Here is a 72,089-nt window from a genome sequence, read left to right on the forward strand (position 1 = left end):
GCTGAGTGGTTGAGCCAGATGGCGTGCACATGTTTGGGCCTTAAAGAGTGCACAAGAGATGTCAACACGGGACTCGATTTTGTTTGGACCCTCACGGAGTCATGGCGCCGATACACTTGGGGGGCAACGTGGCACTTTTCTTTTTCTTTTGGCAGGAACTCGATCCGTACGGTACTATGATAATGATGACTAGGGAATGCTTTGGAATGTGGAAACACTATCAGTGATGGTGCAGCACTGTGGATGTGGATGCAGCAGCTCATGGGCCAGTTGGTAGTAGTGGAGGCCTGCTGCTCCGTTCGGCCATGGCAGTGGTGCTACCAAATGTGGGCTCTACGTGGGCCTCACGGCCTGTCCCCGGTGCTGCGCTGGAGAGAGAACTGCAGCAGTGGATGCGGATGGCCGCCTGCGACTGCGAGGGACCATCTGCAGCTGCAGCTGCAGCCCATGGATGGGAATTGCAGAAGGTATGGGACAGGAGGCATGAACCCAAAGCGAAATCATTTTTGCTTCGTTTTCCCATCATTAATTAAAAAAAAGCATTGCAGCAGCAGGCAGTATGTTCTTTACTCGCATTAATTAAATTCAAGTCATGGCTGGTCTGGTCTGCGACGAGTAGCCGCCGAGATCCTCCCATCGAAAGTGACGGCACCTGCTGCACCTCACGAATCATCGCCGTGTTACGGTGGGCTAATTTGTTGCGAGAGAAAAATATTGATCATCGACCTGGAGCGTTAGAATGGGCGTGATGGCAACGACCGACAAATGGGGTGGCGAGTGATCTCCTTTCCAGGCGCGAGATCTGTCCAGAGATGACGCCGCCGCACTTTTGCCCTTTAATCCACTGCTCTGCTCATCAGGGCGCCCGCCGATGGGATCTTGTTCTCGGACGCGACTGTTCATTCATTGACGTGTCTGTGTTTTTTGTTCCCCTTCCCTTTTACCTATACACTGCTTGGTTTCTAAAGTTACCGTTACCAGGAAATTAAATTGTTTGTGATTGCGTGGGAGTAACGAACTAACAATAGATCTGCTACTGAATCGTCGCGACGTGACACGTACAATACTTTCGGTATTAGTAGTGGTGGCCATGGCCAAAGTTTTCAAAGGTTGATTGCGTGCGTGCGGCTCTTGTGACGATATCTGCTTTGCACTGGAGCTACTAGTATTATACTAGAATATATCTTGGTCGTGTATACTTTGAGGTTTGGAAAGTAGGGGATTCCGACAGGGAAAAAAAATAATGCCTCTGCTTGAAAGAAAACTAGTGGGTGCATTCAGTGTAGATTTTTTAGGCTATGCAGATGTGGCTCTAAATAGAGAAGAGAATTGCCATCTACTCCCTCCGTCCCAAAGCACAAGTCGTTACAACTTTTTTGTAGAGTCAAAGCATCTCAAGTTTGACCAAATTTATATAATGAAATTTTAACATTTATAATACCAAATAAGTATCGTTAGATTTTTTATTAATTATATTTTTGTAGTATACCTATTTGATGTCATAAATCTTTGTAACTCTCTTTATAATTTTGATCAAACTTGAGTTATTTTGAACTCTCAAAAAACGTTAGAATGACTCGTAATTTGGAACGGAGGGAGTACTGTAACCAGCCACTGTCACACCAAAACGTTAACAGCTTCGATCATCTGAAGTACAAACACCATGCATGGTAATCCATTGGCTGACAGTTCATGTGGGCACTAGCAAGTAGCAAGGCATACTATAGATATGTGGACATAGCTACTGATAAGGCGTGAACTGAAGAGAGTATGGAGGAGAAAGATAGTACTGAAGGATGACATAGGCACGTAGATTAACATTGATTAGGGAGGTTTGGACCTCGATGAGCCACCAAGATGCGTATTACTACAGTAATAGTTTAGGGACTTAGCTTATATTGAATTTGTGGACAAAGTATGGAACCTACGGTGCATCTCACTCATTTGAAAAAGAGTTAAATGCACCGTAGGTCCATTAACTTTTGGTGGTGTGTCATCCAGGTCCATCAACTTTCAAACTGTATTTTTGGGTCCATTAACTTTTGGTGGTATGTCATCTAGGTCCATCAACTTTTAAATTGTATTTTTTGGTCCCTAAACTTTTTAACTGGCCGTAGGCCCATACCTATTCGTTTAGCGAATAGATCTGACATGGCACGGTAAAAAACAGCCACCGTGGAGCACATGATGCTGGTCGTGGAGGCACGTGCCAGGTTGCGGCTACAGGCACGCCGCAGGCTAAGCCTATCCGATGACCGAACGGGCTCGGCGGCCAACGGACGGGCTGGCAGTGCTTCTCGGCGAAGCCAGCCAGCCGGGCGGCCTCGACCTACGCCTCGGTCGTGCATGCCGCCGTCGTTGGTGTGGCGAGGTGCACCCAACAGGGGTACGTGCGGGCCCCTAGGGGCGACCTCCAACCCCTAGGCCTCTACATCCCAGGGCCACGGGTGGAGGCCTCCGCATCCCTGTGGCAGCTCCCAGCCGTTGGGCGCTGGTTGCAGAATGCAGGTGGCCGCTGCTGTTGGCGACGGAAGCTGTCGTTGCGGCCGGCGCCGTGGGTGCGCGAGCAGCATCTTCTAGGATGAAAATCCTTCTTGAGTGCTCTTACAATGACGATGGCGTGTGCGGATGTCAGTCCCCTTGCTAAAGGTGTCACTGGAGTGCTCAAGTTGCCCTGCTCCGCCCTAAAAGCTCTAGCTCCGCTGCTCAACTCCGGCTTTGACTCGTTGTCTACATGTCTCGGGGCGAAAGCCCTTACGAGCCTGGTGCTTCGGTTATCGATGATGACGTCCGTGGACGTCATTCCCCTTTTTGAAGGCATCGACACAAGCACGCTTGCTTGATCTTGCTCCCCTCTTGGAGCCCGACACGACCTTGTGCTCTCTTCCACCCTTTGTGCCTCCTTGATCCTTGCTCCCCTCTTGGACGAGACTGGCCCCTGGCTGTTAGTCGTTGCCGATGTTTCGACGAGTGTCCTCCTCTGGCATCTCTGCTTCGTCGGCGCTCTCCTTGATGGTGCCAGAAAATCTAATGCCGGGTTGTGTTTCCACCGCTGCTGCCATTCCCCTCCAAGGTTTCCTCCCCGTGGACAGCGTTGAATGGTGGTACGTGGGCCTGGATGTGCTGTAGGTGTCACCATCAGCTTCAAAGGAGGTCGTCGTGTCCGTGATCTTGGGCTTGCGTGTCCGTCACCACTCTTAGTCCCCATTCCACTAGTTGGTCCTCAGATGGAGGGTGGCAGCGGAGCGGCGTAGCTACAAGGAGTGGTGCAGGGCACAATGGCCACAGTGAAGCCGGCGAGTATGCTGTTCGGCGGTGGTGCCAATCGACCATTGGTTGGGGTCTTTCGGCTTGCGCCGTCTAGGCTTATCCTTGAGTCCTCATGTTGGTTCTTCTTGTTGTTTCTGTTAATTGTTGTGTGTTGTTGGCGCTGTTGTAATCTCTCCCTCCCCCATTGTACTTCTCTGGACTCATTGTATCTGGATTGGCACCACGCCCTTCCACCTCCCGGCTTGCCGGCATCTGTGAAATAAAAATTCAGGTGGGGATAATTCATCCCCCGGTGGCCTTTCAAAAAATAAGAGAAAAATCGGATTCTTTTATCGGAATGGGCAGCCCGGTCCAATAACCCCAATGAACAACAAACTTGAGCCAGACTCATCTATGCCTCGCTCGACTTTAATATTGAGAAATGATTGACCTAAAGGTTTGGGGTAAGACCATTTTTCAAGGTCACAAATTTATGCTTAAGGCCATCCAATAAATAATGCAGGCCTGCTTTCTTAGATTGAGCCATGGTAGCACCAAGCTAAATATGGTCAGGTCTACTCCCTTTAGTCATAAGTATTTCGATTTAGATTGGAGCATAAAAATCGTACAACTAATTTTTTCTTGAAAACTACTCTGTCAGATATATGTTGAATGTGTGTACAATTTGGTTATGCTACTACTTGAATTGTATTGGGGACTAGGATAGAGTTGGAGTGAAACTCTGTATCCTAGGGGGGCCATAAATATGAAGACACCATTATTATACCAATGAGGCAACTTGGCGACTGGTATGGATAGCGATGAGGCTGTGTCTGGATGTCTTATGGGCGAAGCGCCTATAGTCATGCTCCGAAGATGTAGACAGATCATCGAACCTCGTTAAAAAAACACCGTGCCTTGGTGTCACCTCACTTCTAACCATTGTATGATTTGAGGCTACGCAGCATATGGATTGCCATATCTGCTTCTCCTAGAGAAAACTTATGGATAGGAAATCAGTAACAAAAGTAGAAGGGAAAAAAAGGAAAGGATCAAAAGAGATGAGATGAGAGGAAGTCATAATAAGAGGAGCAAAACTATAGAGCTGTGCTTGATTGGGGACGTTTAGCTGGTACCAACCATCGGCTGCCCTCACTCTTATACGCCTGTCACCCTGCCATGGCGCCTTTGTTGTCATGGCCACCTTTCTTGCCGTCCATGATTAGGGATTAAATCGATATGGGGCAGCAAACAAGAACAAAGAGGAGGAGCCAACATCGCAATCGTCACCATGGAGCACCACAGCAGAGACCACACTGTCTAGGCGGGCACACATGCCACATGGATCCCCCCTGCCACCATGACCAGCAACTGTATACTATGCTCCTGCTTGCTTTCGCCTACTCTTCTTGCTCCATCTTTTACATTTCGTTTCTACCCTAGAGCTTAGCTAGGGTTTTATGGTTATCATTTGCTAAAGCCTTATCATGGTCACACTTCATGTAAAAAAACCCTCCTATATCATAAGGCAGTCTTTTGGGGAGTAGGATTATCATATCACTACCCATTATCAATCTGGGTGGAAATTATCACTTTGAGGCTCAAACAGAGTAAAAGTAAAATTTTGGTTAGAGCAAACCATGATCAAGCTGAATGGAAATTATCTCTTTGAAGTCTGAATAGAGTAAATAAAATTATGCAACACAAACCTACACAATGAACGAATTGATGCATCACTGAGAATAGACAAAATGGTATACTAAGTAGAGAGTGAGACAACAGGGGACCCAATTTCCCTGATACCACTGCTGATGCATGTGTTCCCCTTTCTTGAGGCCAATACACATGGTAATAGCAGCATCAGATCTCAGTGTGGGGCAAACCAAAACAAGTCATGCTTCAAATCAAAGGAACTGTTGCCCTCTTGCCTAGGGCTCTTACAGCTGGTATTATTTGCAAGACGCCAAGGTCAAGATTCTCATACAGATTGCGTCCTGTAGTGGGTTGGTGCCTTTTTCTGTTTTTCATCTCACTCATCCTGCACAGTTATCTGCCCTTCCAAACCAACTTCGTATTCGCTCTGATATTTAGGCACAAATTCTTTTCTGACTGGGAGGGGTATTTGTGCTAAGCTTAACGGTCAAAAAGGAGAATGATCTTATTCTGTATTTTTTTTGCTGTTCTTCTGTGATGTTGTTAAAATCAACCAAATATGTATCTCTAAAAAAAGTTTCAAATATGCATCACTCTTGCCATGTTTTCTAAGGTTTTTTCTGAGCTGATGTCACTCTTTTTTCTTGATTGTGTGATCTCACTCTCCAAATATATGTGACCTTTTAGGTATTTGTCCGATTGATGATCTCATCTCATTCGTTCTCACCTAAACGAGTCGCTGATTATCCAACTTCCGGTACCCAACTTCATGACGCCAAAGAACGAAGGTGACCGTCTAATTTGGGCTCTACCTTGGATCCAATCCAACTGAATGATAAGCTGACACGTATGAAACTGAACCATTCCAGCCCAAAGCAGCTTTGGCTTCTTGTTCCATGATGTGACTAAACTCAAATAAACGTCCTTGTTTGTGCTCTAGTGGAGCACTTCTAGAAGCGACAGCTTCATCCATATATCCACATCAAGAGGAGGAGTAGGATTAGTCTGCAAGCCTCCACTAATGAGTCAGCACAAATCTTCGGATTAATGCTTCGTTTATCTCTTGGATTGGATTTGGCCACCACCTCTCATCTTAATAAACAAATGCAATCGAAATACCACACGTTCAAGGACGATGGATATGTTTTGTTTCAGTTCCCTTCCAGAAGAGGGATGTATGGGTTAAAGCTTAAAAAGGCTTTGATTTCGATGCTTCCAAACTGTTAAAAAAAACAAAACTGGTTAATTTTTGTCCTGAGGCTTTTGGCTTTCTGACTGAGGCCTTGTTTAGATTTCATCAAAGTTCCAAGTTTTTTCACTCTCTCTCCATCACATCAATTTTTAGCCGCTTGCATGGAGTATTAAATGTAGGTAAAAAAAATAACTAATTACACAGTTTAGTTGGAAATCACGAGATGAATCTTTTGAGCCTAGTTGGTCCACAATTGGACAATATTTGCCAAATAAGACGAAAGTGGTACTATTCATTAGGTTGAAAAAAGTTTCAATCTAAACGAGGCCTGAAATGGAGAAGCAACAAACTTGGACCGGGGCTCGAGTAACACTGTTGTAGCTGTGAACTCCAGCACAGAGACTGCCCTTTGCCTCTGGTCTCTGGATGGAACTTTTTCTTGTGTTTTCCAGCCCCTGTGTTCAGGCTTCAGTCTGAAACTCTGAATGGATAGTAGTGTGTACTAGTGTAGATAGTGATGATTGTAGAATGCAGGAATGTTCACATGGAAGTACTCCTCTTGCAGTTGCCGTCTTAACTATCCATAAACATAGGGGATCAATAACAAATAAATAAAGAAAACCTTGATTTATTATAATGGATGAACAGCTGCAAGATCTGAAAACCAAACAGCAAAAGCCAAATCCTTCTCTCAGAATGAAAGGCCAAGATCAAACTATGTGATATAATAGCATATCTTTCTAACAAAAAGCAGGGTCAGTCAGACTTCCATTCAAAAAACACCTAAAAGATCTCACAAAGCACCTCATTATGAAATGCCCCTGCAAAAAGATAGCAAATAAAAAAAAGAGGTGCTAAGTGTACACCTCTGATGCGGCTATGCCAGCTGACAATGGGTCCCAGTGCAGGCAGAATATTTTCAGGCCCACCCACCAGCGTCTGCGGGGATCAGGACATGTCCAACCATGACAGTGAGAGAAGCTAGCAGGATTATTTTAATATAAGTAACTATTTTTACAGACAGTACTAGTACGTCGTAGCTAACACAGCCTTTGGAAAATGTTTCAATTAGGCTAAGAGAAGACAGGCTCTGCCATCTGATTGTTTACTTCTCTGCCTTTTGCCCCCTCAGTAAAAAAAATATATTTAATATGCCTGTTAATTTAGAATTACCCCACCACTTCCCTCAAAAGAATACACGACCACATAATTGTACTCCATGCCCACCTTTTAAAGGCCCATATTGGCACGGCTGCAATTGTCCAGCAACCTCGAGGGCATATCTGTAATTCCCGTATAAATCTGGTACACGACATTCCATTTGTTGGATTAGCTTACATTATCCTATTTGTCTTCTTTTGAATGGTTCTCAATTTAGTATGTAAAGCTTTTAAAAAGGAATTGCTACTTGGCGTGATTTAAAAAAGGATTGCTACTTGGCAAATGTGACGAAAGCTTTGTAATGTCATTTTGCTTTTAGCATAAGAGAACTGCATCTTGTTTGTTTGGGCTTGTTTGGCTTATAATCCGTACTTTTTTAGCCAACGAACAATATTTTTCTCTCACACCAAATCAGTCAACAATACTTTCAGCCATGGCTTATCAGCCAAATAAACCCAAACAAATAGGTCACTAGTAGAAAAATAATTCTTGAAAAGAAAGAATTAGAAGAACAATGGCTATCGTTTTCTCATCATGATTGTAGTACAATATAGTACTATCCTGCGTACAACTCAAAATTTATATAGATAGTTCCATATCTAGGATCTTCCTCCTATCTACTCTTTTCATTTTTTATCTGAATTTTGTTTTAAAGGGAAAGATACTTAAATTCTAAACTTTTCTTTAGTTCATTTTGTCTAATGCCATCTTATTATCTGTCCCTAAATAGAAACGATGGCAAACTAATTGGTCTTTACATCAGTTGATGAAAGAGACTAATGTTTGGCTATTCTAAGCGATTCTTTTTTCTGGGTGAAGAACCTGTCATTTTGTGGGAATTATTGGATTTAGAAAAGGAGTACGTCTTTTCAATCATTCTGCCCTTTTTGGCCATAGTGCTTCTGAATTATTTCTATACGATGGAATACTTTTTTGTTTTTCTTTAGATTAGTGAAATTTTTTAAAGGATAAAAAGGTGGAGTAAACCTATTTTTCTTCTTCTTTAAAACGAGTTCCCTCTTAAGGTTTTGGTAAACAAAGTGATCTTGCATGCATGGTGATTTGGATCATGCCTTGGCCCTTGGCCCTACTAGCAAATGTGTCCATGTGCTACAGCAGGACTCAATACGTCTTGGAATTAGATTTCTTACAATCGCTGCACATGAGTCATTCTAACTTGTATAAGTATGGCACAAGTCTGGGCCATATACAATCGCTGCACATGAGTCATTCTAACTTGTATAAGTATGGCACAAGTCTGGGCCATATACGGGACATGGAGGGTATAAGAGTATTTTGGGAAGTAAAAAAAGATGGTTGAAAGAATCTCTTTGCTCTTAATATTAGATATAGATTTACTTTTGTTGCACATAGAAGCCCATCATGTCTAAACCAGATGCGAGCCATAGGGCCACGTCACATAGTTCAAACCTCACTTTTGCAAGTGAGCGCGCAGCTGAGACGCATAGTGGACACCAAGCATTTTGGATTTTTTTTTGTGTCTATGGCTTAAACACAACAATAAATACATCAAACACGCCTCTTGTTTCTTTTTTTATTGCTACTCCCTCAATTGCAAAGAAAAACATGAAAAATCTTGTTCTTAAAGAGTTATTTTTTTTAATTTTGACTAGATTTATAAAAAAATAATATCAATATTTCTATCTTCAAATATGTTTGTTATTAAAATATCTTTTAATTAGTCTAGTGATACTTTTTATGCATCACAAATATAAATATCTATTATATATTTGGTATGCATCACAAATATGAATATTTTTTATATATATTTGGTCAAACGTAATATTGTGCGAGGGAGGGAAGCGAGATTTTTCCATTGACAGTAGTATCTACAATAAAATCTCAATCTGAGAGGTGACTAAATCATGCAATTGTAAATGGAGATGTCAAAGTAAAAATCTCCTCAGAATCACGGTGAATGGCACCACAAATGAAACGATGTGGCTAAGAACATAGGGTAGCATCAGCGTCCCGATTTTGCCCCTCGTGGAGGGAATGATACCTGCCTCGGGAGCAGGGAAGGAGGCAAAAAAGAAAAAAGAAAGAGAAAACGCAAAAGGGCGAGCACAGCAAAGCAACAAGACACCCAAACCCGAGAAGAGAAGAGAAGAGAGGTGAGAACCCAAAGAAGCCAAAGCCAGCGACCGAGGAGGAAGACGCACCAGGACATTGACGAGCAGCAGCCACCAGAGCCCCAGCACTGGGGCAGGCAGGCTCGCTCTCCGCCGCAGCCGCCGCCGCCGCGTGAAGCAAAGCGCGCCCCAGCCCCACGGACGCTGACGCTGACGCTGGGACCCGCGCCTGCTGTGTGGGAGGCTGGGAGTGGGCCCGCCGCCCCCCCTGATGGGCGCCTGCGCGCCGGCGGCGAGGGGAAGCGTGAGGACGAGGAGAGCCGGCGGGCTCCGCGCGAAGCAGGCCGGGCGAGCCAGCCGCCGCGCCTCCTAGAGGAGGGCGCCGCCGCCCGTCTTTGCTTGTTTGCTCGCACGTCCTGTTCCAGTTCCAGGCCAGAGAGCGGAAGGCTCAGAAGGGGACTGCAGGCGGCGGCCTGCGGAGGAGCTAGGGTTCTCTCTCTCACTCTCCCTGCGTCGCCGGGATGGCGGTCGGGGACGCGCTGCGCCGGCTCTGCGAGGAGGTCGGCTGGTCCTACGCCGTCTTCTGGAAGGCCATCGGCGCCGCCGACCCTGTGTAAGCTCCACCCCTCCTTCCTCCTCCTCTTTTTTCTTTGGATCTTAAGCTTCTCCTGCAGCTCTATTTGCCAAGAAATCCCATCCCATTCTTTTCGGAACGTTCGTATGCAACTTTTCGCTCCCCGGGCTTGGGCTTTGGAGTTTTGCAGCGCATTCCGTTTAAGCTAGATTTGCCTGGTAGACAAGCGAACCGCGCGTGGGGAACATTCGGATGGGCATATTCCTCGGCATCCTTCCCGATATGGGAGCTCTTTACTTCAAACAAACAAACTAACTGATTGAGTTCGCGCTGCTGCAAATTTACTAGAACGTGTACCCATTGAGTTCGCGCTAATGTGCGTGAGTTCTTGGGGGTGGACAAGGGCGGGAATGCGTGAAATGCGCTTGCATTTCTGTGTAACGGCTAATGTGCTGCGCTTTTTGCTTCGTGATGTGCTTAGTGCACGGATTCAGCTGTTCTTTGCTGATTTGTTGTCTTCGCTTCGTTGACGTGCAGGCATTTGGTGTGGGAGGACGGTTGCTGCGGCCACGCGTCATGCTCCGCCGGATCTGAGGCTCATGAAGCTGGGTGTGAACCGGGCACCAGTGTGTGCACGCTTGTTAGGAAGGTCATGGCCTCGCAGATTCATGTCGTTGGTGAAGGGTAAGCAGGAATTTTGTTTTGCTTGTTACAACGTTCGTAGCTAAGAAGTGCTTCGGTGTTGTTGGAAAAGTTCAAGCTTTACTGATGTATGTATGTTCTATGCTGTGTTTGTACTCTTCAGTACCATTGGCCGTGCTGCTTTCACTGGGAATCATCAATGGATTGTCCATGATCCTGCTGCCAATGATCACAATCTCAGACCCGAGGTACGACTCCTTCTTCTTCCCTTGTGAACCGATATAAATGTAGCCCGATTTCAGTTTTTCCGTGGTCCATTTTGCTGCCACCCTATTTAAAGCGTGAGGCCAAGGGATTTATGCCACTGCACAAGTCCTTGTGGGGTTATTTTGTCCTCGAGTATTTGTTCTACGTCTTGAAATTTTGGCTTGTAGTGAGTTTGGTCTATTATTCTGTGAACAAGTTGTCATTGTGATAAGCTAGCTGTGAAAGCACACAAATAGACACGCGAAATAAGTGGAGATATCTTTCAAGGTTCTTGTTTGTATGGTTTTCCCTTCAGCTGAAGTCAACCATGATGTCATTTCCCTTTCTTCATGCACGCAGCATGAGGATTTCCTCAATATCTTTGGGGGCTTGCTTACTTATTGTCTAAGCGGATAAATGTTTGGTTTGTTTGGGGGATTTTAAATTGTAATATGAGCTTCTGTGATGGAACATCAAACTGATTATGTTCTTCTTACGATGATAGCTTGCCGCTGAGATGAATCATCAGTTTGCAGCTGGCATTCAGGTTAGTACTATTTTTTTCCTTGCGTGGTGGATTATTCACTGAAACAATGTTTGCTTCTGAGCTCTCAATAAGTTATTGTCTGCAGACTATTGCAATTATTCCTGTGTTACCACGAGGTGTACTGCAGCTAGGCTCTACAAGTGTGGTAAGATATCCATGCTTTAGCAACTGGGATTACTATATAGTATATATCGTTCTACATGTCTTGAAGTTGTTCTCTGTCATTATTATATGGCCATGATGTACTACTTTATGACTGTGTTACATTGTTGACTGGTCAAATGTTCTGTTCCCTTGGTCTCTGTATATAAACTATATTGTCGTGAGATCCAAGGAGACAAAACCTTCTTGTGGACAGTAGAGGAACCCTGAAAAGAAAAACAACTTGTGATAATTGTGCTCTATTTTTGCACTTAGGATTGCTGTGAAAGAAATAATATCTCTTTATGCTAACTGTACTAACCATGCTTATGACATGTTAGAACTTATATGAATGCTTATTTTCTGGCAGGTAGTGGAAAATACCAACCTTGTGCTCCAGTATAAGAAGCTATGTTCTCAGCTGAACAATCGGTCGAGTATGGCTTCATCATCATCTGTTAAAAATGATTTGAACCAGAAAGTCCAGTCACGCCCTTTGAATGGCCCCACAAGTATATACCCTGCAGATACACGCTCAAAGCTTTTAAGTGGATCCCCAATGAGATATCAACAATGTTATGGTCCTGATGGCACAACTGTCTCTAGTAGTACATTGGCAAACATGGGCAGTAATGCTTCAATGCTTATGGTTGCACAAAGAAATGGCCAAGTGGGTAAAGAACACATTCTGTATGCTCCTGACATGAGGTTCAGACCGCAAAACCCTTACTGTGACAGGAGAGTTCAGAGTAACACCCAAAGTAGTGTTGTGAGCTCTGGTTTTATCTCGTCTATCTCAGCATCAATGGAAAGGCATCCATTGATGACCAACAGTCAACAGTTAGAACAAGGAAACACTGGAGAACCATCATATCCCAGAAATGTTCTCTTGAAATCTCTTGCATACCGTAACCCTTTAGTCCATGAAAACACAAACATGACTTTGTTGCATGACAGAGGCCAGGTGCCAGGTTTTGTTAATGGTCATGGGGGTTTTGATTTTCTCCCAGAAGGTACTAGGGTAGTCAAGGGTAACCTGTATGGCAGCACAGCAAATCAAATTTTAGACCAAAGATGCAGTTCTGCTTCTGGGATGACAGGGCACAGGCCAACTATTTCATATAAAATGCCCCAATCTACCCAATTTGTTAGGAAAACGGAGAGTCCCAAGAGAGAGACATGTCAAGCTTCTGCTGCTCTGTCGTCTGGCAATGATATTCAGGTTTCTGGTGGCTTGAAAACAGCCATTTCTCAAGAGAATCAGATGAGTAGTTCTGATCTTATTGGCACAAAAAAGGCTAATGAAGTGCATGACCCTACTGATGCAATTGTGCAAGCTGTCAAGAATATGGATCGCCGCAGGCTCCCAGACATATCTAATGAGAGATCACCGCCGCTCCTTATGGATCCTGCTGCAGAAAGTGATTTGTTTGACATGTTTGGTTCCGAATTTTATCATTTGTGCCGCAATGTGGATAATGATCTTACCTGGAAAGCTGCAAAACCTGAGAGTTCAAATAGAGATGTACCTGAATCCTCTGTTCATCTTGGTTCCTCTCCAGCCTTCAATTCAGTGGATGACGAGTTCCCTTATTCTGGGATCTTCTCACTGACTGATACCGACCAACTGTTGGATGCAGTTGTCTCCAATTCCAATCCTGGTGGCAAGCAGATCTCTGGTGACAGTGCTTCTTGCAAGACTTCAGTGACAGATATTCCTAGCACTTCGTATTGTCGCTTAAAAGAGCCAAAGCAGTCCGAATCATCTGGTGCTCCTCTGCTAATCAAGAATGAGTTAGCCGTTTCAAATTTTGTTAAACAGACATCTTTCCCAGAAAAGGCAGAGGATGGCTGTCTTTCTCAAAATAATGCAATACAGAAATCTCAGATACGCCTCTGGATTGAGAGCGGACAGAACATGAAATGTGAAAGTGCCTCGGCCTCAAACAGCAAGGGCGTTGATACCTCAAGCAAGGCAAGTCGGAAGAGGTCTCGGCCAGGAGAGAATCCTAAGCCACGACCAAAGGACCGCCAGCTTATTCAGGATCGTATAAAGGAGCTCCGGGAACTCGTACCTAATGGGGCAAAGGTATCCTCTTCTTCTACTCGTGCATTTCAAATGTGCGTTAGGAATTTTAGGATTATTTAAGGTTCAATTGCACTTGTTTCAAACTTCATATGCTTGTGCAATGACTGTTAGTCTCACAGCATTTTTTGTCAACAGTGTAGCATTGATGCATTGTTGGAGAAGACCATTAAGCACATGCTTTTCTTGCAAAGTGTGACAAAGCATGCAGATAACCTCAAGGACTCAAATGAATCTAAGGTATGCACATACTTATTAATTTTGTCATCTAATTTGCAGCGTTTTTGAGAAGGTAATAGTCACTAACCTCATGCAATGTATTGTGTGTGGCTATGGGTAAACTCCAAACAGATTCTTGGTGGTGAGAATGGCCCACTTAAAGACTACTTCGAAGGTGGTGCCACTTGGGCCTTTGATGTTGGTAGTCAATCTATGACGTGTCCAATCATTGTCGAAGATCTTGACCGGCCTCGTCAGATGCTTGTGGAGGTAAATGATTCTGCTATTGCTGGATCTTTCAACTCTTATTATTGTCAATGCATGCATATTGCTGATGGTGTTGCCTCTGTAGATGCTTTGTGAGGATAGAGGTATCTTCTTGGAGATAGCTGACTTTATTAAAGGACTAGGATTAACCATCTTAAGGGGCGTTATGGAAGCACGCAAAAATAAAATCTGGGCACGGTTTACTGTTGAGGTAAGCAGTTCAATGCATTATGAAAGTTCTCTAGGTTGGCTGAGAACTCAGAAGGCTAGAATAGCTTCCCCTCAGAGCATGTTAAATGTTTTTCATGACTTCAGATTTCTTTTGCTTCCTCCACTGTCTGCTTCATGGAAGTTCTTATTTTTACTTTGTTTTTGCAGGCCAACAGGGATGTGACTAGAATGGAAATCTTCCTTTCCCTAATGCGTTTGCTGGAATCGAGTTGTGATGGCGATGGAGCAGGAGAGAATCCTAATAAGAACACAAAAATGCCTCTTGGGATTGTGCGGTATCCCGTGATCCCTGCGACAGGTCATCTTAGGTGAGCCAGCCAGCACAAAGATCACAGGAGGCATCTTTGAAATGCTAAGAGCGGGAGGTCGACCCACTTCTGCCATGACTAGCATTGTCAACCCTGGACGAGCTGGAATGTCGTGACAATGCAGTGCATCCTCCCTGCAGTGTGCATTCGGAAAGCCTAACAGTAGACGGGAATGGAGACATGGATAGTTGGCTCAGCGGATGATCATTAGACGATCGATGTTTTGACTATAATCTTAGTTTCTGTTTGTTGCTGATGCTTTTGCCTTTTGTTCTTCTGCCTATTAGTGAATTTTGTTATGTTCTGCTGCTGAATGGAAATTCTGAGTCGGAGCTCTCTTTTTTTTTAGTGTTCCTGTGTGATTACTAATGATAAACTAGTTTTACTGTTTACCAAGTTATAAGGTTCTCTTTCTTTGTTCTCCCAAATTCTCTTGTACGTTCTACGTTGTACCTATCCATCAAGAGGTTTCATGGGTTAAGATGCATGCAATTCATTTGCAGGCTTGCAGCACTGTACTATGACTTGGTTAACGTCCATACCATAAAAAATTCATGAAAGAAAAGCATACATAATACCAGTTGGTAAAAGGAGATTCATCTTTTATGGCTACAGATGTTCAGATGTGCATCTGTTCTCCAATGGCAGGGTGAAGCTATACAATCATAGAACCCAAAGCTGCCATTACTGAAAAAAAAAGGATGCCGGCCAGCTGAGGTACTGCCCCCATCCTGTAGCGAAGACATTTGTATCCTGTTCCAAAACCAATTTATCACGATGTGACAGTAGACCCTGTGAAGCGAAATGCATGCCTATTTTAAGAGCCTATTGGGAATACAGGAATTTTACACGAATTGTAAGATTTTTTTATAGAAACCAATATAATTTCAAAGAAAAACACTGGATTCAAGAAAAAAAAAATTATGCATTCCAAACATGGTCTAACTTTGTCGTTGGCTTCGTCAATCAATTCATTTTTTAAAGGAAAAACACGATTCAAGAAAGATCATGCGTTTGGAGCCTAGTTTTTATTTGTAGTTTTGAAGGAGACGGCTAAATCTCTTATTCCACTATTTAAAACGTTGCGTTGGCTGGACTCTCTCTCTTGTCGACAACACTGGGTGCCGCTAGCGCTAGGTGCTCAGGTGGCCAGGTCTCTGTGTCCCTTCGGTAGGGACCTTGTTGTGTCGTTAGCAGCCAATGAGCACCCGCCAGGTATGTGTTTTTGCAAAATTTATTGGATGTACATGTATACACCCATGTTGTTTACTGGGTCCACCCTTGGTCCGTTTATTCCATTTGTGACAAATAATATAGAAGCTAAATAATAGAACACAGTGCCTATTACTTTCTCCGTTCTAAATTATAAGTAGTTTTAACTTTTTTTGGAGAGTTAAAGCTGAAAGTGCAATCAAGTCTTAATTGTGGGTTTTGGTGCTAATAACCTCGCAATTAGAGAACTAATGAGATTTATTGAGATGACAAGCAGGGAATTTATATTCGATGATGCTACACGAAACGGAGGAGTCTCCAACTACAAATATAGATGGCTTTAAACTCAAAGGAGGTTTAAATTCTTTTATATATTGAATTTGAGTATAGGAAAAGCCGTACTATAAAGGGAGGCACAATGCTTAAGCTAATCTGTGCTACCAAGTGCTCAAACAACCACATGCATCCTCAGATTCACAGTCAAGACAGTCTACACTTCACTATTATCATTACTGTCTTGCGGGGTGCGGGCTCCGTTTCGTCCGACCCTAAGGTCGCGGGCTTCGGTTCGCCTGACCCTTTGATCGTGGGCTTCGTCTCGCCCGACCCCAAGGTCGTGGGCTCTGTCTCGCCTGACCCTAAGGTCGCGGGCTCCGACTCGGCCGACCTTTTGGTCGCGAGCTTCGTCTCGCCCGACCCTTTGGTCGTGGGCTCTGGCTTGCCCGACCCTTTGGTGGCGGCCTCGTCTCACCCGACCTCTTGGGTGAAATATCCGTTGGGGGCTGGGGGTATATATACCTTTTCTTTTTCTCCCCAACGGCTATCTGCGATTTAAGTGATCGTTGGGGCCTGTGGGTATATATACCCTTTTCTTTTCTTTTCTAATGGGATATAGAAAAACGAACCAAGCTGCTCCCTTCTTCCTCACTTCAGCACACTCAAAACAGAGCAGGAGCTCTCTCTCTCTCACTCCATTGTTGACCTCAAGCCCCAAGCAAATCCATTGATTTCCCCATCAATCCTTGAGGGATAAGGGTCCAAAACTTGATAATTGAGCATATTCATTGATTCCAAACTCTAAAGAGCACTTGGTTCACGTTTTGGCCGGCAGTTGTGTTTGTTACTCTTGGAACTTGGCTCCTAGCCGGCTAGAGCGTCGCCTGGTGAGCTTGCCAACTTATGTGATAGCCCCGGGAGATTTGTAACCACCTCTTGCAGCAAGTAAAATCACCCCTCATCTCAAGAGTTCACTCTCTTGACTTGAGAACGAGGTAGGGTTGCAAATCCCTAAACCTTAGTGGTATACCTCAACAACGTGGACTTAGGCAAGCCTTAGTGGCGAGCTGAACCATGGGATAAATCCTTGTGTCATCCTGTGCTTGTGTTGCTACACTTGTGTTCTTGTTGTTGTTGAGGTGATTTCTAGGATTAGGCCGATGTACTTGTGTGTGGTGTTCCCACCACTTTTAGTTGTCGATCTGTGATCTACCATCTTTTAGAAAGCTAAGAAATTTACCCGAACTAAATTTTGTTGGGTAGATTTTAAACTGTGAACTAATCTCTCCTGTAGGTGTGGCAATGCCGCGCTCAAAGAGCGGCAGTGCCACTGGTGAATTTGACTTTGGTTTGAGTTGAATTGTTATAGGCCTATTCACCCCCTCTAGGCGTACCAGAGATCCTACAAGTGGTATCAGAGCAAGGTTACCTCGTGTGCACTTCATCGCATGAGGTATGGAGCCCGGGGGAGGATCCGGTGTTGTGAAGCCCATCAACGTCGATCCAGAGGACATTGGGCTGCATGACACCGACAATAGTGAGCTTAGCGCCTCTACAACAAGCAACTCCATGCCCCAACAGCTAGAGGCAACCGATGCTGAAAAAGCTCAAAATGAAGAAGAAGAAGAAGGACAGCTAGAAAAGAGAAAAGAGAAGCAAGAGAAGAAGAAGAAGAAGAAGAAGAAGAAGAAGAAGAAGAAGAAGAAGAAGAAGGAGCAGCAACGGTTAGAAGAGAAGAAAGTAAGAAAAGAAGAAAGAAGACTCAAGAGAGAAGCTAGAAGAAAAAGAAGAGAAGCAAGAAAAGAAAAAGGAACAAGAAGCAAAAGCCTCCAATGCATCTTCAAGTGAGCTATCTAGCAGCTCCAAAGATGATGATGATGATGAGTCCTACCAAGTACATAGCAAGAAGGATAAGAAAGGAAAGTGCAAGAAGAATGACAACAATAAATATGCCGCCGTATCCTTTAACTATTATTCTATGTCTATGACTAACCATGATCGCAAGTATTTTATCAATGTGCCCGCGGGCAAGTTACCTCATTTGGATGGGACTAACTTTGACAGATGGAAGCACTTGATGAAAGCCTGTCTTATAGGTCTTCATCCTAGAATTTGGGAGGTTGTTTGCAATGGATTTGAGCCACCTATTGATCCCAAGAATTCAACCATGGAAGAAATGAGAATCATCCACCTCAACGGTCAAGCTACTAGTGTGCTACTAAAAGCTCTAGTTTGGTTTTGGTTAATTGATGAAACCCTAAGTGCTAACCTAGTTTATCTAAAGTGTTTATGAGATAGGTAGCACTAATTCAAGTGATGAAGCAAAGATGAAGATCATGACAATGGTGATAGCATGGTGATGATCAAATGCTTAAACTTGGAAAAGAAGAAAGAGAAAAACAAAAGGCTCAAGGCAAAGGTACATTAGATAGGAGCCATTTTATTTTAGTGATCAAGATACTTAGCGAGTGTGATCACATTTAGGATTGATAGCCATACTATTAAGAGGGGTAAAACTCGTATCGAAATGCGGTTGTCAAAGTGACACTAGATGCTCTAATTCACTGCATATGCATTTAGAATCTAGTGGAGTTCTAACACCCTTGAAAATATTTATGAAAATATGCTAACACATGTGCACAAGGTGATACACTTAGTGGTTGGCACATTTGAGCAAGGGTGAAAGAGATAGAGTTGAAGAAGAGTCAGTCTCACTGTCTATAGAGTGACCGGACGCTGGTCACTGTTGGACCGGTGTGTTTGGTCAGACATAGCAATGAAGCCCTGGCGTCGGTCTGGCGATCGGACACTAAGGCTTGGACTGACCGGACGCTGAAAGGTAGCGTCCGGTCAAACTGACAGGTCGACATAGTACCTAGGGTATTGCACCGGACGCTGGTCTGTGTTCGGTCAAGGTGGACCGGACGTGTCTGGTCGAAGAAATACGCCTCGGGGAGCTTACTGGAAACGACCGGACGCTGAGGCTTCTGCGTCCGGTCAGTTTTGCCGGAGCATCCGGTCAGCTTCGTAGCCGTTGAAATCTGATGAACAGCATTTGAAGCTAGTGACGCGTGGCATCCATCGAGCGACCGGACGCTGAGGGCCAGAGTCCGATCAGTCTGACCGGAGCGTCCGGTCAGCCCGCGTTATGCCCAGTGAAGGGGTATAACGGCTCTATTTCATGGGGACTTCTATTTAAGCCCCATGGCTGGGTCAAGCTCACTCTCTTGCACATTTTCATTGATATAGCATACTTGTGAGCTTAGCCAAAGCCCTCCCACTCTTCTCCATCATTGATTCATCATCTTTGTGAGATTGGGAGAGAATCCAAGTACATTGCTTGAGTGATTGCATTTAATGGCACTTGGCATTCATGTTTTGCTATGGGATTCACTTGTTACTCTTGGTGGTTGCCACCATCTAGATGGCTCGGTGCAGCGGTGGAGGATAGGCACGAGTTGGTGATTATTCGTGGCTGTCTCTGTTGATTGTGAGGGGAGTTGTACCTTCCCCGGTGGAGTGCCGAAAGGTAACTCTAATATATTGCTCGTGTCATTGAGTTACCTCACTTGTGGGTAGGTTCTTACGGTGTCCAATCGTGTGGACAAGGTTTGTGAAACACCTCTTAGCCACCGAACCACCAAGTGTTGGTCGACACAACAGGGACGTAGCATGTTGGCAAGCACGTGAACCTCAGGAGAAAATCGGTTGTCTCTTGCTATTTGTATTCTCCCGGTGATTGGCTTAATCTTCATCTTGTGATTGGTTCACTCCCCGACACGGCGGTATAATCGTATCACTCGCTCATTTACATTTCCGCAAACTAGATATTGCAAGCTCTTTAGTGTAGCTAGAATTGAGAGCTTGCCTTGTGTTTAAAGTTTATCTAGTGGAGCTCTTTAGTATAGCATTTGTGAGAGCTCTTAGTGAGTAGTGTTCAAATAGATTGAGTGCCCATTGATCATAACAACTAGAATTGTTGGATAGGTGGCTTACAACCCTTGTAGAGCTAGAGCAAGTTTACATTTCGCTATTTATATTACTAATCAAATTTCTCTAGTTGATTTGTAGTTTTTGAATAGGCTATTCACCCCCCTCTAGCCATATTAGAACCTTTCAAGTGGTATCAGAGCCGTGGTCAAATAATGGCTTAAGTTGTGTTCAACCATGTGGGGGGCAAACCATCGTTCTTTGATGGCACAAGCTATGACTATTGGAAGAGAAAGATGAAAATGTATCTTGGTTCAATCAATGATCAAGTATGGGAAGTGACCGAAAATGATTATGCTATCATTGATCCCGACAATCCCACCAACCAAGATAGAACCAACAAGCAATGCAATACAATGGCTCTCAACACCATATACAATAGCATTGATTCCAAGGTATTTGAGCAAATCAAGGATTGTGAGAGAGCTAATGAGGTGTGGACAAGATTGGAGGAAACTTATGAGGGCACAACAAAGGTGAAGAGTGCCAAGTTGTATATTCTCAAGGACAAGTTGACAAGCTTCAAGATGAAAGATGATGAGAGCATTCCAGAAATGTTCCATCGGTTACAAGTAATTGTCAATGACTTGAAGGCTTTGGGAGAAAAGATCAAGAATGATGATGTCTCTCACCGGTTCTTGATGTGCCTACCTCTAAGGTTTGAAATGTTGAGATTGCTCATCATTAGAGGAGGATTGAAGGAGATCGCCCCTAACCAAGTACTAGGTGATGTCATGACACAAGAGACATACCGTGTGGAAAGGGAGGGAGATGACAAGGAGGACAAGAAGGAAGAAGAAGACAAGAAGAAGAAAAGCATAGCATTCAAGGCTAGCTCCTCATCATACAAGAACAAGGGCAAGTCCAAGAAAGAATCAAGTGATGATGAGGATCCTAGTGATATTGATGATGAAGCTATGGCTCTCTTTGTTCGCAAGATGGGCAAGTTCATGAAGAAGAAGGGCTATGGTGCAAGAAAGAGAAGAGATCACATAAAGAGCAAAGAATATGTGAGAAGATGTTACAATTGCAAGAGCCCCAATCATGTTGTAGCAAATTGTTCTTACAATAGTGACAATGATGAAGATAAAAAGAAGAAGAACAAGAAGGACAACAAAGAAAAGAAAGAAAAGAAGGAGAAGAGGATGACCTTCCAAAAGAAGAAGAAAGGTGGAGGCTATATGGTCACATGGGATAGTGATGGCTCTTCGAATGATGATAGCTCTAGTGATGATGACAAGAAACATCTCAAGAGAGCATTAGCAAGCATCGCCATCAACAAGAAGCTCTCCATCTTCGACACTCCATCGACATGCCTCATGGCAAAGCCTACCAAGGTAAAATATGATGAGAGTGATGATGATGAATGTGAAAGTGATTCTTGTAGGGATGATAATGATGATGATGATGATGAGTACTCCAAGGAGGAGCTCTTGGACATGTGTGAGCAAGTGCATGCTTGCAATGAGATGAAGAGAAAGGAGTGCAAAGAATTGCGTAAGAAATTAAAATCGCTTGAGCAATCCTTTGATGAGCTCAATGCAACTCATGAGAGGCTAATGGAAGCCCATGAGAAGCTTGGCAAAACTCACTCTAAGCTTGAAAAAGCTCACTCCTCTCTCATTGAGCAAGTCAAGAAGGAGGAAGCCAAGAAGGAGCAAGTGATTATATCTTGTGATGTGGGACTAACATATGATCTTATTGATGAATCTTCTTTTATGCCCACTATAGTTGCTCCCACTAACACTTCTTGTAGCACTATCACTTCCACTCCACTTATAAATGATGCATCACTAGTGATGGAAAATGAAACCCTCAAGAAGGAGGTGAATGAGCTCACTTGTGCCTTAGGCAATGCCTATGGTGGAGATGCCCACTTGCTAAAGTGCTTGGGTAGCCAAAGGTTTTCTCTCAACAAAGAGGGATTAGGCTATACCCCCAAGATAGGCAAGGTGGCCTTTGTCACTCCCAAAGCTAGCTTTGTGAAGGGCAATGGTCAATTTTGCAATAGATGCAAGCAAGTTGGGCATATAGAGCAATATTGCAAAACTAACAAGAACAAGCTACCTAATGTATCCTCAATCAAATTTAATTCTTGTTACATGCTTTATAAGGGTGCAAATGGAGTGAATGCTAAGTTCATTGGTACACCAATTGTGGGCCCAAAGAAGAAGGCCATTTGGGTACCAAAGACCTTGGTAACTAACCTACAAGGACCCAAGCAAGTTTGGGTACCTAAAAAGATTTGATTTTCTTTTGTAGGTCAATTATAAAGCCAGAGGAAGGCATTGGGCGCTTGATAGTGGGTGCACACAATACATGACTGGTGATTCAAGAATGTTCAATTCAATCAATGAAAACAAGAGCAATGGGATTAATAGTATCACATTTGGTGACAATGGCAAAGGCAAGGTCAAAGGGCTTGGTAAGATTGCAATATCCAATGATTTGAGCATTGCCAATGTGCTACTAGTAGAGAGCTTAAACTTCAACCTATTGTCGATAGCTCAATTGTGTGATCTTGGTTTCAAGTGCATATTTGGTGTGGATGATGTAGAGATCATAAGTGTAGATGGCTCTAACTTGATATTCAAAGGATTTAGATATGAGAATCTATACTTAGTTGATTTCAATGCTAGAGAGGCTCAATTATCAACATGTTTGATCACTAAGTCTAGCTTGGGTTGGTTATGGCATAGAAGGCTTGGTCATGTTGGAATGAAACAATTGAATAAGTTAATCAAGCATGACTTTGAGGCTTGAAAGATGTCACATTTGAAAAGGATAAGCTATGTAGTGCATGTCAAGCCAGAAAGTAAGTTGGTAACACACATCCTAAGAAGAGCATGATGAGTACATCTAAGGCATTTGAGTTGATGCACATGGACTTATTTGGACCAACCACTTACACTAGCATTGGTGGAAACAAATATGGATTTGTGATTGTGGATGATCTCACTAGATATACATGGGTATTCTTTCTTGTTGATAAAAGTGATGTGTTTGCAACATTCAAATCTTTTGTCAAGAGTATTCACAATGAGTTTGAAACAACAATCAAGAAAGTTAGAAGTGACAATGGTAGTGAATTCAAGAACACTAGAATTGATGAGTTGTGTGATGAATTTGGAATTAGACATCAATTCTCGGCCAAGGATACTCCTTAATCAAATGGCTTAGTTGAAAGGAAGAATAGAACTTTGATTGACATGGCAAGATCAATGTTGAGTGAGTACAATGTGAGTCATTCATTTTGGGCTAAAGCAATTAACACGGTTTGCTACTATAGCAACCGACTCTATTGTTACCCCATGATGGAAAAGACACCCTATGAGCTATTGAATGGAAGAAAGCCAAACATAGCATACTTTCGGGGTTTCGGTTGTAAATGCTACATATTGAAGAAATGCACTAGATTGAGCAAATTTGAAAATAAATGTGATGAAGGTTTCTTGCTTGGATACTCCACTACTAGCAAAGCTTATAGAGTTTGGAATTTGGCTAGTGGTACTCTTGAGGAGGTTCATGATGTGGAATTTGATGAAACAAATAGTTCCCAAGAGGAAGATGAGAATCTAGATGATGTGAAAGGCACTCAATTGGTCAATGCAATGAAGAAGATGGACATTGGTGAGATAAGGCCTAGAGAGGTGATTGACATTGAAGATGACAAAGATCAAGTGCTCTCTAACTCAAATGTGCAAGCTAGTGGTTCTCATGATCAAATTCAAGCAAGTACTAGTGATGGAAATATGCAAGCTCAACAAGTGGCTAGTTCATCATCTCAACCAAGTGATCAATCAAATGCAAGCAATCAAGTGCAAGTGCTCCAACTAACCAACGTTGCAAGAGATCATCCATTGGACACAATCATTGGTGATATTACAAGAGGAGTGCAAACTAGATCAAGATTGGCATCTTTTTGTGAGCACTTCTCATTTATGTCATCCATTGAACCTAAGAAGATAGATGAAGCTTTGATGGATGTTGATTGGGTAAATGTCATGCATGAAGAGCTAAACAACTTCTTAAGAAACCAAGTATGGGAGTTAGTTGAGAGGCCTAAGGATCATAATGTGATTGGAACTAAGTGGGTCTTTCAGAACAAGCAAGATCAAGATGGGATAGTAATAAGGAACAAAGCAAGATTAGTGGCTCAAGGTTACACTCAAGTTGAAGGTCTTGACTTTGGAGAAACATATGCCCCGGTTGTAAGATTGGAAGCAATTAGGATCTTGTTAGCCTATGCCTGTGCCCACAACATCAAGTTGTACCAAATGGATGTAAAGAGTGCATTTCTCAATGGATACATCAATGAGCTTGTGTATGTTGAGCAACCTCCTGGTTTTGAAGATGACAAGAAACTCAACCATGTTTACAAATTGAGAAAGGCTTTGTATGGATTGAAACAAGCACCTAGAGTATGGTATGAGAGATTGAGGGATTTCCTACTCTCTAAGGGATTCAAGATGGGAAAGGTTGACACCACTCTCTTCACCAAGAAGCTTAGAAATGACTTGTTTGTGATGCAAATATATGTTGATGATATCATATTTGGATTAACAAATCAAGAATTTTGTGAGGAGTTTGAAAAGATGATGGCAAATGAGTTTGAGATGTCTATGATTGGAGAGCTTAGTTACTTCCTTGGTCTTCAAATCAAGCAAATAAAGAATGGCATATTTATGAGTCAAGGCAAGTATATAAAGGACATGCTCAAGAAGTTTGAAATGGATGAGAGCAAAGCTATTAGTACACCAATGGGGTCAAGTGGAAGCTTGGATATTGATGCTAGTGGCAATATGGTGGATCAAAAGATGTATCGGTCTATGATTGGAAGCCTACTCTATGTGACCGCATCAAGGCCAGATGTGATGTTTAGTGTATATATATATGCAAGATTTCAAGCCTCACTAAGAGAGAGTCATTTGAAAGCAACAAAGAAAATATTGAGGTACTTGAAGCATACACAATATGTTGGATTATGGTATCCCAAGGGAGCAAGATTTGAGTTGATTGGATATTCGGATTCTGATTATGCGGGATGCAAAGTTGAGAGAAAGAGAACATCGGGCACTTGTCAACTATTAGGAAGATCACTTATATATTGGTCATCAAAGAAGCAAAATAGTGTAGCACTTTCAACCATCGAAGCGGAGTACATTTCGGTCGGTAGTTGTTGTGCTCAATTACTTTGGATGAAGGCTACTTTGAATGATTTTGGAATCAAATTCAAACAAGTGCCATTGCTATGTGACAATGAGAGTGCCGTGAAGCTCACAAACAAACCAATTCAACACTCAAGAACAAAGCATATAGATGTTCGCCATCACTTCATAAGAGACCACCAACAAAAAGGGGACATTTGCATTGAGAGTGTAGCCACCGAAGATCAACTTGCCGATATCTTCACAAAGCCACTTGATGAGAAGAGGTTTTGCAAACTAAGAAATAAATTGAACATACTTGACTTCTCCAATGTGTTGATGCACCCCCACTATATGACATGCCTCTCCTTCAAGCTATGTAAGGTAAAAGTTGATTGGCATGGCATACATCCTTGCTAAGGACATGATTAGTGCATCTAGACATCTTTCACATTTAATAGGCTCATTCATGAAAATAAAATGAATTTGATGATTGTATGGTACCACTATTGCTTGTATGTTTGAAATGATCTAGTGGTAGCATATGACATGTTTATGGGCTTGTAAACCTAGTGTTTAATCTAGAAGACAAACTCTAAGTGTTTAACTCAACATGGTACAAGATAACCCTTATTTAGATATGTGAAGAAGCTTGTCCTTGGATCAAATCGAGTTAAATATCTTTGGCAAGTAATCTAGATTGAACCAAATTGGAAAACGATCCTCATTTCACATGGTTTCACCCCAACCTATCTATAATTTGAGCTCACCTTTGTGCTAATTGTTAACATTGATAATCCTAACCTATCTCTATTTTACGCCTTTGTGGTCATTGATGACAAAGGGGAGAGAGTTCACAAAGATAGGGGGAGAAAAACAAAGATGGTGAAAAGACAAAAGACAAAGGGGAGAGAAATATGACAAAGAAAGGGGATAATTTAAAATTTTTGAGCACACAAGTAGGGGGAGCAAGCTCATGAACTTGTATGATGCATTTGAATGGGCATTTCATATATTTGCTTGCATGGCACAAGTATTTAATTTTCAAATATCCATGCTTGTATGATGTATGCTAGTTATAAGCTTGAATGATGAAATAAAAATCTAGCATGTATAGGCTACCTTATGATTTCATTTCTAAAGTAGCATTTCCAAGTGGTATCTAGCTAATCATGGTGCTTCAAGTATTTCCAAGTGGTATCTAGCTAGCCATAATGCTAAGGATGGTATAATAGTGCACTCTAATTGGTATCACGCTTCAAAGGTCCATCTCTTATACCTTAGCATCATTTGGTAGAAATTGTCTCCTAAATTTTCTATCTAAACATATGTGCAAGCTTCAATCCAAACTCTTAGCACATATGTAGGGGGAGCAATTGCTACCATTTGGAGTTCATGAAACTTGTCCATATTCTTTTACACATGGTAAATATGCTTTGACAAGCAACATGGATTCAATTAAAATTCAATTCATATCTTTGTGAAAGGGTTGTCATCAATTACCAAAAAAGGGGAGATTGAAAGCTCTAGTTTGGTTTTGGTTAATTGATGAAACCCTAAGTGCTAACCTAGTTTATCTAAAGTGTTTATGAGATAGGTAGCACTAATCCAAGTGATGAAGCAAAGATGAAGATCATGACAATGGTGATAGCATGGTGATGATCAAATGCTTAAACTTGGAAAAGAAGAAAGAGAAAAACAAAAGGCTCAAGGCAAAGGTATATTTGATAGGAGCCATTTTATTTCAGTGATCAAGACACTTAGCGAGTGTGATCACATTTAGGATTGATAGCCGTACTATTAAGAGGGGTAAAACTCGTATCAAAATGCGGTTGTCAAAGTGCCACTAGATGCTCTAATTCACTGCATATGTATTTAGGATCTAGTGGAGTTCTAACACCCTTAAAAATATTTATGAAAATATGCTAACACATATGCACAAGGTGATACACTTGGTGGTTGGCACATTTGAGCAAGGGTGAAAGAGATAGAGTTGAAGAAGAGTCAGTCTCACTGTCTATAGAGTGACTGGACGCTGGTCATTGTTGGACCGGCGTGTCCGGTTAGACATAGCAGTGAAGCCTTGGCATCGGTCTGGCGACCGAACGCTAAGGCTTAGACTGATCGAACGCTGAAAGGCAGCATCCGGTCGAACTGACGGGTCGGCAAAGTACCTAGGGTATTGCACTGGACGCTGGTCTATGTCCGGTCAAGGTGGACCAAACGCATCCGGTCGAAGAAATACGCCTCGAGGAGCTTACTGGAAACGACCGGACGCTGAGGCTTCAGCGTCCGGTCAGTTTTGCCGGAGCGTCCGGTCAGCTTCATAGTCGTTGAAATCTAACGAACAATGTTTGAAGCTAGTGACGCATGGCGTCCATCGGGCGACCGAACGCTAAGGGCCAGAGTCCGATCAATCTGACCGGAGCATCTGGTCAGCTCGTGTTATGCCTAGTGAAGGGGTATAATGGCTCTATTTCGTGGGGACTTCTATTTAAGCCCCATGGTCGGGTCAAGCTCACTCTCTTGCACATTTTCATTGACATAGCATACTTGTGAGCTTAGCCAAAGCCCTCCCACTCTTCTCCATCATTGATTCATCATCTTTGTGAGATTGGGAGAGAATCCAAGTGCATTGCTTGAGTGATTGCATTTAGTGGCACTTGACATTCGTGTTTTGCTGCGGGATTCACTTGTTACTCTTGGTGGTTGCCACCACCTAGATGGCTCGGTGCAGCGGTGGAGGATAGGCACGAGTTAGTGATTGTTCGTGGCCGTCTCCGTTGATTGTGAGGGGAGTTGTACCTTCTGCGGCAGAGTGCCGAAAGGTAACTCTATTATATTGCTCGTGTCATTGAGTTACCTCACTTGTGGGTAGGTTCTTGCGGTGTCCAATCGTGTGGACGAGGTTTGTGAAACACCTCTTAGCCGCCGAACCACCTAGTGTTGGTCGACACAACAGGGACGTAGCGTGTTGGCAAGCACGTGAACCTCGGGAGAAAATCGGTTGTCTCTTGCTATTTGTATTCTCCCGGTGATTAGCTTAATCTTCATCCTGTGATTGGTTCACTCCCCGACACGGTGATATAATCGTATCACTCACTCATTTACATTTCCGCAAACTAGATATTGCAAGCTCTTTAGTGTAGCTAGAATTGAGAGCTTGGCTTGTGTTTAAAGTTTATCTAGTGGAGCTCTTTAGTGTAGTATTTGTGAGAGCTCTTAGTGAGTAGTGTTCAAATAGATTGAGTGTCCATTGATCATAACAACTAGAATTGTTGGATAGGTGGCTTGCAACCCTTGTAGAGCTAGAGCAAGTTTGCATTTCGCTATTTATATTACTAATCAAATTGCTCTAGTTGATTTGTAGTTTTTGAATAGGCTATTCACCCCCCTCTAGCCATATTAGGACCTTTCAGCTACTTAGTGCCTTGGATGGTGATGAGTACAATAGAGTGATTGGTGTGGATGTTGCCAAGCAAATTTGGGATACTTTGCATCTTGCACATGAAGGAGTTGACAAAGTGAGAAAGACAAAAATTGATTTGTTGATGTCCAAACTCAATCGATTTGTTATCTTGGATGGAGAAGGGCCACAAGAGATGTTTGATAGGTTGATGACAATGGTGGGCAAGATTAGTGGCTATGGTTGTGATGATGTAACACCCTAAAAATGACATTCTTTTAAAATAGCTAAATAGGATTTATTTATGCAAATATGTGTGCATTAAAAGATAGGGAAATAATAAGTTTTGTGGAATTAAAATTTAAAAATAAGGTTAGAAACTTTTTGATGCATACATGCTGCTGCATATCATTTTGTGAATGTTAGGAATTTATTAAATATTTCAAAAAGAATTGAAATTTGAATTTAAAAAGGGATTTGGAAAATAGTAGAAAAAGAAAAGAAAAGAATCATTTTTTCCCCTCCCTTCTTGAACTTCGGCCCGCAGGCCTTCTCTCCTTCCCTCGCAGCTCAGCGCCACCCACAGCCCAGCGCCACCCGCAGCCTAGCGCCAGCCACAGCCCAGCGCTAGCCGCAGCCCAGCGCCAGCCGCCGGCCCAGCACCGCTGCCGGCCCAGCACAGCCGCCAGCCCAGCCGCCGCGCCTTCCTCACGCCCGCAGCCGCTGACCGCCCGGCCCCACTTGTCGGCGCCGTCCCCTTCCCCGCGTGGCTCGGCAACCGCCCGCGCCCGGCGTCTGAGCAACCGCCGCCCACGACGGGTGGTCGTGGGAGCGTCCCCCCCGCTCCTCGGCCTTGTTAAATAGCAACCGAGCCCCCCCCCCCGCGTGCCCCCTACTGCTCCCCGTTCCTTTTTCGTCGCACTCGCCGTGCACAGAAGCCGTTGCTACCGAGCCGAAGGTGGCTAGGAATCCGTCGTCCACACCTTCGCACGGACCGCCGCCGCCGAGCTTCCCCGTGGTGAGAATCCCCTGGCCTCCTTCTATCTTCCAGTACCGCTAGTTTCTATTTTCTTGGCTTCTTGAGCCCTAGCCATGAAATCCGCAAGCCTTGGCCGCCGGCCATGGCGGCCACCACGCTACCCGCGTCTTCCGGCGGCCGTATCGGCATGGCCGAGACCCCCTACTTCCCCCGCCTACCCTGATGCTCTCAGTTTCTCATTTGGTGAACCCTAGCCCCCCTAACCGTGCGCGGCCGAGACCTCTGCGCCACCGGCCATGGTGCTTTGCCGCCGGCGTTACTGTGCCGGTCGGGTTTCTCTCTCTTCTCTCCCCCGGTTCGTTTCCAGCCGTCCGTTTTCCGATCAGCGGTCGAGATTAGAAGATACCTCTTCGGAGGTCAAATAGCTAAAGAGACCCTCGGTTTACATCTAATTGAACCCGTAGTCCAAGGTGTAGTTCCCCGAATGCGCATTCTCGTTTGGAAAACATAAACTTCACGGCTTAAGTCAAAAATACGTTTTCAATATTTATAGAAATGCCATTTGAACTATTTCGCTTATAAAATTGTCGTTTTAGCTCCGAATTGATCCATTCAAATTGCGTTAGCTTCATAATTCCATAATCTACATGTTAGAACCACTGTTAGTCAAGTTTGGAACTTTTTAATTTCCTGGTTGGATTTAATTAAATATATTGCTATAGGAAAACCCGTTTAAATCATAACTTTCGCATTTTAGCTCCGTTTTTCATGAATTTCGCGTTGACGTGATCGTAGCGAGATGTAGATTATTTTCACAAACCTTTTATCTTGTTTTATATACTGTTGGTGTACTGTTCTAATAATAGGAGTGTTGGCTTTGCATGAATGCTTTTGGAATGTTGTATGTTGCCGTGTTGGTCGCGTTCAGATGGTGAGGAGAACGTTGGAGATCAGGAATTCTTTGATGACCAGCAGGACCAGCAAGAGTTTGTGAACCAAGGCAAGTATAGCATGGGCCTACCTTGAAGTCCTATTTCACTTTAATTAATTACTCATTTGCATGTGTCTAATTTTGATACCCATAAGGACATTCTAGTGATTGATTATCCTGTTCCTTGTCTCCTATGGGTTAAATGCATATGGGTAGATTACTAGTGCTCTAACTGAACTTGATATACATGATGATGAATGATACTATGGAACTAAGAGTTTAACAAGATTTATAACAACTGTTCCATAGGGCGAAGGTGCAAATGACCTTTGTTCATGTTGCTCCCAGCCCTCCGTAAGGACTTATCTATCGGCAAAAGCTAGGACTGACAGTGCAACCGGGAGAGTCATATGGCTCTGACTTTAGCTCAGTAATAGGATCTTTTCTAGCTAGTTAGAGGTTATCTTTTTGGCGCAAATGGGGCTTGCCACGTTGGGTATAGGGCTGCCTCTGTTCCTATGAGTATAGCCGCGATGGATATGTGCCATAGGAAAGGGGGGTTCCTACATCTGCCTGCCAAGGAAACCTAGTGGCCCTAACTTGTTAGTTAAACCTATGAAATGGCTTCATAGTGTACTCTGCCCGCTCACCTTGGCAGTGACATGGGAGTAATTAACCCAGGCATATGGGAATCACGACTCACGGTGAATGTGCACCACCTCTACAGAGGGTAACAAACTGTTATAACAACCGTGCTCACGGTCACGAGCGGCCCGGAAAACTCACAGAATAACTGGATACTTGTTGATGATCATTTAAGATGTTCTATGATGTTATATGAGACACTTGACCTTGATATCTGTTCTTATGGGGTTAAATGGGAGCTTAAGCATAACTTGATAATACCTCAGAATAAAAGCTTGACTTACTAAAAATGCTAATTGCAGTAAACCAGTGTCAACCTTTTAAGCTTTATAACCCCATGTTAGCTTGTTAAGTACGGGATGTACTTACACTTGTTTATTTTCTTGATTTGGATAAAAATCCCGGATGGGTAACATATGACAACGTAACAGATGACAACGGGTATGTGGATTTCCTGGAGGAATTTTTGGCTTGTGGTCAACCAGTTGACCTTCCCTGTGATGAAGCCCACGAGAGTTTATTATCTTTTATTTTTCCACTGTGTGATGTAAGACTAAGTTGTATTATGGATGTGATGTAAGAGACACCATGATGATACTTTATATGATTTGTCGACTTGTGTGTGTGACTGTTTCCTGGGCACACATGAGTATTGTGCATTTAATTTTATCCTTAAAATTGGGTGTGACAAATTGGTATCAGAGCCGTGTTGACTGTAGGACGCAAGCCTAGTTAGAAAACGGTCATTTTAGCATCTTTGCTCCTCTGGTTTCTTGCTTACTGTCTTATTCTTGTTATTTTATTAAAACATTTATGCTTTTCATACCTTAATATATTATTTAAAATTGTTGATTCTAATTCTATCTCACTTTAAATCTATAGATGTCTCATAATCCAAAGACTGCCTGCCTCAGCACCGCCAGCTATCATGCCATGTTCACCCTGTGTGCCCCACAGGTGGAGAGGGAGATTGTGATCATCTCCGATGATAAGGAGATGGCTACCCCGACGCTTACACCTGCTCCTACAACCAGTCGTCGTGTCAGCCTATCTTGTTGTAGCTACACCTGAGGAGTCGACGGCTACTTCCCCTACACCTGCACCATCCCTAGTTGTTCCTGTGGTGGAGGAGGAGATTGGCTGGAAGTGCAAGTACTACTTCAAGCCAGCCCCAGAGATAGCCTACTACCACACCCTCCTCACTCACGTGCTAGACGACTACTACCCCGACTTGCACGCCTCCATCAGCTACCACTGCGCTGAGTACCAGCATCCATTAGAGGCTACCTTCTAGAAGGTAGAGCTAGTGGTCACCGCTTGGAATGATATCAAGAATGGACATGAGGTGGAGACTGTCCACTGTGCCCCTGCCAGGAGAGCCCATGCTTTGGATGGCATGGAGGATGCAGCACAGAACGCCTACATCCACTACCATGGTCGTCGCTTTGAGGCCATGAGGGAGGATCACTTCAGGTTCCTTCCTCGAAATGATCATGAGGGTGTTTGGTAGGTTTTGGATCCACCAGAGAGTGACCCAACTTTGGAAGCAATGGTGCAGCATATCCACGCTATGCAGGGGGTGGATGAGGAAATCAAAGGAGAACTGCGTGCATCTCAGAGGGCTCAGAGACGCCTCCAGAAGCAAGTGGATGAACTTCGAGCACTACTTGGGCAGCCTTCCATCTACAAGAAGAAGCACCGGTTCTTCACCATGATTGACACCGCTCCATAGGTGTTAGGTGCCTTGATCTAGATTACCACGTCGTTAGTTAGTGTTTCCTATTTAGTCTTGTTTGGTCTTGTGAACTTGGATGATTATATGTTTAATTTGTGAACTTGGTTGATTTGGTATTTGCTTGATTGCTGGAAGTTTGTGGGCATGTCCACAACTTCCTTAGATTGGGACTTTAAGTTTAGAATGAAATCTTAATGCAGATGTTTCGCTTTATCTTATCTCTGCTGTGCTGATTTCTAGAGCAGCCTGTGTTCTTTATCTAATATCTCGAAATCTAGGTTGTCAAAAATTCTGAAATTTTTGTGGAGATAACTAGACCTCTGTATCTTTCAAATGTCTCTAGAATCACGTCAATAGCTATTCAGGTTTGTGAGATCTAGCTAACACAAGTTGATGTTCCTGCGCTGTCTGGAACCCAGAACAGTTTCGGTTTAGCTCTACTTTTGACTATGTGTGATTCAGAATCTGTAAAAGTGATCTAAATGAAAGTTGTAGCTGGTCTCCTAAGCTTTCTAACAAATCTTGGTGCACCTCTGTTGGATCTCTGAAACTCAAAATATAATAGTTTTACTGAACTGCTGAATTTGAATCTTGTCCAGAAAATTCTCAGCATTGTGTCTTATCTTTTGTAAGCTCTCTATAATTAGAAAAAAATCTCTAAATTTTGCACATTTGTTGGGAAACAGATGGCCGCAAGAGGAGGAAGAGGCAGAGGCCGTGGTCATGGGTGTGATGCTCTCATAAATCCACCACCACCGCCACCTGTGACCATGGAACAAATATTGGGGATGCAAGCGCAGCTGATGCAAGCTATGATGCAGCGCTTAGACAATGAAACTACAAGAGGACCACCGCCTGTTTAGGTCAGAGATAAGCATGGAGAGTTTATGAAAGGTCGACCACCGGTGTTCACCCATGCCTCAGACCCTATGGAGGCAGATGATTGGTTGCGTGCTGTGGAGAAACAACTAAACATAGCACAATGCAACGACCTTGAGAAGGTGTTGTACGCTTTCGGGCAACTCTAAGGAGCTACTCAGGATTGGTGGGAATCATTCTAGTTCGGACATCCCAACAATGCTCCTGCAATCACTTGGCAGGAATTCAAGGACAATTTCCGATCATACCATATTCCTGATGGACTAGTGGAACTGAAGCAGGAAGAATTCTGATCCCTCAAGCAAGGATCAATGACTGTGGCGGAGTATCAGGACAAGTTCGCACAACTATCACGCTATGCTCCAAATGATGTAGCGGATGATAAGGATAAGCAATGCTGATTCCTCAAGGGACTCTATGATGGACTGCAGCTCCAGCTGATGTCTAATATATACCCTAACTTCCAGTCTTTGGTGAATCGCGCTATTGTGATTGACGATAAGTGCAAGGAGATGGAAGCTAAGAAGAGAAGGCTCCAAGGGCAAGCTTCTAGAAGCAACACTTGCCCATGTGCTTATCCCCAGCAAGGTTTCCAGCAGAGGAATCATGGATCAACTCACTAGGGAAACCATGGTCAGTATCCTCAGTGGAACCAGTTCTAGCAACGCCCTTAGTACCAGCAACAGTTTGGGAATCAGCATCCCCCGCAACAAACCAGCAATCCTGCAACACGCCAAGGAGTGCCAAACAATGCTCCTATGAAGAGTGGTGCACCCAACAATCCTAATGCCTGCTACCGATGCGGAGAAGTAGGTCACTATGCTCATCAGTGTCCTAAGAAGTAGAACCAACAAGCACCTCAGAATCAGACCAGCAATCAGAAGTTCAACGCCCGACCACCTCACACTGTGAAGGTGAACTATGTGTCATCTAATGCAGCTCAGGAGATGCCTGAGGTCATGTTGGGTACGTTCAGCGTCAACTCTATCTCTGCTACCATACTTTTTGATTCTAGTGCTTCGCATTCTTTTATCTTCCAAGCTTTTGTTAGAATGCATAGCATACCTTTGTGTGCTATGAAAAACCCCATACTAGTAAATTCCCTAGGAGGTAGTATGCCAGCTTCTTATTGGAGCCCCTCATCTAGCATTTCCTTAAGGGGGGTAGACTTCAAAGTGAAGCCTATTGTGTTGAGAACAGCGGGAATTGATCTTATTCTGGGAATGGATTGGATGAAACAACACCAGGCAGTGATTCAGTGTTAGGAGAAATCTGTGGTTGTGACATCACTCAATGGAGATAGAATCTGTGTAGAAGTGGTAGTGCAAGCTTAGCCTACAGCCACAGTGAATCAGCTAGATGGTGAAGTCAATGAACAAGATCATGTCATGGAGGAGTTCCCGGATGTCTTCCCCGATGACTTGCCAGGTATGCCACCTGACCGAGACATTGAATTCATTATTCAATTATTACCTAGAACTGCACTAATAGCTAAACGTCCATATAGAATGAGAGTTAATGAATTAGAAGAGCTTAAGAAACAACTAAAAGAGTTGCAAGAAAAAGGTTTCATACGCCCTAGTTCTTCCCCGTGGGGGGCACCTATGATCTTTGTGGATAAGAAGGATGGTAGTCAATGAATGTGTGTGGATTACCGCTCACTTAATGAGGTTACAATCAAGAATAAATACCCGTTGCCTAGGATTGATGATTTGTTTGATCAGTTGAGAGGAGCACATGTGTTTTCCAAGATTGATCTCCGCTCAGGGTATCATCAACTTAAGATTCGAAACTCAGACATACCCAAGACATCATTCACTACACGGTATGGATTATATGAGTACACCGTTATGTCTTTTGGATTGACCAATGCACGGGCATACTTCATGTATCTGATGAATAAGGTGTTCATGGAGTTTCTGAATAAATTTGTGGTAGTATTCATAGATGACATACTAATATTCTCCAAGACTAAAGAAGAACATGCTGAACACATAAGGTTGGTCTTGCAAAAGCTTAGAGAACATAAGTTGTACGCTAAGCGGAGCAAGTGTGAGTTTTGGTTAAGGGAAGTCTCTTTTCTGGGTCATGTAGTCTCCAATGGTGGAATAGCAGTGGATTCAGGCAAAGTGCAAGATGTATTGAATTGGAAACCACCAACCACTGTAAGTGAGATTCGTAGCTTTTTGGGATTAGCTGGATATTACCGAAGGTTCATTGAAGGTTTTTCCAAGCTAGCCAAGCCTATGATAGCTCTATTGGAAAAGAATGCTAAGTATGTATGGTCGGATAAATGCTAGGCAAACTTTGAAGAGCTAAAGAAGAGATTGACTACAGCTCCAATATTAATCTTGTCCGATTTAAGCAAGAACTTCTCTATATATTGTGATGCATCCTGTTTGGGTCTTAGATGTGTGCTTATCCAAGAAGGAAGAGTGGTGGCATATGCATCTAGACAATTGAGGAAGCATGAGTTGAATTATCCTACTCATGACTTGGAATTGGCAGCTGTGGTTCATGCTTTGAAGATCTGGAGACATTATCTGATTGGACATAAGAGTGATATCTATACTGATCATAAGAGTTTGAAGTATATCTTTACCCAATCAGATCTGAATCTGAGACAACATCATTGGTTGGAATTGATCAAAGACTATGATTTGGAAGTGCATTATCACCTGGGAAAGGCAAACGTCGTAGCTGATGCACTTAGCAGAAAGAGCTATGCCAATGGACTTTAGATAACATCTATGTCAGCAGAGTTGTGTGCTGAAATGGAGTATCTCAATTTGAGCTTGGTCACTAATGCAATGGAATTGGTGATAGAGCCTACTTTGGAACAAGAGATACACAAAGGTCAATTGGAGGATGAAAAACTTAAAGAGATAGCAGAGAATGTAGTGCTTGGAAAGGCACCCGGATTCAGAATGGATGAGAATGGTACTCTTTAGTTCGGGAAAAGGATATGTGTACCTGAAGTGAAAGCTATCCGAGATGCAATTCTGCAAGAGGCCCATGAGTCTGCTTACTCTATACATCCCAGAAGTACCAAGATGTACTTGGATCTCAAGGAGAAGTATTGGTGGTATGGTTTGAAGAGAGATGTGGCAGAATATATGGCTTTGTGTGACACTTGTCAAAGAGTGAAAGCTGAGCATCAAAGACCTGTAGGGTTACTACAACCAATGAAGATTCCTGAATTGAAATGGGAAGAGGTTGATATGGATTTTATTGTAGGACTGCCCTGCACTCAAAGAGGTTATGATTCAATATGGGTAATAGTAGATCAACTCACCAAGATTGCTCGTTTTTTACCAGTCAAGACTACCTATAATGGTGCAAGATTAGCAGAGTTGTACATGGAAAGAATAGTGTGCTTACATGGTGTTCCCAAGAAAATTGTGTCGGATAGAGGCACCCAATTTATATCGCAATTCTGACATAAAGTACATAGATCTTTGGAAACAAAGTTGAATTTTAGTTCTACTTACCACCCGCAAACTGATGGACAGACTGAAAGGATCAACCAGATTTTGGAAGGTATGTTGAGAGCTTGTGCACTTCAGTATGGTGATAGTTGGGATAAGAGTCTGCCTTACGCAGAGTTCTCGTACAACAATAGTTATCAGAAGAGTCTCAAGATGGCACCTTTCGAGGCGTTGTATGGGCGTAAGTGTAGAACACCTTTGTTCTGGAATCAGACTGGAGAAACTCAAGTGTTTGGACCCGATGTCCTTAGAGATGCGGAAGAACAAGTGAGAATGATTAGAGACAATTTAAGAGTAGCTCAGTCCCAACAGAAGAGTTACGCTGATACTCGCAGAAGAGAGTTGACTTTCGAGATTGGTGATTATGTGTACTTGAAGGTGTCACCAATGAGAAGTGTGAGAAGATTCAATATGAAGGGAAAATTAGCACAAGGTATATAGGACCTTTTAAGATCCTAGAGAGACGTGGAGAAGTAGCTTATCAGTTGGAACTGCCTGAGAGTTTGTTAGGTGTGCATGACGTGTTCCATGTTTCCCAATTGAAAAAGTGTTTGAGGGTACCAAAAGAGCAGATTCCTTTGGAAGAACTTGCTATCAAGGAAGATCTTACTTATGAAGAGTATCTGATAAAGATCTTGGAAACTGCCGAAAGAGTTACAAGAAGCCGAACTGTAAAGATGTGCAAGGTGCAGTGGAATCGATATACAGAGGATGAGGCTACTTGGAAAAGAGAAGAGGATCTGAGAAAGACTTATCCCCAACTGTTTGAGTAAGCAATCACCCGAATCTCGAGGACGGGATTCATCTTAAGGGGGGTAGAATTGTAACACCCTAAAAATGACATTCTTTTAACATAGCTAAATAGGATTTATTTATGCAAATATGTGTGCATTAAAAGATAGGGAAATAATAAGTTTTGTGGAATTAAAATTTAAAAATAAGGTTAGAAACTTTTTGATGCATACATGCTACTGCATATCATTTTGTGAATATTAGGAATTTATTAAATATTTCAAAAAGAATTGAAATTTGAATTTAAAAAGGGATTTGGAAAATAGTAGAAAAAGAAAAGAAAAGAATCATTTTTCCCCTCCCTTCTTGAACTTCGGCCCGCAGGCCTTCTCTCCTTCCCCCGCAGCTCAGCGCCACCCGCAGCCCAGTGCCACCCACAGCCCAGCGCCAGCCACAGCCCAGCGCCAGCCACCGGCCCACCCCAGCTGCCAGCCCAGCCGCCGTGCCTTCCTCGCGCCCACAGCCGCTGACCGCCCGGCGTCTGAGCAACCGCCGCCCACGATGAGTGGTCGTGGGAGCGCCCCCCGCTCCTCGGCCTTGTTAAATAGTAGCCGAGCCCCCCCCCCCGTGCCCCCTGCTGCTCCCCGTTCCTTTTTCTTCGCACTCGTCGTGCACGGAAGCCATTGCTGCCGAGCCGAAGGTGGCCGGGAATCCACCGTCCACACCTTCGCACGGACCGCCGCCGTCGAGCTTCCCCGTCCTCCTTCTTCCCCACGGTGAGAATCCCCTGGCCTCCTTCTATCTTCCAGTACCGCTAGTTTCTATTTTCTTGGCTTCTTGAGCCCTGGCCGCAAGCTCCGCAAGCCTTGGCCGCTGGCCATGGCGGCCACCGTGCTACCCATGTCTTCCGGCCGTCGTATCGGCATGGCCGAGACACCCTACTTCCCCGCCAACCCCGGTGCTCTCGGTTTCTCATTTGGTGAACCCTAGCCCCCCTAACCGTGCACGCCCGAGACCTCCGCGCCACCGGCCATGGTGCTTTGCCGCCGGCGTTACTATGTTGGCCGGGTCTCTCTCTCTCTCTCTCTCTCTTCTCTCCCCCGGTTCGTTTCTAGCCATCCGTTTTCCGATCAGCGGTCGAGATTAGAAGATACCTCTTCGGAGGTCAAATAGCTAAAGAGACCCTCGGTTTACATCTAATTGAACCCATAGTCCAAGGCATAGTTCCCCGAATGCGCATTCTCATTTGGAAAACGTAAACTTCACGGCTTAAGTCAAAAATACGTTTTCAGTATTTACAGAAATGCCATTTGAACTGTTTCGCTTATAAAATTGTCGTTTTAGCTCCGAATTGATCCATTCAAATCGCGTTAGCTTCGTAATTCCATAATCTACATGTTAGAACCACTGTTAGTCAAGTTTGGAACTTTTTAATTTCCTGGTTGGATTTAATTAAATATATTGCTATAGGAAAACCCGTTTAAATCATAACTTTTGCATTTTAGCTCCGTTTTTCGTGAATTTCGCGTTGACGTGATCATAGCGAGACATAGATTATTTTCACAAACCTTTTATCTTGTTTTCTATACTATTGGTGTACTGTTCTAATAATAGGAGTGTTGGCTTTGCATGAATGCTTTTGGAATGTTGTATGTTGCTGTGTTGGTCGCGTTCGGACGGTGAGGAGAACGTTGGAGATCAGGAATTCTTTGACGACCAGCAGGACCAGCAAGAGTTTGTGAACCAAGGCAAGTATAGCATGGGCCTACCTTGAAGTCCTATTTCACTTTAATCAATTACTCATTTGCATGTGTCTAATTTTGACACCTGTAAGGACATTCTAGTGATTGATTATCCTATTCCTTGTCTCCTATGGGTTAAATGCATATGGGTAGATTGCTAGTGCTCTAACTGAACTTGATATACAAGATAATGAATGATACTATGGAACTAAGAGTTTAACATGATTTATAACAACTGTTCCATAGGGTGAAGGTGCAAATGACCTTTGTTCATATTGCTCCCAGCCCTCCATAAGGACTTATCTATCGGTAAAAGCTGGGACTGACAGTGCAACCAGGAGAGTCATATGGCTCTGACTTTAGCTGAGTAATAGGATCTTTTCTAGCTAGTTAGAGGTTACCTTTTTGGCGCAAATGGGGCTTGCCACGTTGGATATAGGGCTACCTCTGTTCCTATGAGTATTGCCACGATGGATATGTGCCATAGGAAAGGGGGGTTTCTACATCTACCTGCCAAGGAAACCTAGCGACCCTAACTTGTTAGCGAAACCTATGAAATGGCTTCATAGTGTACCCTACCCGCTCACCTTGGCAGTGATATGGGAGTAATTAACCCAGGCATATGGGGATCACGACTCACGGTGAATGTGCACCACCTCTGCAGAGGGTAACAAACTGTTATAACAGCCGTGATCACGGTCACGAGCGGCCTAGAAAACCCATAGAATAACCGGATACTTGTTGATGATCATTTGAGATGTTCTAAGATGTTATATGAGACACTTGACCTTGATATCTGTTCTTATGGGGTTAATGGGAGCTTAAGCATAACTTGATAATACCTGAGAATAAAAGCTTGACTTACTAAAAATGCTAACTACAGTAAACCAGTGTCAACCTTTTGAGCTTCATAACCCCATGTTAGCTTGTTAAGTACGGGATGTACTTACACTTGTTTATTTTCTTGATTTGGATAAAAATCCCAGATGGGTAACAGATGACAACGGGTATGTGGATTTCTCGGAGGATTTTTAGGCTTGTGGTCAACCAGTTGACCTTCCCTATGATGAAGCCCATGAGAGTTTATTATCTTTTATTTTTCCGCTGTGTGATGTAAGACTAAGTTGTATTATGGATGTGATGTAAGAGACACCGTGATGATACTTTATATGATTTGTCGACTTGTGTGTGTGACTGTTTCCTGGGCACATATGAGTATTGTGCATTCAATTTTATCCTTAAAATTGGGTGTGACAGATGAACTAGATGATCATAAAGTTGTCAAGATTATGTTGGAAGCTTATTCACCTAGAAATGAGACCATAGTCACTTTAATTAGAGACAAGAAGAAGTTTGAGTACTTCACATCAAATGATGTACTTGGGAGGATCTTGACCTTTGATATGCAAAGAGAAGAAGCAAATGAGAGGAAGAAGCTTGGAGAATTGCAAGCAAAGCTATAAGGCACCAAGATCAACAAGGATGTAGCTCTCAAGGCCAACAAATCAAGCAAGCAAGGCTCTACTAGCAAGTCCAAGACCAACAAGCAAGCTTCAACTAGCAAACCCAAAGCAAGCAAGCAAGTTCAAGAAAGAGAAGAGACCACCTCATCCTCTAGTGAGAGTGAACATGATGATGACCAATACGAGAAAGTGGATGATGTTGCTCTCTTTATGAGGAGGTATCACGAGGGACTAAAGAAGCAAGGCTACAAGGTAGTGAAGAGAAGCTTCCCAAACAAGAAAAAGAGGATATGCTACAATTGTGGAAGCACCGATCACTTCATTATCAAGTGTCCATATGAGATGAAGGACAACAAATACAAGAAGGACAAGAAAGAGGAGAAGACCGATCGTAGAAGGAGCAAGAAGTACATGAGAGAAGCTCACATTGGGTATGAATGGGACTCAACTAAAGAAAGCTCAAGTGAAGAAGATGAGAAAGTTACAACCATTGCTATCCATGAGCCATCTTCTTCACCAAGACTCTTCACCAACATGTTAGATGATGACTACTACTCCCCTCATATTTGTCTTATGGCAAAAGGTGAGATGGTAAAATCTAAATCCAAGCCAAAACTCCTCAACCTCCACCTCCTAGTGATATCTCTAGTAGTGATATTAGTGATAGCTCTAGTGATGATGAATCTAGTGATGAAGAAATAAATATGATAACTAAAAATTTGGATGAAAAGACCAAATTATTCATCACTAAGCTAATGGAGGATTTAGAGAGTGTCAAAGCCGAGTTAGAATCTAGAGAAGAGACTCTTATCCAACAAGAGGATCTCTACATTGCTAGCAAAGAAGCTCTTGCATTAGAGAGAAGTGAGGTGGAATCCTTGTGCAAGGCCTTGGCCAAAGAACAAGGGGACCATGCTATCACAAAGAAAGAAAATATTGCTCTCAAAAAAAGGTATTATGACTTAGATGAAAAGCACAAAGAACTTGAGCTGCAATATAACATTCATTGGGACAGCAACTCATATTCCTCTAAGGCAAATGATGCCTCTACTACCTTCACTAGTCAAGGTTGTGGAAAATGTTACAATATTGATTTGAATGCTTATTCCACTAATATTGCAAACATGGAGGCAATGAGAAAAGAAATTGCTAGACTCAATGAGATCATTAGCAAGGGTTGCTTGAGTGGTAAGGCTCAAGTAAGTGACAAGAAGGCAAATAATTCAAAAGTGCCTCAATTCAAGCAAGGAAGACACCCCTCAATCAAGCATGGGCTTGGGCACACTGTAGGAGCCAAGACAAATGGAAGAAAGATCATAAATGGCTATGAGTGTGTCAAGTTTGAGAGGAAGGAAAGAGTTGGTACAGATCAACCTACACAGATAGCTACAATGCCGCAGTGAAGGCCGGTTGTGCTGCTCCCCACAAAAATGGGAAGGCTACCAATTCTATCCCTGATCAAACTAAGCCCAAGAAGAAGGTGTTCCAGCAAAAACAGGTTCAGCAGAAGACAAAGGAATCAGTGTGGGGCACTATGAACAAGTATGCCTATCAACCAAAGTTTCAACCACCTCGACAAAGCTTGACTTCGTGTTTTGTTTTAAGAAACAGCATCAGTGGAAAAGTGGTTGTCATATATGTTAGAAAGGAAGCCAACACATATAGGAATACTTCTATTTGGGTTCCTAAATTTCTTGCGACTAACATGCAAGGCCCCAAGTCAAATTGGGGACCTAAATCAAGCAACTAAATCTATTTTGTAGGCATACTCCTCCGGTGGATCAAGTTGGGTGCTTGATAGTGAATGTACAAATCATATGACCGGAGAAAGGAGTATGTTCTCATCATATACCCCAAAGATGGACTCCAATGAAAATATTCTCTTTGGAGACAACTCTAAAGGGGATGTGATTGGTCTTAGTAAAGTTGCTATAACCCTTGAGCATTCAATTATAAATGTTTTACATGTTGATTTGTTAGGTTAAAATTTGTTGTCCGTTTCTCAATTGTGTGAGATGGGCTTCAATTATCTTTTTATGGATAAGGGTGTGGAAGTCCTTAGAAGGGAGGATTCCTCTATTGTCTTTATGGGTTATTTAAAGAATAAGCTTTACCTAGTTGATTTCAATAAAAGTAAAGCTAATCTTGAGACTTGTTTGGTGGCAAAATCTAGCATGGGGTGGCTTTGGTATCGCCGACTTGCCCATGTTGGGATGAGGAACTTGGCCAAACTTCAAAAGGACAGACACATCTTTGGGCTAATAAATGTTCACTTTGAGAAAGATAGGATATGTAGCGCTTGTCAAGTCAGAAAGCAAGTTGGCGTCCCTCACCCACCAAAAGCATCATGACCACGACGCAACCATTAGAGCTCATACACATGGATCTCTTTGGACCGGTCGCCTACCTAAATATGATCTTGTTATTGTTGATGATTATTCCCATTTCACTTGGGTATTTTTATTGTTTGATAAGTATCAAGTTAGAGATAAAGTGAAGACTTTTGTTAGAAGAGCTCAAAAAGAGTTCGTTCTCCCCATCAAGAAAATGAGAAGCGACAATAGGACTAAATTCAAGAACACCCAAGTTGAGGAGTTTCTTGATGAAGAGGGCATCAAGCATGAGTTTTCAACTCCATACACCCCTCAACAAAATGGTGTGGTAGAGAGAAAGAATCATACACTAATTGATATGGCAAGGACAATGCTAGATGAGTACAAGACATCGGACCTCTTTTGGTGCGAAGTCATCAACACCGCTTGCCATGCCATCAACCGCCCCTACCTACACAAAAAGTTGAAGAAAACTTCATATGAGCTTCTAACCGGTAACAAACCAAAGGTGTCCTACTTTAGAGTGTTTGGGTGCAAGTGTTTCATACTTAATAAGAAACCCAAAACCTCTAAGTTTACACCTAAAGTTGATAAATGTTTTCTTCTTAGTTATGGATCAAATGAGCATGCCTATCGTGTTTTCAACAAAACCTCCAGGAGAGTTGAAATAGCAATAGACGTGACATTTGATGAATCTAATAGCTCTCAAGTGAAGCAAGTTGATTCAAGTGTTGTAGGAAAGGAGGATCCACCATGTAAAGCAATCAAGCAATTGGCTATTGGTGATATAAGACCACAAGAAGACGAAGTCACTGAAGTGGAGGTTCCTCAAGCTGCTGATAAACAAAGTTTTGCTGACGTACCTGATGCCGAGGGGGAGCCGACCCCTGCTGCAAATCAGTAGAGCGGTGGTGCCACACATAAGAGCGGCAGTGCCGCACTCCCTCTGACAGCAGTAGCAAGTCCAACTCCGATTCAAGGACAGAACCTACAACCTATATTCGAGCAAGAAGATAATGAAAATCCAGAAGATGGACAAGAGGTCATTGATTATCCAAGGCTAAGGCAAACAATACAATGGGATCATCCCATTGACAACATCCTTGGGAGTCTTCGAAAGGGGGTAACAACTCATTCACATATAGCAAACTTTTGCCAATATTATTCATTTATTTTCTCTTTGGAACCTCTTAAGGTTGAGCAATCACTTGGAGACCTGGATTGGGTGATGGCCATGCAAGAAGAGCTCAATAAATTTGAAAGAAACCAAGTGTGGACCTTGGTGGAGAGACCCAACACCAATATTATTGGCACCAAGTGGGTCTTCCACAACAAGCAAGATGAGAATGGCGTGGTGACAAGAAATAAGGCAAGATTGGTTGTTAAAGGTTTCACTCAAGTAGAGGGCTTAGACTTTGAGGAAACATATGTACCGGTGGCAAGACTTGAAGGAATCCAACTGCTTCTAGCCTATGCCGCTCATCATAATTTCAAGCTATATCAAATGGACGTGAAGAGTGCATTCCTCAATGGCCCCATTCAAGAACTTGTCTACATTGAGCAACCACCGAGTTTTGAAGATCCCAAGTTCCCCAACCACGTCTACAAACTCCAAAAGGCGCTCTATGGGCTTAAGCAAGCACCAAGAGCATGGTATGAATGCCTTAAGGAATTCTTGCTTAAATAAGACTTTGAAATAGGCAAAGGTGACCCTACCTTTTTCACTCACAAAGTTGGTAAAGATATATTTATGTGCTAAATATATGTCGATGACATAATATTTGGTAGTACTAATCATACTTTTTGTGAGGAATTTAGTAGGATCATGACAAAGAGATTTGAGATGTCCATGATGGGTGAGTTGAAGTTCTTCCTCAGATTTCAAATCAAGCAAGTGAAGGATGAAACTTTTATTAGTCAAATAAAGTACACATATGATATGCTCAAGAAGTTTGACATGGTGAATGCCAAGCCTATCAAAACTCCCATGCCAACAAATGGATATCTTGATCTCAACATTGAAGGGAAAGCCATGGATACCAAGGTATATCGTTCCATGATCGGCTCTCTACTTTATTTGTGTGCATCTAGGCCTAATATTATGCTTAGTGTGTGCATGTGTGCTAGATTTCAAGCTAACCCTAAAGAGTATCACTTAGTGGTTGTTAAGAGAATCTTGAGATATCTAGTACACACTTGTAACCTTGGCTTGTGGTATCCTAAGGGCTCTAAGTTTGATCTACTTGGGTATTCGGATTTCGATTACACCAGTTGCAAAGTAGATCGAAAAAGCACTTCGGGGACATATTAATTCCTTGGACAATCCCTAGTGTCTTGGAGTTCTAAAAAGCAAAATTGTGTAGCCCTTTCTACCGCCGAGGCTGAGTATGTTGTAGCCGGTGCATGTTGTGCTCAACTACTTTGGATGAGGCAAACCCTTCAAGATTTCAGATGTTATTTTACCAAAATCCCATTATTATGTGATAATGAGAGTGCCATTAAGCTTGCAAACAATCCCGTAAGTCACTCTAGAACAAAGCACATAGACATCCGTCACCATTTCTTGAGAGATCATGAAACCAAAGGAGATATCAAAATTCATCATGTGAGCACCGAAAAGTAACTAGCCGATATCTTCACAAAGCCCCTCGATGAGTCAAGGTTTTGTGCTTTACGTAGTGAGCTAAATATACTTGATTCTCGTAACGTGGTTTGAATTTTAGCATGCGTTTGTTTGATAAACTAGTATCTAGACAAAAGAGTTGAAAATTTTCATATTATGCATGAAAATGATTTATAAAAGATAACCTATGTATCATGATCATGGTCTGTACTGATTATTTGATTATTTGTTTTTGGTCATGGTAAATTGGTGACATGTGTCCATATCTAATACAGAGAGAGTCATATAGATTATAGCTAACTCTCACTATTTTGGGGAGTGCGGCAGTGCCATGCCTGCCATGCAATAGTGCCACACTTTGAATCTCTATTGAGATTCAACCCAAACGGTTTTACTGAAGGGCCCTTTTATTCTTCCTCTTATCCTCAGGATCGTAGTAACTTCCTTCCCTCTCTCTCTCCCCCCGATGCCGATGCCTGCGCCTCTCTCTCCTCTCACGCTCACGCCGTCGCTGTCGCTTGGCTGCACATTGCCAATCTCTAGCAGTGCAGTGGCAGCTGCTAGCTCTCCCTCAACAACGCTGACGGCTGCTCGAGCAGTTTCTTCCCTCTCCTCTCCTATCCTCGGTTGAGATCAATCCATATGTAGTGCGCAAAGATTTGGGCATTGATTATAGATTCTAAAATGAATTTCATTTCAACTTTTATGCCACTGCCATTCTTGCATCGAAGGAAACCAAGATCATCAAGATGTAGTATATTGATTGGGATAAGATGTAGGAGAAGGAGGAGCCTGAGTTTGACAAGGTGATCAAAATTTGTGATAGGTTCTAGCTTTCAGACATCATGGGTTTCTAGTATAACTGGAATGAGGAAGTCCTTGCACAGTTTCATGCCACATACTTCTATGACCAGACCTCTAATGAGATTCACTTGATGACTGATGGTCGGCACTACCGAGTTGACTTTATCACTTTCAGCCAGATTCTTGGCTTTGGGGAGGAGCACAGAGGTTACACTTACATTCATGATGAGCCTCGAGCTGAGATCCGTGACATCAGTTACATGTGGAGAGATAGAAGGATTGCAGATGGCAAGAGGAGTGGCCTACACAACTTCTATTACATCCTCGACAACCTCATCAGGAACACCATCAACCCAAAGGATGGAGCAGCCTCAGATATTAATGGCTATGTGAGAAATGCGTTGGCTAGATTCGCTCCAGGTGGGGGACAAATTCAATGTCCCTAGATTCATGTGGACCGAATTGAGATTTGCTGTGAAGGATGAGAGGAGGGGTCTGCCCTATGCCCCCTACCTCATGTTCATGATTGAGAGTGTCACTGGATTTTATTTTCCAAAGGATGGGATGCACACCGTCTATAGATTTGAGAAGACTCAGCCTGCTGCAGCTACTCAGGGAGCGGGGAGCTCTCATACTCATGTAGATATCCCTGAATCTCCTCACTCTAGGTCTCGTAGTGGAGGCAAGATGAAGAAGTTTGGCAAGTGGTTGAAGGCAATCTTCAAAAAGTGCACCTATGCAGCTGACAGAGCGTATGAGACATAGCTTGAGCAACGTCAGTAGCATGGACAGTACCTTCCACCACTTCCTCATATTCCACCTCCTCCATAGTATGACCTTCCGAGTCTCTCCGACATAGATTCAGATGATGAGGAGGAGCAGTGGGGATGAGCAGCAGATTGGGATGAGACCCTGGAGGGATACCATTAGAGACAGGAGCTGAGGTGTTCCACTCATTCCACTTGCTACACCGCCACCACTCACCATCAGGGCCGTGCACGTATTGACTCCGATGACGATGATTGTGATGATGGTGCTAGGACTGCTGTAGGAGGTGATGATATTGATTGAACTAACATCTAGGGAGATGATGAGTAGGTGTTGATCTTTCTTCTTTTCCTCTCTTTTTGGTGTTTTATGCTAGATGGGGAGAAAATTAGAGGGGTCAATAACTTTTTCACAATAGATGCGCCTCATGTCCTATTCGTTGAGTGTTAGTCTTCACTAGGTGGAAAGTTTAAGAGTTGCTCAAAACTTTAAATTGTGAAATAATGCTACTATTTGACTCTTTGTTTATCAGATATGAACATGTATCATTGCGTGGATTAGAAGTTATCTTATTGTGCTAGGTTGCTTATCCTTTTGTCTGAGCTAGCTATGTGGTGCTTGACTCTGTCTTGCTCGTACAGTCAGGTGCGGCTCTGCCACACAGCAGCAAGCACATGTGTGCATAAACAGTCATTTGCATCACGTTTTACATACCTGACACAGTATGTAGCTCCCCACAGGAGCTTGGATGTAGGGAGAGCCCTATCACTTTCACTAAAATGTGAATCTTGGCTTCTTATGCCAATTTGAGAATTCAATTATCTATTCACATATTTAGGGGGAGACTCTACACCCATGTCTCGAAAAGTCTCAGTATTTATTTCATATCTTTTGTAAGCTCTAATTGGGTTGTCATCAATCACAAAAAGGGGGAGATTGAAAGTGCAATCAAGCCTTAATTGTGGGTTTTAGTGATAATGACCTCGTAATTAGAGAACTAATGAGATTTATCGAGATGATAAGCATGGAATTTATATTCGAGGATGCTACACGAAACGAAGGAGCCTCCAACTACAAATATAGATGGCTTCAAACTCAAAGAAGGTTTAAATTCTTTTATATATTGAATTTGAGTATAGAAAAAGCCATACTATAAAGAGGGGGCACAATGCTTAAGCTAATCTGTGCTACCAAGTGCTCAAACAACCATATACATCCTCAGATTCACAGCCAAGACTATTGTACACTTCACTATTATCCTTAGTGTCTTATGAGGTGCGGGCTCCGTCTCGCCCATGCTTCGGTTCACCCAACCCTTTAGTCACGGGCTTCGTCTCGCCCAACCCCAAGGTCACGGGCTCCGTCTCGCTCGACCCCAAGATCACGGGCTCCGGCTCACCCAACCCTTTAGTCGCGGGCTCCTGGCTCACCCGACCCTTTGTGGCGGCCTTTTCTTTTTTCCCAATGGGATATAGAAAAACGAACCAACCTGCTCCCTTCTTCCTCACTTTAGCACACTCAAAATTGAGCAGGAGCTCTCTCTCTCACTCCATTGTTGACCTCAAGCCCTCAAGTAAATCCATTGATTTCTCCATCAACCCTTGAGAGATAAGGGTCCAAAACTTGATAATTGAGCATATCCATTGATTCCAAACTCTAAAGAGGACTTGGTTCACGTTTTGATTAGCGGTTGTGTTTGGTACTCTTGGAGCTTGGCTCCTAACTGGCTAGAGCGTCGTCCGGTGAGCTTGCCAACTTATATGATAGCCTCGGGAGGTTTGTAACCACCTCTTGCAGTAAGTAAAATCACCCCTCATCTCAAGAGTTCACTCTCTTGACTTGAGAACGAGGTAGAGTTGCAAATCCCTAAACCTTAGTGGTATACCTCAACAACGTAGACTTAGGCAAGCCTTGGGGCGAGCTGAACTACGGGATAAATCCTTGTGTCATCCTGTGCTTGTGTTGCTACACTTGTGTTCTTGTTGTTGTTGAGGCGATTTCTAGGATTGAAGCCGATCTACTTGTGTGTAGTGTTTCCACCACTTTTAGCTGTCGATCTGTGATCTACCACCCCGTAGGAAGCTAAGAAATTTACCCGATCTAAATTCGTTGGGTAGATTTTGAATTGTGAACTAATCTCTCCTGCAGGTGCGGCAGTGCCGCTGGTGAATTTGACTTCGGTTTGAGTTGAATTGTTACAGACCTATTCACCCCCCTCTAGGCGTACCAGAGATCCTACAAAAGCATTTTAAGTTTGACCAAAATTATAGAGAGAATTACAAAGATTTATAACATAATATAGGTATACTATAAAAATATAATAAATGAAGAATCTAATCATATTTACTTGATATTATAAATATTATTATTTTATTATATAAAGTTGGTTAAAACTTAAGATGTTTTGACTTTCTAAAAAAATTGAAATGACTTATAATTTGGAGATGAGGGAATAGTTAGCAGGAGGTATAAAATGTTATTTCAGTAGGTTTCATATTCATACAGTCATGTGGAGGGCAGGCCTACTTAAATTCGAGGGACAATTCTCATTTCTTTTTTTTTTTGTCAACTTCTTCCGATCTACTTGGATATTGGAGAGTTTCTTGAATCTTATAACTTTTTTTACTTAACCCATACTTATGGTCTATACTCATACAAGTCAGAATAGCTCGCGTCTAGTGATGATGGATACATGGTTCGACTGCAATGGCCCTGTTCGGCTTACCCCATATTCGACTTGTTCGACTTCTTTTTTCAGTCGGAAGAGTGTTTTTCTCTTACAACAATTCAGTCGGAACAGTGTTTTCAGCCAGTTTCAGCCAAGTTTCAGACCAGCGAACGGGGCCAATATGTATTAGGTCACGTTCTTCGTATCTCGTATGTGCCAGACTCATGACCCGTGTACATACAAACTAGAACAACTCATACAAACTAGGTAGTGTTTGGTTTCACCTCTGCAAACTGCTAACGCAAACGATATCATACCACGGAGCGGATGGGAAGAGAATGAGTCAAAACGAGATTTGTTTGGTTTAAGCATGTAACGGTATCGGTTGCAGTATCCAGGTCGCGATCTCAGCCACCGATCTGATTACGCCAGGGTGGGAGGTGTAACAACTTTATATATAGCGGTATCTGATTATGAGGAAAGTGAATACGGCCATCACAGAAACAAACAAAATTTAATGGAATCGGTGTTATCCCTTTGCGTTACAAATAACCGAACCAAACACTTCCCTAGAACAACTCGTGTCCCGCGATTATTCAGAGTTCGATTTCTTTACATATTGGGTTCTGCTACAACGCATCATACGTTTGCTAGTACTTATTATTTTTTAAAAAAAACCGGGTATATAACTATGTATATACATGCTATCTTTTTTGAAAAAATATGTATATACGTGTTATTAGGAAAACAAAAAAGACCAAAATACATAACATGGTGTTCACAAATTCTCCTGGCGCTCTCCCTCCCTTAACCCGGCGGCGGCGGCCCATCTAGCTCACTTTTCTCTCCCGCGGCCTCGTAGTCGCAGGCGTTTCTGTTCACATGCTCATAAACGATCGTAAATTTCCAACCGACAACCGTGTTTTTCTAACAGTAAATAATCCGCCTCCCGAACAGGCCGTCCCCATCGCCGTGTCGGCTTTCGGCGTTTCGCGCAGAACAGTGCCTGCGGCTTCTGCTCCTCCCTCCCGTTCCATTCCAACCCTAGGGCCGAATCTCCGGCTAGGCGGCGGCGGGCGCAGCCACGCTGTCCACGCAGGGCTTGGGCGGCCTTAGGACGCAGGTGCGCTGCCTGGGGGCGCCGGGTGGCTGCGGAGGGCTGGGGCGGCCCGCGGCCAGGGGCAAGTCGGCAGCGGCAAGCAACCGGGGTGCTGGGCGTGGGAGGCCTGCGGCAGCGGGCAGCGGCACCAAGGGTCGAGTGTTGACCGTCCTGAGGCAGGAGCAGAGCAGCTGAGCTGGTCTGGTACTCTGTTGATTCTCCATTGGAGCAGCCATCAGGTGTGCATCCAGTTTTGTAAGTTAATTTGGTGAATTGGCTTTCCGTTTCACTCTATTATATCAATTGCAATTTGTGAAACTATAACAGATACGGATATTAATTCACTGATTATGTGTTACTTATATGTGTTAAATAATTTGTGAAACTGCCAAATTGGGACAGTTCTACATGTAAAACAATTTCTAGTTATATTCAATTCTATATGAATTTATTAAATCATGCTCAATTATGTACTATATCTCTACTACTATGTGATATTATACATGACAAATATTAGGCTTTAGGTTGTAAAAAAAATGATAGCCCTTCACATTTGTGTGTGTGTGTGTGTGTGTTTTTTTTTTTGGGGGGGGGGGGGGGGGGGGGTTGCACCCAAAATATAAAAAGGAGCTTCTGTGTCTTTGTTTCAATTGTTTCAGTAGTAGATCTGTTCTTGTACTTTCCTGTTATTTGTACCAATACATTGCCTTTTGTGATGCAGTGATGGAAGGTACTACGATTGCTATTGAGATTGATGGGGAGGCCATCTGTCTTGGCAGTGTCGAAGATAATGAACAAGAAGCTGAGGAGAATGGAGAAATGCAGCAAATAATTTACACTGCTGAAAATGGGGAGCAAGTAGCCTTTGACAACCAAGAGCAGGGGAGGGAGGAAGATCCGGCAGGAAATGAAGAAGAGGATGGGGAACATAATTCTATAATCCCAAGCCGTGAGGAGTTGACTGAAGAATTACGAAATAAAGTCGCATATAGTGAGGAAGAAGCTTACAGGTTGTACTGTGACTATGGGCACCGTATGGGCTTTAGTGTTCGGAAGGGAAAGCAGTACTACTTTACCGGGACCAAAACCATCCGTACTAAAGATTATTACTGCTCAAAAGAAGGCTTGAAGGATGATGAGCAGCTTACTGAAGCAAACTTTAATAAGCCAGAGACCAGAACTAATTGCAAAGCGATGGTCCGTTTTAGGGTTGATTCTGAAGGTCAATGGCGAGTTATTCAAATAATTCCTGAACACAATCATGAGCTAGTTCGACCAGAAGAGATACACTTACTGAGATCAGTGAGGACTCTTTCAGTTCCGAAATCTGGTGTGCTGAATGCAATGGTGAATGCTGAAATCCAAGCAATGCATGACAGTTTACATATAAATGAAGATGGTACAGAATGCCACAGCCAGCTTAGCATCCGTAGTTACGCACTGCTTGAACCAGAGGAATGTGAGGCCCTTGTTGGATATTTCAAGCGCAGGACAAATGAACAAGGTATGTTCTATTGGGATGTAGAAGTAGATCAAGAAGGCCGAATGACTAATTTTTTCTGGAGGGATGGGACAAGCCGGGTTGACTATGATAGTTTCGGAGATGTTGTGATATTTGATACATCATATCGCACCAACAAGTATAATATGATATGTGCCCCATTTATCGGTGTGAATCACCACCGACAAAATGTCATGTTTGGCTGTGCATTTTTGTTAGATGAGTCCCTAACATCCTATGAATGGTTATTTAAGTCATTCTTGGAGTCAGTGGGTGGTCGTCCTCCTAAAACAATCTTTACTGATCAGAATGAATTTATCTCCAAGGCAATTGAAGATGTTCTTCCTGGGACACGTCATTGTCTTTGTCAACGGCTCATTGAAAAAAACATGCTGTCCCATTTAGGCACTATCAATGATTCTGGAACATGTCATAGCTTGCTTATAAAGTGCATGAGAGGATGTGAGTCAGAAGCAGAATTTGATGAAACATGGGCGATGATGCATCATGAGTATAATATGCAGGAACACCCGTGGCTCACTGATCTGTATCAGCAAAGGCATAAATGGTGCACAGCTCTTCATAAGGATGCGTTTGATGGTGGGATCGAATCGATGGATAGGAATGAGGGTTTGAACAATGTTTTGAGCAACATCGATGATGAATCAACTTCACTTGCCACTTTTGTTCTTGAGTTGGATAAAATTGCAGGTAGTTGGCGTAAAACTGAGTCTTTAGAGGACATTCAGTGCAACCAGGCTGCTCCGGAGTGTACAGTTAAGCATAACAGAATTTTGCAACATGCCGCTGAAGTTTACACACACAAGGTCTATAAGTATCTTGAAACAGATTTTCTAGATGGAACTGGTGCAACTTCATATCAGGAAGTTCAGTGTAATGAAACATTGTATAAGTTTGAGTTCGTTCTGCAAAGTAGTCCAAATGTTTGGGTAGTTTTCCTTAACACCTCTACCATGGAGTTGAGCTGTACTTGCAAAAAATTTGAGACCATGGGTGTACTTTGTTTACATGCTCTAAATGCACTTGGTCTTAAGAATGTCGATAGGATTCCTGAAAGGTATATTTTAAACCGTTGGACAAAATATGCCAGAAAAGGAACATATCCATTTCCAGTTGATGAATTTGCAGAACAAGATCGCACGGAAGCTGCATTTGTGTATCATAATAGGGCTATGTGGTTTGTTTATGATCTGCTGATGAAGAGCAAAAGTCATCATAATACAAGAAAACTAATTCTGGATGTACTTGAAAACGGAGAAAAATCACTGGAAAATATTTGTGACCTCAAAAGATTGCATATGAATCCCTTGGGAAAAGAGAAAGATGGAAATAGGGTTGAAAAGAGAAAGAAAAAATCAACTAAGCAAGAGAAACATTCAAGTATCTCCTCTTTCACTTGCATTCATCTTGCTTCAGCAATGATTAAGTTTGATTGAATAAAATAATTGTTTTTATAGGAAATGTGAAACAAGTGGTTTTGCCTCAGCCAGCTGACCCGGTTTTTGTCGATCCCCCAAATCAAGATCAATATTTTGCTGCAGAAGATATTGCATCAAACTCATCTGTTGGTAGACCTTACTTCTACCAGGTAGTGACCCTAACCATGTTTCTTTAGGAATATTGTTTTATTAACTGCTTCCAAATTACTGAATCATGCACCTTTACTTTTTAGGGATATCCTGCGACTGTCGTTTCAACAAGTCAGATTCAGGGGCATACAAATATGCATTCTGAGCCTCAGTGTGCATCTCAGGTGCTTAAATGAGCTTTATTTATTCTATATTTATCATAGTTGATGGCTGGCATGTATGAAGGATTAGATGCAATTGGAAGCTGGAAAGCCTTCCTAGTAAAACTACAATTAATATGAGCCTTCTTAACATTAAGCAAATGAATACATGTAATAAGCTAATCTGGCATCTTTGCTTACTCTCTTTCTTTTATTCTCAAACTTCCAATACATACACAAAAACTTGCTTTAAGTTCTAACTATTTATCAAGACAGACTTTGCATGAAACAAGGTTGGATTTTTGTAGGCTAGCTTGGTTTAGTTTCTAGATATTCCAAGTCATTTTGTTCAGAGTTTGTATATCCTTGTCTCCTCACTTCTTCAGTTGGGGTATTGACCTTCGAAGCCTATGACCCTTCTGTCACAGAGTCTAGTTCTCTACGTACATGCTAGTAAACATTTCCTGTTCCTTTTTGTACTGGTCTCTCTCGCCTTAGTTGCTTCAATTCTTTCAGCTTTTACTAGTTTAGTAAGTTTACTGAACTTGTGAATTGTGACAGGAATATTCAGCTTATGGCGCAGTTCAGCCACCATCGCAATTTGGTGGTGGAAGAAATTTCTGAAAGGTGTAGTGCCATTGACGTGTGAATATCTGAAGCTTATATCTCTTCTACTGATTGTTGTATGTGAATGACTTGTTCATCTAGGCAATAGACACTCAACCTAGCAACAGAAGGAATAGGGTTTGCTCTCTTCCATTTTGTGAATGTACTAACTGTAAATCTGTTATTCACAACTGTATGGAATATGGAAGCATCATGTTATAGGAAACAGATAAAATTTGTTTTCGAAATGTATCATTTATGTGCTAGCTAAACAAATAAGTAAGCATTATGATATACTTGTCCACCACTTGAGACTGATTGTCAAATTCAACCACCAAGTTCTTTACCTTGGAAGGGTATTCACTGAAGCACGGTCTAAGGAAGGAACTCAAAACATTTTTGGTACAGTCGGTTCCTGTTCAGTAAATTACGTTATTGTTTATGGATGGCATACTTATTTAAAAGTTTGCATTGAGAAACAAAACTGAGTCATGAAAATATTCTGTGCATAGTTTTAGGAGCATATAAATTCATTCTTTGAAGTTTGATGCAATTGGCTGTTGATGCAATTGGCTGAGCTTTGATGTTTGAATCACTTGATAGTTGAAGGCTTGAGTTTATATACCCGGTGCATAAAGTTACCATCTTTCAATTGCAAAGCAGTCTATTTTCCATGTGCTGCTTCTTGTTTTCAGTCGTTTTTTATTGTACTTTGTTTCCTCGTTTGCGCATTGCATTTGGTACTAAAAACAGTGCCACCATCCTGAAATGTTCTAACATCGACCAATAGTTGAGTCAGAATTTTTCGTCAGAACTCTGCACATGGAACTACAATTGGATATTTCTAATTTTGACAAAACCAACGATTTGAAGCAATCTGGCTGTACGACTCGCCATCCAGTAACTTCATTTTCCATATTTATTACCATCCCAAATCGCTCATTTTCCTTCAACGATGTGCCATCACCCTTAGTTTAGCTTTGTTAAACACGCTGTAAACAGACGGGTGTACCGGCCCCTGATCCCCTGTTTCTCTCCAATCTACGTGTGACCAACCCAGCCCAGTGCGGCTCCATCTCTCCTCTCCTCCCTCCTGCCCTTCTCTTTCAGCAAATCAAGCCTTGCTCTTGTTAATTTTCGTGTCCCTGAAGTCTTGAAATATTTATCAAATATATGGCCCTTGCGGGGTCCTTATTGTCCATTTGTCACAAGTGTAGCATCCAAAACGAAAGATACAGATGTTGGAACTACAAATATGTTTATCATGCTTTTCCTTCAATAAAATAATAAACTAATACAACTTATAGTGGTGCTATTTTGATGAACCAGGTCATTTGTCCTTTGAATCTTATACCAGCATTGGCAGCTAGGGGTGGACAAAATTTCACCAAAACTGATTAATCAAACCGAACCTGATTTAACTAAAGTCGGTTAACTAAAGTTTTCATGGTCTATTTAGTGAAGACTTTAGAGATATGGAGATTAATTAGATGAATATTGAACTTCAACTTAAGGTAAAGGTCTAGTTCAATTTTGGAATAAAGTGAATGTGCAATTAATGGGATTTTTGTAATCAAAAGGAGTCTCCAATTTATGATATTTAGATAAGATGCCAAACTAGGAACTTCGTGCAAATTTAGTGGTTTACCGATACTTTATAAATCTTTCTCTAGTTGTGAGGTCCATTGTTAGTAACTTGTGTGCAATCGTTGGAAACCTTGAAACACTCTAGATCACACATACCGTGTACCTTAAACTCTATATTTGATTTGACGTTATACCTAGGATTTGAGTTGATGTTATTACTCTACATTATAAAATTTGTTATACCTAGGATTTGATTTGATGTTATACCTAGGCTAGTACTTGGTTTGTGCAATTACAGCAATCATGAGACATCCCCAATCACCTAGTCTTGGAAAAATATTATTTTGATAAATTTCTAACAATTTTAGTTTGCTGCCCAAGGCATGTTGCTATTGAGTATCACACTATTTAATTGATTGGAATCACACATGGAAGTGGCATATCTTCTTCTGATGTTCGGGTTGACCTCTGGTATCTATCGATGCCCGTTTTGAGATTCAACATTGGAGTAAATGATACTATAATCTTGAGTCTGGTAACACTCAATTAAAATCTACAGCTTAAGATCTCCAATCCTCAAAGGCACATGCAGATCAAACAGTCGAGATGTGCGTCAATTGTACTATCAGAGTGTGATATGGAGGATCTCGATGTCTTTGTCGTGGCCAGTTCTCCCTCTTGTCTAACGCCTTTGACAAGAACAAAAGGGAGAAGTGGCCACGACAAGTTCCCAATGTCGAATATTTTGTACGAGTCCGGTTACGTTAGGACTTTGAGTTGTATGTGGCGGTATAGGATAAAGTTGGAGTCGAACTCGTTTTGGTCTCATAAATATGATAGGAGGGCAAGAAGATGACTTGAGGGCAAGAAGGTCATTTCACATCTCTCAGACATGCTGGCATGCCTATGTGTCCTGCCACGCATGCAAAAATAGCAAGTTATAAAATCTTCTCTCTAGTGGCAAATATGTAGGAACAATTCTATTAGTGACATTTGAAGAGGTGCCGACCATTATAATGACAAAATGTTAAATATTCCATAGTCAGTCCTTGGGATGTAGGCTTTGGCTGAACCTCGTAAACAAATATCCTGCCTTCTATGATGTTTGTCTGAGATGCTTAAGATTCCCGATCAGACAGTGGCGGATCTAGGATGAAAGTTCAGGGGGCTAAAGTTGTGAGTTTATCATCATTTTCAACCTCCAACCTATCTTTCTCAAAGCAGCCATGGTAAAAAAATCTTGTAGGGGGCTCCAAGAGATCAGCGATGGTAGGGGGGGGGGGGGGGGGCTAGATCCGCCCCTGCGATGACATATACATAGCGTTTGGTTGACAGAAATGTAACGGAATATGATTACATGGGTAACGAGTTGCGTTTGTTGGGTGTTTGTTTCGATTTTTTTATTTTTAATACTTTTTGTAAACTAATTTTAAATCTAACAATGTTTTTTTTTCAAAACTAACACTTTTGGCCGCGCCTATTGCCACGGCGCTGCTAAACGCCTGTGCCGCGCCATGCATGGTGGCGCGGCAGGTGGATGACGTGGCGATGACCGGAAATGCTGACCGGTGACATGGCAGGGCTTGCCGCGCCATAGATCTTGGCGCGGCACCGCCGCGCCATCCCTGACGGCGCGTCACTCCCGGTATATATATCGCTCGCGAGCCGTCCTCCCAATGTCTGTCTGGCCGCACGCGCCTGCCGCCTCCAGCCCGCCTGGCCGCCTGCCGCACGCACGCCCACGCCCGCTCGCCTACCCGCACGCACGCCTGCCCGCACGCGGCCGCCGCGCCCGGCCGCGCCAGCCCGCCCGCCTTCGCGCCAGCCCGCCCGCCTTAACTAATTATTTAGTTAGAAGTATGTTTACCATGTATATTTTTGTTGCTATAAGTGTTTGTTATATTATTTGAGTTGCAATGCAAATGATTATATTTTTCATTAATTTGCATTGTTTCAACTGATGTTTAATTTGAACCGTTTTATTAGATGGAAGACATGTTTCAGGAGCAGTTGTGGCGAAAACGGGGTCGTCCTAGAGAATTGTACCTCGACGAGTCTAGCAAAGATGCCCCCGTCCCTCCTGACCTCCCCGTCCCTAACTTTGACTGTGGTCGTCCGGCCAACGTGTTTCAATCGAGACATCCGGACACAACGGCTCGTTGCTTCTATACATGCAGTCGTTTTAATGTAAGTAATTATTTTCGTATATTTTTTTCTTCATTTATATTACTAGGTTACTAATATTTTGTTGGAATTTTATTGTGTAGACCCATAAGAGGTGTTTTTTCTTTCAGTGGATCGATGGTGCAGACAAGTTTGACCCCAGGTACCTCTTTTTCGACGATTGGTGGAGAGGGCAACATCCACGAGAGCACTTCAAGCGGTGGCTTCCACCTCCCCCTAACCCCCCTCCAATGACGGCTAAGGAGAAGCACTTAACCGTAGTTAGACGACTCGAAGAACCTCCTCTGTGCGATTACGGAGATCGAGCTGTGATAAATCCTGAGAATACGTTGGAGTTTGTGTGTCCAAACAAGCATGAAGTAAGTGCAAAGTGTATGTGTTGAAATATTGAGCTATATATGTTCATGTACTAATGTCACCTTATTTAGGTGTTTTCAATGACGAAGTGTCGTTTCAAGGAGTGGTTGTATGGTCATAAGAACCAATGGTCAGAAGAACCGACAAATGCAAAGGAAAAGAAGAAAGAAAGGTTAATTTACAAAGCACCTCCAGTCAAGTGCGAATGTGGTGTTAAATCCAATTACGGTCTAGTCCCTTTGGAGCTTGGAATAGGCCATTATTATGGCCATATGGTTGACTATGATGAGGTTGGTTATTTTTGTGGTAAATATGAAATCGTATTTTATTTCTTTTGCTAAGACATATATGATATAATTTTTTCGCTTGAACAGAGTACTAGGAAATACAGGTGGGAATGTTATGATGGTCAAGCTAAGTTCTTGGATGAACTAAAGGGGAAGCAAGTAATTGCACGGAAGAGGGGATATGGACCTGATTACGTCAACCTATTCGTTAAATATCACAAAGACAGGATGCGTGAGTTTGCTAAACAACGTAGTATTTGTAACCCGATCGATGTTGGGCTTGACAAATGAGGATTGGAGAGACAGATGACGTTAGAGGAGGAGAGGGCAAGGAAGGAGGCAAGGGAGGAGACAAGAGTACAGATGCAGATCTTGAACGAGCATGTTGTTGCATTATGTGCTAGTGAGTGCTTGAAAGCCTTTTTTCGTTGTCTGATTTTAAATATAATATAATCGTGTTGCTAAATAATTGCATTTTATGCATGAAGGGATAGGATGCAGCGAGGAACATGCTGCACAAGTGGCTCATGCAAGGTATGAGGAAAAGAAGTTAGATGAGCACAGAACATGAGCTGGTCACACCGTTGAATCACCGATTGTGTTGTCTGATGAGGTGAACGAGGATGAGGACGACACTGCCAGACTGAGCGAGCTCATCGCTCTAACAGAGGCGGGCTTGCAGGCAGAGGAACCGGAGGATGACACTAGTAGACTGAGCAAGCTCATCACTCTAGCAGAGATGGGCTTGCAGGCGGAGGAGGCTGAGGATGACACTGGCAGACTGAGCGAGCTCATCGCTCTAGCAGAGGCGGGCTTGCAGGCAGAGGAAGATGACGACGCGTTCTTCACTAAGGCCGTAGATGAAGCGGAGACCGCTTACTACAGGCAAAAGGCAGACCAGGACAATGCAGGTGACGCTAGCCACAATAACAGGGTTGTGGTAGAGGATTGGTACTCGGATGACGAGTTGCTTACTCTGATTGAGGGTTTTTGAATTGCGCCGTGTATCAGAACTTTCATTGTGTTGTCTTTTTTTTCCATTTGAACTATTGATGTATTATACCCATGTATCATGTACTCGGATTACCAATGGTCGATCTTAAGTGATCCCATCCGTTTGTCACCCTCCGACCTATCCATTTGTCGCGCTCCAAGTTTTTTTAATAATAGCAAATGCGTTGAGAATTTCTAAAACAAACAAAATCCATTCTGTCTGTGTCCAGGTTCTACCATGCCATAGACCACGGTGCGACAGGACCTGGATACAGACAGAAGCTAACCAGCCTCAATTGCAAATGAACGGGAGATGTTGTCGGTGCTGTAAACAACTACAAGTGCTGCCGCGACCGTGTATAAGTTGAAACGAATATGAAGCAAATAAATATAGTCCATGCACAAGTTGATAAGTTGTCACATAACATTTTTATGGATTCATGAGTCTGTAAGTTTCGGATGATATTATTCGTTCACCATAAGTTCGACATAAGGATCCCTCGGACGCCTCTTGGAAACCTCGTCGTCGTACTCCACCTCAAGAAGGGGGTACATCTGGTGCGGCACGGGAGGGGCTATCCTGTTACAAATTGATAAACAAAGGGTTAGAGTATTCAAATTAACAATATTCAAATTAACATTATGTACCATTGCAAAATTTAAACCACTTGTTATGCAATACGAACACAATATGAAAGCACCTGCTGCCCTCGTCTTCTATGCCTGCTAGCCTTGTGACCAGATTCTTTGCAAATGGAGCAAAAATTCCTACCACGGGTCTCGTTGAAGTCTCCCCCTCCGTACATGTCTTCGTCGTACCCTCTCATAACGTCCATGTCCCCCTTGAGTTGCTTCTTCTTCCTCTTACCCTTCCCTACCTTCATTAGATCTGGATGCGCCACATAGTCATAACCATTATAAGGTGGCCACTGTGTCGGATCAAGGTATGGCTCGAAGCTCATCTCCCGAATACTAACGGTGTTCAAACGGAGATACAAGGATGACATATATGGTAGATCCTCATAGTTGTACCCGTGAACCCTGCAGGCCGTGATCATATGAGAGCAAGGGGCATGCATGATCTGAGGGACGTTGCAACTGCACTCTACCTTTTCAAGATCAACTCAGGTAGTTTCGTCCACCATAACGTTCAGTCGCCCAAGCTTGTGCCACCCTTGCCCCGTACACTAAAGATATAGGCGGCGGGGTCCATACAGCTCGGTGGTGTGCTGCTTGGCCAATTCTCTGGTCTCCGTTCAAATGTTCAGCTCTAGCCTTTCCAAAACGCCCCCTGCTCAGCTATATTCCTCTGCTGCAAGTTTCCCACCTCTTGACTAAAATATTCGTTGCACTTATGTAAAGGAAGAACTCAACAATTCCAGACATAGGCAACTGATCGAACTCTGGTGAATACACGGTTGAAGGACTCCGAGGAGTTAGAGGTCCATGATGCCATACCTGAAACCCCTTCTCATCATATGCTAACGCCCACTGAGCGTTCTATTCCATCTGCGCCTCTAGCCAGGCCTTTTCCCGCTTCATTTACCATCTTGTCTAGTTCTCTCTTTGTCTCCTTGAAACTGGTGCTCTATATGTACACAACATAGATCCTTTACCTTGTCACATACCTCCTGCTTCCTTTGACGCCGCCAAAAATTAGCGACAAAGTGTCTCATGCACCATCTATGCACTAGAGGCGAGAACCCATCTATATGCTTAGCTCCAGCATTAAAAAGCCCTGGGTGACGGTCCGAGATCAAACATATAGTACGAGATGGGCCAAACACTTGTACACATAGAAGCCACATGAACCATGACCACGATTCATTATTCTCTCCCTCTGCCAAAGCAAAAGCCATGGGTACTATCTGGTCCTCAGGATCAATAGCAGCAACCATCATCAAGGTGCCCCTATACTTTCTTATTAGGAAAGTGCCATCAACAAGTATGACTGGCCGACAAAACTAGAATGCATGTTCCGTTTGCACGAACAACCAGAACACACGATAGAGGACATGCCTCAATGGGTCCCAAAAATACATCCCTCCGGTGTCCACAAACCATTTTAAGCCAGGGTTGTAGTAATGCATTGCACATAAGAAGCGGGGCACCCTGTTGTACGCTTCCTCCCAACTACCCTATCGAATCGCCAGGGCAATTTGCTTAGCACGTCAAGCCTTTCTGTACTTCACATCGTACTTAACGAATCTAGATATGGACTGTTGTAAAGAAGACACCAAAATGTCGTTATTGTCATCAACACGTCCTAATATACGATGGGCAAGGTAACATGCAGTGAGCTGCTGATGATTTTTCTTCCCCCTATTTGTTAGGCAAGTGTGGGGTTCGACAACTTTACTTATCCTCCACTTTCCATCACTCTGTCTCTTTCGTGCATTTAACCTCCACATATAACCGTTTTTGCATATCACGTGATACCTCAACTCCTGGTCCGAATGAGTGACGGTGTACGGCCTATGGTGATACACAACATAGTCCTGAAGGAAGAGCTTCATCTCTGACATTGTATTGAATATCATCCCCTTCCTAAGGGTTTCTTTCTTATGGTCATACAATGATTTCCTACACGTCTGGAGACCGGTGTCACAAACTGCCATATCCATCATGCTGACATCCCTATAGTTCGGAACGCCCCTGAAAGGTACGTTCATCGACCTTAGTTGCTCAAGCTCAGTCACTGTGTAAGGTGGTGGTGGAACATACTGCTGCGCTTCGCTAATTCTGGCCTATGAATTATAGGGGGTATCATCTGCTGCTAAATCTGTGACTAGTCTACCCTGAGCCTATATACCATGTAAAACCTCAGTTGGTACTGGTAATGGCATAGTATGAACCGGTACTAGCATGGCATCAACCGGTGTTGGCATAGCATCTGTACCTCCTTGGTCATCATCAGAATTGTCTGAATCACTGCTAACTACATCACCGATCCTGTCCTCCTCCTCCTGCTCCTTCTCTTCCCATTCGAACTCATTCACATCGAAGTCATTGCTTATACAGCCTACTGTAGTTGAATGAAACTGCTCCTGCGTCAACTGACCGTCCAAATCCATGTTATCCTGAGTTGCTTCCCCTTGGACCCATAATTCTTGTTCATTGCCTCCAACACCGTAAATGGACGGGCCATCCTGGACACCCTACATCTTGTACCCATTCTTCACCACCACCTCAACCATGGGCACTAACTAAACTACCTAACTTTACTATCTATACTAACTTACTATATTACCTATACTAACTTTACTAACTATACTTTACTAATTATACTAACTTTATTTATTTTACTAACTTACTGTACTAACAATATCGATTCAATCAACAAATACATTAGGGGAGTACCTCGCGGCAGCGGCGCGCTAGACCGGGCCTCGCGGCGGTGGGTGGCGCGCTAGACCGGACCGGGAGGCGCGGGCGCTGGCCTCGGCGGGCAGCCGCCGTGCGTGGCCGGAGGGGGTGGCGCGCCGGTATGTGGGCACGGCGGGCGCGGCCGGCGTGCTCGGCGGCAGGTAGGCCCTGCCGGTGGCAGGCGCGGTGGGTGCGGGCGGGCGTAGGGGTGCGCGGGCAGGCGAGCGTGCTCGGGCAGGTGGGACTGGGCCGCGGTGCTTTTATTCGGCTCTACCGCGCCACCGATCAGGGCGCGTCACTGCCACACCAAGATCGGTGGCGCGACAAGCCGTGCCATGTCACCGGTCAGTATTTCCGGTCGTCGCCACGTCATCCACCCGCCGCGCCACCATGCATGGCGCGGCACAGGCGTTCCGCCGCGCCATGGCAATAGGCGCGGCCAAAAGTGTTAGTTTTGAAAAAAAAAAAAAGTGTTAGATTTAAAATTAGTTTACAAAAAAGTGTTAAAAATAAAAAAATTCTTTGTTTCAGCCCCCTCAGTAATCAGATGGCGCGTTATTTAATAGGGACCAGTAGACAGCTGATACCGCCTCTGTATTCTATGTTTTTGCTTATGTCATGCTTAAGGTATTTTTATGTGTGACTTGAAAAGTAAATTTGTGCTTACAATGTGAATTCATTCTATGTTGGCAATATGGAATTCACGTTCTGCTCATTTGCAGTTGTACAGGCAAATAAATTTGAATAAAATAATATAATGGAACATCTCATAAGCAAATAATGGTGAATACAATTTCAGCAAAAAAAAAAAAAAAAAAAATAATCATCACACAAAACTTAGTGTGACGCTAGAAAACACAAGCAGTCTAGCACTAAAAGATGAAAGATTAGAAACACGTTGGAGAGAGTAATAATTACATAATATTAGAAAAACTACAGTTCGGCATGTGTGTCTCTTGGTTGCCCTCTTTAGGTGAGTGCATTCAGCACCATCGCGAGGTTTGGATGCTCACTGATGTCCACCGCTTGTGCGCCTGCAATTGTTTCCAAACGCTCCCGGCGTCCAAGGAACATGTGCCTACCAGTTAGTGTGGGGTGACTGTAGAAGCTATCACCAGCGCATGCAGCAAAGGCAAGTTTGACAGCTCTCAGTCTCAGATGCTACTGGTTCTTATGCACCTTGGTCTGGTTATCTCAGAAGTTATCTGATCAAATAGATCAGGTGATCAGGAAGGCATATTTTCATGGAATGACAGCACCTCTTAACCATAAGATTGCAGGAAAGTGAGAAGCTATCAGAAATATGTCAGATTGCGAGTAAAATACATACAACAGAAATTCTAAGATAGATATAAACAGGATGTATTTTCGAAAGTCCAGTTCTCCCATTGTACAAGTCAAAACAGAGATGCTTCTACTCCCTCCAGTTTCTATTTTTTGTTTCTGATAATGTGAAGGATTGCAAATGAAGGAAACAACCAGTAAATCTAAATCATGTAACTAAGACAAACAAAAAAGGATGCAGGTAAATTAAGTTAATATACTGGCTTTTAAAAAGTTGTTGTTGCTGTTGTAGCCGATATAAAATTCAGTCATCAGGAAAAGCATAAATTGATGTTGTAATGATAAAGCAACATGTGTGATACAATATATATATGGCCTTGCTTTGCTTTTGTACCCCACAAGAAGTTTTAGCCTTGAATAAACTCTTGAATGGTAGTAAAATACTCTAAAACATAGTCATCACATCTAAACAATCAAGTTGTTTCTGTATGTCCAGGTCCAGGATTACATTAGTTATCACGAAGCATAAAGAATTATAATATAATTCAAGTTTTGAAAATTATAGTACAGATAAACTCACCTTGACCTTGACGTTGAGTAAATGCAAAACATACATCGTATGCTCATGCTAACCAAAGATTCATTTACACTTCGGCTATTCAAGGGCAGCATCTATTCACACGATATCAAACAACAGAGCAACTTGATGCCCGAAAACATCTCAATGCAAGTGCTCAATGAGCTCTTTGGAGCTTGCCAGCTGCTAATTGTTCAAAAGAAGAGAATTCCTCGAAAGTGTTGGCTCCCATTCCCATTTCATCAACACTTGTGTCACAACACTTCAAAAGACATTCCATCTTTCATTAACCTTTTTATTTCAAGGATACAACACAAAGACACCTTGTGAGGTGATTTCCTGCATCTCCATGATGCCAAAGCCCACAAGATTGCATCAATCCGTGCTTGTGTGTTGTGAAATTTAGGAAGAGCTAAAGAAACACGAACTGCTATATGTAAATTAGGTGAAACAAATAAACTTTAATAATCTCAAGAAGCCAACAATAAGTATATTTAGGTGGTGAAGCACATAATATTTTGTTTCAAGGTGACAAGAAAACGACATTGTACGAGCGTCTGTTTGAAAGATTTGTCAGCCACATAGAGAAGTTCACAAAGGTGAGTTACTACATGATATATTCAGAGAAGGCATTTGTGTAGGTTAGGTATAATCCTGTAGGTCCCTGCACCAAATGAAGGCACCAGGGGATATTCAGACTAATCAACTGTTTCTACTGGGGAGTAATATGGGTAACAGCTAGAACAAAAAACAAGTATGAATGCAGTAGTAGTATCGGAGTGTCAGAGATTATAGAGCTGAAAGGGAAGATTCATGGGCACAATATACACCATGGTGATTTGACCATTGTACCACAATTGATTAGTTGAACATGCACTCCAAATCTCTGATGGCTCATCTCAAGAATAGTTGGTTAGTCTACAGAGGCCAAAGCCAAACACACAGTACTCTTCATTCAAGAGCTATTGCAACATACAAAAAAAATCAACTGAAGATAAGATAATTTATTTACACATAGAAAGAAATAGACTATTTGTAACAATCAAAGCAAAACTTTTAACTGCGCCTCTGGAATGATGTTTGATCCTGAATCAAATGTTTTTCAGGTTTTTACCAGCCAGTGTGGAAACCCTCCTCTTTTGGTAAATATATTCATTTAATCAAAAGAAATACCAAACTACGCCTATGTTGTCTCAACATAGCAGGTTCCAAGCCCTGGTAAAGGAGGAGGGTTGTGTTAGGCGTGGCGAGCTAACGTTAAATCTAGCCATTCTAATGGAGATAATGGAGATGAAATACCAAGTCTTTCTCATGCCTAAAACCATAAGATTCTTAACCGAACTAAATTTGCACTGTGCAGTCCACACTTCCATTGAAATAGATAGCAATTAGCAAGTAAGCATTTTACCCGATACTTGTTGCAGACCGAAGCTGCATGAGAAAGGATGGGTTATACCCTGTCTCCGAATGTCTGCAAGCAAAATTCAGCATAGTTTGTCGAAGCATCCCTTCCTGAGCACAGTGCACAATTCAATCATACACATGGTTTTATCAATGTTGAAGCATGTAATCTATGAGCCTGTTGTAGTAATCCGCTATTTCTTGATTGACCTCACAGGTTCTATCTAAATTTTACAGAAAACTCTACATCAGAAACTATTATGTTCTGCAACAACATAGGATTATTATTCAGCAAGTAATTGTCTGGCTAGATTGGATTTTTTAGCAAAGTTTCTCAATGAAAAAACAATGACGCACAAGCCACAACGCAAAGTCACAGATCGATCAGCAGAAAATAATTGTTGTATAAAAAGGCACAAGAATAAAAACATTGCAACAAGACTGAAGACCATATCATGATGCAGCACGGGGTGGGTCGGGTCAATGCTGGGTTGGTCCACACACCTCTCTGGGGGAAATCCCCTCCCCTGCACACCGTTCACCTGCCGCCGACGTCTCTGGCTCCATCGCCGCCGCCACTTCTTCTGCCGACGTCTTGGGCAGGATTATGCAGTTATGCACTTGCTCTTTTGCAATCCAACAGCTTACCTGAGGAAACTTTGCAGAGCATACAATGTAAGATGCAAAATTGAGAAGCTCGTCCAGCCCCTCCCTCTTTCTTTCAGCATCAATCAAAATAGGGTTTTTTCTTTGACTTGCCTGCACCGGATTGTTCCATAAACACAGGTTGGTCTCAGTAGCAGTGCAGAAAGGAGAAAACTATACATTAAAAGGCTTATGTGTGGCATTAATGCCACAGAAGTTGTAGGATGACAGCATGAACAATATAAAAATAACTTTCCTATTCAGAGCCATATCTCTGATTTATAAGCTATTTGCAATCACTGCAAAAAGAGCATAACTATATTTTGTTATTTCTCACCATCCTCCCGTACTGATTTGTTATTTCTCCATGCAAGCTCCTGCTCTCAGTAGATAAAATACACTTATATTTACTGAGGTCCATACCAATAATTACGGCAGAAGCAATTGAATTGAAAAACTGAAGGCTGAGTAAAATAATCAGAAATTCATTATCTGAAAGCTGAATTAGTGGCATGAGCTAAAATAATGTTATTACCATTGCTATGAAGTAAAAATCTAGAGCTTTCAATTCGACTTTCAGATCAGCACATGGATAAATGATACAAATATTTCCAACTTCACAAAGGTAGAAAGCTAAAAACACACAAAATACACCCAAGAGTATGATATTGATTACTGTGCTACAAATCGACACCTGGCAAAATGCTAAGAAATTGAAATATCCGCTTCATCCCGTCATCCTGTCGCACCAAGAGTGTGCAAAATTCACCAAGTGGCCATCATCTGTACTGTCTTCTGGACAGTGGACTCCCCCATGGCATGCATTGTTTATGGTTGAGTTAGATTCTACATATTTTTGCATGCTCCTATGTTCTATGGACACGTAAAATTAGTATAATTTCTAAGTGTCGGCATCAATAATTTAGCAGCAAGTATCTATCTTCTGTTTGATTTTCTTTCCTCCAGAACAACATATATTTCCTCTCTTTGGCCTTCTCGTTTGCCCCCAAAGCACTTGTACAAGATGGCTAGAAACTTTCATTGCAAAGCAGATCAAAGCACATAGAACTGCATCGAGTAAAGGACATTGGGTGTGCACATGTACGACTGATAATCTTTGGAAGGGATCAAAGTTAGATCAGATCAGATCTTAAGAGAAGTGGTGGCACACCTTCTGGGCGCTCGTCGCAGGCGAGCTGTTGGTGTGCGCGGCGGCGGCGCTGCGTCCGTCGGCGTGGAGGCGGCAGCACAGGTCAGGGACGCGTCGTGGCGTCCGACGGGTGCTCGGGCGCGAAGCAGCGACTCGTGGAGGCGGCGGTGCGTCCGGCGGCGTCGCTGGAGCAGGCGGCGTAGGAGCCGGCGGCACGTCCAGCGTTGTCGCTGGAGCCGGTGGGCGTGTTGAGGCGGTCTCCGCGCCGGAGCCGAAGGACGTCTGCCGGGGGAGGCCGGGAGCGGGGGTGGAAGGCGGTCTCCGCGCCACGCCGGAGCCAGAGGACGCCCGCCGGGAGCAGGGGTGGAGGAGGCGGCGGATCTGAGGGGATTGCAGGGAGCAGGGAGCAGGGGTCGGAGGGAGCGTGGGCGAGATTCATGCGTGGGCGGCAATTCTGCGTGCGTGGGGCGGGTGTGTTTACAGGCGGTACCGGTGTCGGGCAATTACAGACGTGCTGGTGGCCCTCGAGCCCGCTGTCAGCACCGGTGGCGGCGACACCGACACGGCGAGGGCGAGCGCGGTCCGGCTGCTGGACTCCGTGACGGAGGCGGCCGGCTCCACGGTGCTGGAGCGGCTGCGGCCGGAGCTCTTCCACGCCGTCACGGCGGTGGTGCGCGACAGGGTGTCCCCCGGCGCGACACGGTCTGCGCTGCGGGTGCTCCTGCACGCGTGCCCGCTGGTCGTGGACGCCGGCGCCCTGCACGAGGCCATCGAACTGGAGCTCGACGCGCCGGCGTCCTCGTCCTCCTCGCCCGCGCCCTCGCCTCAGGCGGCGGCAGAAGGGTGACGGAGCTGGCCATGGCATTGCTGGTGCGCGTGCGCGGACGGGCATGCGGCCGTGGCGGCGCACCCGGCGGGCGTCGCCGTGGTGGCGCGGCGGCTGCTGCGCGTGTCCGCGGCCACCGACGCCTGCGCCGTGCGCGTGCTCGCGGCCGTGGGCGGCCGGGCGGCCTCCCCCGAGGTGCTGCGGGAGTGCGGGAGATGGCGCGCGTCGGTGCCGTCGGGAAGCTCTGCTGCGTGCTGCAGGCGGACTGTGACGCCGCCGTCAAGGAGGCGGCCCGCGCCGTGCAGAGGCTGCACTACGGCTTGTGGAGCGGGTCGCCCTGCGTCAGCGCATACCTGCTCTCCAGGTACCCCGACAGTGATCAGTAATGGCACATGCAGGCTGTTGGTTAGGCAGTAAACAATCCTTCATTATTTACTGCTGACTGGTTTGACAGATTTGGTGTAAAAGAAAAATACTATTCTAGCTTATAATTTATGATTGTATACGTGGATTATTTACTGCTAACTGATTTGACTGGTTTGGTGTGAGAGAAAAATACAATTTTAGCTTATAATCCACGATCGTATACGATCGTATAAGCCCAGCCGATGGTTAATTCATGTACTAACTAGCTCATTTAGTGTCTTGTTCGTCAGTCAAGATTATGCTGCCAGCAAATAATGGTAGTCAATCGACCCATCACCAAGAAATGCATCATGTATGTACAGAAATTTAATGTTTTTTTTTATAATACAGGTTCTCGATCAGTAAAGGACGCGGTTCTCGATCAGTAAAGGATTCTTAGGGTCTATTTGGATCTCATGAACTAATAATTAGTTGGCTAACATTTAGCCCATAAGAATTCAACACAGGTGCACTAGTGGTGGGCTGATAACTAATCAAAGCCTCAACTAATTGTTAATTAAATAGTCCACATAACCCAACTAGTGATGGCTAAAGTTGCACCAGATTGGAAAAAAGACACCTGATACCCTGGTCCCCCACCCCCCACGCATGCATAACAAATCAGTCAGGGGTAAATCTGTCTAAACATTGAGATAGTGCTAGTTGTTAGTCCCGTAGATCCAAATAGAGGTTGAGCTTATCACTGGTTAGCTAATCAGTAGTCACCTAATCACTAGTCCTAACTAATCACTAGTGCTATTTCATCCAAATAGACCCTTAATTTTAACTATATATATATATAATTATTGATGTATTATTAAACTAATGATAAGATGTATTTTCATAATAAATTCATTTTAAGATCTAAATATAGATAATATTTTCTATAAATTTAAGATTTAATAACTTCTCGTGAAACGAGATTTAAATTCTTTTTTTGGAACGGATGGAGTATATCTTTATTAGAGGAGATTTTTTTCTTTTTTTTCTCACGATAAGTATAGTACCGTACAAAGTTGAAGTTTTCAAAGGAATGAAGAAAAAAGATAGAATATACATGCTAGCCAACATTGCACACATCGATCTTGTGAGGAATTAAGCACACATCCTTGCGGGCTGAACTGAAGAACCGAGAATTGGACTGAAGAGCACAGAAAAGACAGATAGGAACTTACCATGTCATGTACTCCCAAAGACTACAGTTTTTGCAACACATCCACGTGTTATGGATGGACAAATAAGCACATCCACACGTGAAATCAAACTTTGGAACTTTGACTATCGATGGCTTCTGAAGATATGTATAGATTAGTTTAGAAATATTTTAGTAAAATTATATATTGTTGAGTTTTGTATATGATATAGTAGCAAAACATAGTCAAAGCTATATTTTGAAGCACGTCAATGTCTAAAATAACAAGAATTATGGAACCGGATGGAGTAAGTAAATATTGAGATAATGTAATAAATAACCTTTGCAACATGTCATCATCGTTTTAGTTGTCTCAATACAAGTAAACCGTGGAAACGACATATGCGGTGTGTGAGCACAAATCGTCTATTAATAATACTCTTACGTGTCAAATTTTAACTTTACAAAAAAAATTACAGTTCAAAACCGCCTTTGTCTCTCTTGCATCT

General features: G+C 43.1%; 2 protein-coding genes and 1 pseudogene across 3 annotated transcripts; all 3 read left to right on the forward strand.

Moving 5' to 3' along the window:
* The first annotated feature begins 9,327 nt into the window (after positions 1-9,327).
* LOC136504255 (transcription factor LHW-like) lies at positions 9,328-15,037 on the forward strand. Of its 2 annotated transcripts, XM_066499115.1 has the most exons (10): positions 9,328-9,961; positions 10,460-10,606; positions 10,728-10,812; positions 11,316-11,357; positions 11,443-11,502; positions 11,869-13,587; positions 13,723-13,824; positions 13,936-14,073; positions 14,156-14,281; positions 14,449-15,037. In XM_066499115.1, exons 1-10 carry the CDS (start codon positions 9,870-9,872, stop codon positions 14,611-14,613), a joined length of 2,676 nt encoding a protein of 891 aa, XP_066355212.1. In that variant the 5' UTR covers positions 9,328-9,869; the 3' UTR covers positions 14,614-15,037. The 2 variants fall into 2 exon arrangements, 1 of the variants encoding a protein (XP_066355212.1); XR_010770828.1 differs by lacking the exons at positions 14,156-14,281; positions 14,449-15,037 and having other exon boundaries at positions 13,728-13,824; positions 13,936-13,967.
* A 36,336-nt stretch (positions 15,038-51,373) lies between these two features.
* LOC136504344 (protein FAR1-RELATED SEQUENCE 5-like) lies at positions 51,374-55,729 on the forward strand. The gene is made up of 5 exons (XM_066499240.1): positions 51,374-51,768; positions 52,251-54,431; positions 54,509-54,639; positions 54,724-54,804; positions 55,342-55,729. Exons 2-5 carry the CDS (start codon positions 52,253-52,255, stop codon positions 55,402-55,404), a joined length of 2,454 nt encoding a protein of 817 aa, XP_066355337.1. The 5' UTR covers positions 51,374-51,768; positions 52,251-52,252; the 3' UTR covers positions 55,405-55,729.
* Positions 55,730-64,281: 8,552 nt separating this feature from the next.
* Positions 64,282-70,429, forward strand: LOC136503169 (uncharacterized; annotated as a pseudogene).
* Positions 70,430-72,089: the final 1,660 nt, after the last annotated feature.

The sequence above is a fragment of the Miscanthus floridulus genome, chromosome 14 (assembly GCF_019320115.1).
Source record: "Miscanthus floridulus cultivar M001 chromosome 14, ASM1932011v1, whole genome shotgun sequence".
Lineage (NCBI taxonomy): Eukaryota > Viridiplantae > Streptophyta > Magnoliopsida > Poales > Poaceae > Miscanthus > Miscanthus floridulus.

Bases quoted from the DNA above. Each gene is read 5' to 3' on its own strand.
- LOC136504255 (XM_066499115.1), top strand. From the start codon at position 9,870: ATGGCGGTCGGGGACGCGCTGCGCCGGCTCTGCGAGGAGGTCGGCTGG. The intron at 11,358-11,442 runs GTTAGTACTATT...TATTGTCTGCAG, and splicing joins AGTTTGCAGCTGGCATTCAG to ACTATTGCAATTATTCCTGT. The intron at 13,588-13,722 runs GTATCCTCTTCT...TTTTGTCAACAG, and splicing joins TCGTACCTAATGGGGCAAAG to TGTAGCATTGATGCATTGTT.
- LOC136504344 (XM_066499240.1), top strand. From the start codon at position 52,253: ATGGAAGGTACTACGATTGCTATTGAGATTGATGGGGAGGCCATCTGT. The intron at 54,432-54,508 runs GTATCTCCTCTT...TTGTTTTTATAG, and splicing joins TAAGCAAGAGAAACATTCAA to GAAATGTGAAACAAGTGGTT. The intron at 54,640-54,723 runs GTAGTGACCCTA...TTTACTTTTTAG, and splicing joins GTAGACCTTACTTCTACCAG to GGATATCCTGCGACTGTCGT.